Source organism: Phalacrocorax aristotelis, chromosome 6, assembly GCF_949628215.1.
Source record: "Phalacrocorax aristotelis chromosome 6, bGulAri2.1, whole genome shotgun sequence".
Lineage (NCBI taxonomy): Eukaryota > Metazoa > Chordata > Aves > Suliformes > Phalacrocoracidae > Phalacrocorax > Phalacrocorax aristotelis.
In genome coordinates, this window is record NC_134281.1 from 57,115,282 (window position 1) to 57,176,229 (window position 60,948).

At 41.1% G+C, this 60,948-nt stretch overlaps 1 long non-coding RNA gene across 1 annotated transcript; it reads left to right on the forward strand.

The window, feature by feature from the left end:
• Positions 1-44,572: 44,572 nt before the first annotated feature.
• On the forward strand, positions 44,573-52,937 carry LOC142059346 (uncharacterized). The gene is made up of 3 exons (XR_012661294.1): positions 44,573-45,562; positions 46,845-46,976; positions 49,863-52,937. It is a non-coding gene; the product is annotated as an uncharacterized LOC142059346 (long non-coding RNA).
• Positions 52,938-60,948: the final 8,011 nt, after the last annotated feature.

Genomic DNA, 60,948 nt, shown 5'->3' on the forward strand with positions numbered 1-60,948 from the left:
GTTTGTTGTCGTTATGGTGGACGCTGGAAATAATCTTAAAATGGAAACTATTGTAATCACAAGCCTTCAGTACAGAGACCTTGTTGTACTGGCCCATGCTGTCCATGCCTTAAGAAATCCATACTGTTCAGCTTAAAAAAAAAAAAAAAAAAAGGCAAAACCCAAAATATGAGAGCAAAGGAGTCCCAAAGAACATCATGTCTGGTACTTTCTGGTTTTGTTTTCCCTTTGGGCTGAGGTATTTAATTCAGTCTTTTACTTAGATTGCAAACTCAGCTGTACCGAGAATATACAACAGCCGTTTCTCCCTTTTTATTATTTGTCACTCTGATTTCTGCAATCATGTTCATCTTGTTGCTGACGGGATGACAACAGACTTAATAAACCCTCAAACACATGAAAAAGCTCATTTGAATAGGTATTATAATTCTATAATTTCACAGCTCTTTGCAGGGCATCACCGACCCCGGGGAAGAGATGTACGCAGAGGTAACGTTGACAGACTTTGGCCTGTTATTGGGAAATTCTTGGTGAGTAAATCTGTTGTTATGCTGGTAGGGCGAGGCCTTGAACACCTCTTCTTCTGAGGCAGCCTTTTCACTACTGAAGCAGATTAACAAAAGAGGCAGATGCCAGTGACAAAGTGCCAATATTTGTTAACAGATGTGATCCTTGTAATGTAGCATGTGTTCTTAATTTGGCACTGCTTGACACCAGGAGGATCTCTGTAAATAAGGTGTCATTAGCTGCACCCAATAGGCTTTCCTCCTAAACTGGTCTTTGGTTAGTATCCATACTCCGGTTGAAACTGGCATTCTACCTTGTGAATGGGCACTATGCCACTCTGACAGATGGGCATGACAGTAGCCCAGCCAGGGAAACACTGAACTCGTCCAAGCTGAGTATTAGGGGCCAAAGAGTCTATCCACAAATACAACATGGGCAGATTTGTCTTACTGTAATTGGTGAAGTGGATACGCTGTCACTGCCTGAGCTCCTGGATGGTTAAACTCTAACATTCTCAGACTTTGATTTGGTGACTTCCAGATTTTGGTTCTAGAATAATGAAGACTACTGCTTAAAAAACAAAACAAAACAAACAAACAAAGTAGTCTAGGAAAGAATTTGCTTTTTGAAAGAAGCTTCCATGTTTACTGAAGAAAATATCAAGTGAGCCAGTCATGTTTCTTGTTAAGTAGGTTGATGCCAGTCTTCTATTTATGTTGCCTTCCAATTAAGTATTTAGGTGAAAATGTTTCACACAGTATTTCCTTTCTCCAGTTTAAAAATTTAAAAATGTTGAATAGGATATTTTTCTGTCTCTGGAGCAAAAACGAGGTCTGTTGCATCAGTAAGAAGTCAACTGAGTTACTTGAGGAATTACTTGCTCTGATGTTTTTAAGGGAGAACATAGATGCTTAAGTAATGTATATTTAAATATTTAAAAATCTAAAAAGGTAGTTATAAGAATGTAGGGGGTTTCTCTGTAAAAACATACTATCACAATTGCTGCTCGTATAATTCCACTTAACCACTTACCTTTACTTGCAGATAAAATTGGTTTATTGTTTTAGTTAGGAAAAAATATTAACTTTGACTTAAAAGTGAGAAGAGTTCTGAAATATTTTTGCAGAAGCTTTAATGGTCTGTATTTAGTCAAAATTGTAGCAGGCGTGATTTGGACTTCGAATGTCTTTCTGCAGCGAATGGACTTTCTTGTGATATGTAGCAATGCATTATATGAAGAAATCTCATGTAAGTGAGCGAGAGAAGCCCCTGCTCTCCAACATCAGTGCACTTCTGGTATTTTTGTAGCGCTACAGTGTGTTCTTAGTGCAGTTTTGCAATATCTGCATATAAGCAGAGATTGATCAGTCAGATCTGTTTAAGTAAAAATGCTGAAAAATATCTCTACCTTGGTGGAAAACACAGCTGCTCGTGCTTCCCCTCCGAGAGGTGCAGCAGGAACACAGCAGTCAGTGAAGCCCCGGGTCTACCTTTGCTAGGTAGCAGAGGTTGTAAGGATGACACATATACAGGCTGCTTTTGTCACCCAGACTCTGCAGTATGGGCACGTTTTCCTACCACTGGAGAATTCATGAGCTTCTGTAGCCTTTGATACAGATGCATACGGTAACTTGTTGCCAATTTTGTGCAATTAGGGCATACAAAATGGTTTCCCTGTTAGGAATGTTGCATGTGCTACGACGCTAATTAGGGTTTTCTCTCCTTTACATGCATGCCTGTCTGCCATTAATATTAATGGCAGTTTTGCCCAAGCACAAGGGAAGACAAGACCCGTGTAACTGTGACTTAAACTTTAGTCTCGGAAATTCCCTGTGTAGTTGTTCTGGGAACCTGCTGGCTTGCAATTTACTAAACCTACCTGGTGAGAGTGGCAGTGTGTAGATGATACAGTTACCTTTTTAAGGGGGTATTTTTATTAACTCTCCTATGTTTGGTTTTTTTTTCCCCCTCTGGGTCTCTGTGGTTTGTCCCTGTGGTTACATTACAAGCTTTTCCAGCTATTAAAAAAAGCACATTTTATGCATATTTAATCAGGGTTTTTTTCCTATAATGAAGCTCCTATTATAAATAATAAAAAAAAACCTTCAGTGGCTTCAGTTGTTATACACTTAGTCCATATTCTTGCAAGGAGGTACATCATGCTACCTCCTAATAGATAAAATGAAAGAAAAGAATCTATTCATATTTTCAGAGGAGAGGTACAGGCTATGGTTTTAAAACTGCTGAAATTTTAGATGTAGTGCAGATTAAGGTGAAACCACTGCAGGCATGCGGTGCTCTGTGAAGGCACCCTAGCAAGCCTCCAAGTAATGAAAACGAAGGAGGTTGGCGAGCTTTGGGCCTTCAGCTCACTGCGAGGTGATTGCAGGGATGAGCGGAGTGAAGCAGCAAGGGAGAGGGTGATGCAAAGCCGTTCTTGGGAAGAGACGGCTTCTTCAGAAAAATGGGAAGGCACTTAGACAGTAGTCACTTCTGCTCAAAGGTCACTTGAAATGGTTATTAAGATGCTGATGAATAGGATAAGTGATGTAGGCTGGGACAAGATCAGTCTCTCTCTTAGCAAAGACCACCAACAAAGGCATGGCGTGTTTGTCAAGGGCAGCAGGTGAGGATGATTTGCAGCTTGTGCTTTCATCTCAATAAAAGAAGATTTTTTTTTTGAACAATTCATGCTGCTAGTTGCACATACATTCCAATAGCTAGAGCTGATTGTGCAGATTTACTTTTAGGTGTAGGCATGCTGAACTCTTTGCTTGAACTTAGCTTTGGGCATACTTGAGCAAACTTTTCAGTGCTCTAAATGGGTGAGGCTATGAGTGAATTATTCCAACCTCACAAGTCATTTTCCTGCACAGCTGATCTGGAAGAGCTAAGAGGAGAACAGCTGTATAAGCTAGAAAGCAGGGCTGAAATTAAATTAAAATCAGCTGGGCTGTGGTTGTCAATAGAAGACCAAAGACATGAGTGCCATCATATCTTTGCTCAGGGAAAAGAGTCTGTGCCTTTTATGCAACTCTATCTATGTGAATTATTTCCCTGACTGAGCAGATCATGGGCTGAAGTATCTAAAGGGGTACAGTTTTTAGTTTATATCAACAAAAACACTTCAAATTCTGAATAGTAAATCCCCCCAAATTTCTGGCGTAAAGAACGAGCACAACTGTGCCAGCAGCTGGCTCCACCTGGAAGACAAGAACTCTGCAACAAAATAACCGTAGAAATCATTGCCCTTGCTCCTCAGAGGAAAGGTTTAAAATTATTAACATCAAGAAATTCTCTGAAATTTATCAGTGCTTCATTAATTCTTGAGGCTGTGAAGGCTGAAAAAAGAAAGAACATCTGCATTAAATGAGAGTTTGTATAAATTACCCTCTAAAATGCACCTAAAAAAATGTAGTTGAAGGTGTAGATCCCAAGGCCAGTTTGCTTTCCTCTTAATTTCTCTTCAATTATCTTGTCTCAGACTTGTACAAAATTTAATTGGACCAGTAAATGTGTCTTATCAATATATTTGGGGGGTGGGTGGGTAACACCAAGAAGGAGGTGCGTGTGGGTACATATATACCTGAGAGAGACAGAGAAGAGTGTATGTGCTGTGGTACCCAACAAAGCAGAAGACAGGCTAGCGGTGGTGTCCCAGAGATGCCATCAGAAACGGGCACAGACGTGAGATTCTGAGGGAGGAGGTGTATAATGAGATGAAATGGCTTGAGCAGCTTCTCATCGCAAGTCTCATGACCGCAAGTCTCATGACCACAAGTCTTAACTGTGGAATGACATATTTTTGTTGCTTTGCTCGTCTAAACGAGGCATGGAAGTGAGGCAACTGCGGTCTTATACCTTTGGCACAAAGACTCTGGTCAACTTGTTTCCCAGTGTCAAAGAAGACATCAAAGCATTTACATTTGCTCATTTGCCCCAAATAAATGGTAGTTTTCAAATGTATATGAGCCTTTCCTACGGTGATGTTTCTCACAAAGCTCTTACCGAACTGTGTATCGTAACCTATGGCAGAGTGAAGTTTTACGAGATGACTGAAGCTGCAGGAAGGTTCTGTCTTGCCTCCGCCATCCCCAGGGAGAGCTTCACAAACAGAAGTCTGTTTCCTGACACCACAGGTAGCAGTGCCAAGAAGGCAGGATAGATCCTTGTCCTGTTCCAAGCAGTAGTGGAAGTTCTTTGTCTGCTTCAGGCATTGATTTGAGAAAATAACAGCTTGATTCTTCTTGCCTGTGCTCCTTGCATGTACACTGACATGAAGTGGGCTACAGAACTCTGAAAAGCTTTCTCCTCAGTTTTACTCTACTGACTTTAGGACGACTCAGGGCAGTACAGAACCAGGGACGCTGTGTGTCTTTCTTCAACAAAAGCTGGCCATTCTTAACTTCCTTCCCCCCGCCCCCCCCCACTACACTGATTGTGCCTACAGAGTTGATGCAGGGATGATGGCAGTGCAGCGGGTGGTTAGCACACCTAACAACTGCAATGAAGATGAGGTGCCACTGCCTTTCAGTGTGAATCGGAAAAGCCAACAGGGATCCTGGATTGCCCTTGGTTTGCTCGTTGAGTCTTGTGCTACAATTAAAGGGTGGGTTTTTTTCAGCTGGTGATAACGTTGGTCTTGTTAGCAAAAACCCTTCTAAAACAATTGCTCTTTCCAGGCAAGGAGCAGAGCAGTTAGCAGGAAGAGAAGACCCAGGGTTGGGGAAACAAGGAAGCAAGTCACTTAATCCTGGTGTAAGTTTCTGAACAAATGCTACGGAGAAGGTAAATTGAGCTCAACAAAACACTAGATTAAACTCATTAGTAATTAAAAACAACAACAACTTCAGTCTAAAGAAAAATGCTGGAGATCTGTAAAGCTTTGCCATTAAAATGTATAGACGCTGACCCTCTTTAAATTCATAGAGAATGCTCTTTACTTAGCTATAAAGGTTTAATGTAACTTAGCAGATCTGAGTTACTTCAGGAGAGCTTTAATGCTTGGCAGGTCTCTACATTTTATTTATGATATCAAAGCTGCAACTCAGATTTTTACTCAGTGGAAGACATAAAAGAGATTCAGAAGTCATCCAAATCATCTTGTAATTAATGTTACCATGCACGCCCAAGACATTAAAATGTTAACAGTGTTAGAATCGTGTGCTTTGGAATACAGAGTGAGGGCTTTATTAGAGAGAAATACACTGCAGATGTCATCCACCCTAATTGAGGACATTGGGTTGCCTGCTGCTTGTTCTTATCAGTGGTTCAGATTTTTTTTTTAATTTATTCATTTTCCTTACCGCTAGAATCTGCTCTCATTATTAGTCTATCTTGTCACTCATTTGCATTTCAAGTGCTGGGACTGTGGGGTACCAGCTAGCTGCCTTAGAAGAACACTTCAAGGGGTTACTCTATCAAATAGCAGCACAGTATCACAGCGAATTTGACATCTGGGTTATCGTATTCCCAGATGCTCCATGGTGTCATTAGCAGGATTAATCTTAGCTTTAATTTCATAATGATTCTTATTCTAATATATGTGAATGAACACAAAGTCTCTTGACTCATTATCACCAATTTACCCAAGATATGTAATCAGGCTCTTACATTCACCAACATTTATTTTTGCTAATACATCTAAAATTGTAGATTAAGCAAATACAGTTAGTTCCAGCTGAGTGAATGCCTAGTGAGGTAGCAATGTAGTATTTATGTTTTAATTAAAGCATATTAATGGTAGTGTCTTTTAAACACATACTGACCAAAATCTTTCTCCTGAAAACAATACATTTATCATTCAAGGGATATCAACTTGTAAATTTAATCACAGCACCTTTCTCTGACTATTTATTATTTGCGACCATTTAGAAATGACTCAAAATCTCATTTTAGAGTATAATTTTAACCTTTAAAGATCAGGGCAGAACACTTTATTCTTAAGAAAAATCCCTTGACTTCTCAAAGCAAACAGGATTTAATTTTTAAAGTTAAATTAAAAATTAAACCCAAATACATTTTCATACTGAAACTTGTGATTTTAATTCCTGTTCTAGGTTGAACTGTAATATAGAATGCAGTTTATTTTTACAGCAAAGCAGACACAAAAGACTCACCTTCACATCATACAGAGTTTCAAACTCTATTGCATTTTTAAATTGCAAGGAGAAAGCAAAATGTGAAATTCCTATGCACTTTTTTACAGTGTTGGACTAAGTTTTTCATTTACCAGCTGTTGTAGCACAGCAGTAAGTAGTGGTTCATTATTGATGGATAAAATGTTCAAACATTTAAAGAAATGAAAGTCAGCTTTGAATTTTTAATTAATTAATTAAAAGTACTGCAAATGCCAGCTTGTTAATTGCTTTGCACCTGCAAGCCAACACAGGTTTTATGCACTCTTTCTTTGAATATTAATTTTTTTTGCATGTCTTCATAATGCTTGGAAAGTCTCCCCTGCAAACATATTAGTAAAGAGTAAATATTGAATCTAAGACAAAACTCACGGCTTCATCTTTCACTGTACACAGAATAGGATTTAAAGGAGGATTTAGATTTCCAAGGCTTCTAATTAAGTAGTGATAATCAGGCTTTCTGCTGAGGGTCACTTCCTGGGAGTAATTTGAGTTATTAAAATGCATGTTTTTATTTGTTCTGCTTTGCGAGCTAAAACTGATCCCTTTTAATATAGCAGCAAATATGCAAATTGGTGTTTCATTATATTATGCAATTTATGGCAATCTTCTCTAATTTACTGAAAGGGCAAGAGCCTGACCTTGTCATTCAACTATTTTTTTTCCTGGTAAGCTAAACTAATTATGTGGATCTTTTTATGAAACTCTGAAAGCATGCAGCACGGTAAAAAATGTGACAAATTTACCTTGATTATTCATCAAGATGGCCTTCGATTTTGCTTGAATCCTCCTGCAGGGTGATGGATAATTTAAACTTACATATGAGAGCCAATTTGTTTCAAGGTTTGAAAATGGCTTCCTTTTTTTCACAGAAATCCTGGAAAGAGCATCTGAAATCATTGAAATAATAAATGTCAGGATTTGAGCTATGGACTAAAAAAAAGTTCATTAAAAATACTTGCATGATATATTATGAATTGATATCATGATTCTCCTTTGTGCTATCCTTCAGTACAACTTTTCAGCCAGGTTTTTATTAGTGATACCCGTGTTCTGCATTTTCACTTTTCTTTTAATAACTCTTCTTTTTAGATTTAACAAACTCGACATTCCTTAAGCTCCTTTTTGCCTCCTCCTCCAAGAAATGTAAAGGAAGATCTCCTCTGTCAAAGCTAGGAAAGCACAGCTTAGTCTTCAGAGACTCTCAGGGAGGTTCTACAATTCTTTTTCAGTAAATACACCTTCCTTGCCACCCTGCAGGCTGATCAGCCCTCCCAGTCCCCACAGTGTTCTTTTGGCTGTTTCTCCTGATCTGTAACAACCCAGAGTTGTGGGATTATTTCACTGTGTTTTATACTTTGGCTGATGAGACTGATTTGAGTGATGTGACTGGACCAGGAGGGATGTGGGAGCAACGTCGTAAACATTAAAATACTGAAAATATCTGCGTTGGAGCGGTCTTGAGAGAACAGCTGGTCAGTAACACTGAACTGAGGCAAGAATAGGGATACCTGGCTTGTTCGCAACAGGTGTTTATCCTATTTGATCTTAAGTCTTCAGTGAAGGAGATTTCATATCTCTAATGCACGCTTTTTATGCCCTAAAGTTAGCTGGACTTTTGTTCTTTTCTACATTGCAAATCTGGCTGATACCTTCCGTCAGATTCGGCAAAGACCAACTGGCAGACTTCCTTATGCTGGAAGTAAATACCTAGAGCACCGAAGTAGAAAGTTGATCTCCACCAGGGTTTAATCTGTGAAGTTGAACACAATTTCCCCTTGGCCATGATGACTACTATAACGTTGCAGTCATCGCTTCCACTAAGGTAACCTCTCCTGCTCATGTTTAAACACAACATGTATTTGTAGTGCAGATGAGTCCTTAATACTGTGTATCAGCTAGAAAACACAGGTAGGTTTGTTTGTTTGTGTTTCAAACACCGTGTTTGAACACTGATCTCTTGGCTACTGTAAGCTAAAGCAGCAATGTTCATTTCCATCAGTAGTTAAAGCTCCCTCTTTCTTTGTAGCAATGATCTAGCTTCTATAGGCAAAATGTTCTAGGTTATGCCGTGCAGTCTACGTGATGGTCAATGAAATTAGTCATCAGGTTAAAACCAGATCCATCCTTTACTTTTCAGACCGAGGAGCCTACTTTAATTATAGCTTTGGCTTCTCCAGGTCTAGTGAATTTAGGTCTCTCTCTATTTAAGATACATAGAAGATCTGGCATGTGCGTTCGCACTGGAGGGCAACACTCAAATTGTGACAGCATTTTTTTTTTCCAAGCAAACTTAAGCAATGGAGCAATGTTTTCATGGATTTCTCTGTCTTTTGGAAATGAGGATGAACAATTGGCATCTTCGAATGAGGTGGTGAATTTTGATGATGTCAAACCTGACTAGAGAGATGGAAATCCTTTATACTGAACAATAAATTAGTCTGTTAATGACTTAATTCCCAGGCACATAAAAGAGTCCTGCAAGGGTTGGCAGAGCAACCAAATAACTCCCAGGTTCAGGCTTTTTAGTACCATTATCTTATAATTGCTGATTGGCAGAGGGTTCTGCTCGCAGTTCCCAAGGGGGGTCAGCAGTATGTGTGTCTGAGTGGCGAGGATTCCTAGGCAGGGATTTATGCATTGGTTTTGATAGATAGAAAAAGGCAGTAAGAGTTTATTAGCAGAGTATCATTGTTGGGGGGGAGGAAGGGGGGCTGGAGTGTATGAATTCCCTTGCCGACGAATGAAAAGAATAAAACTGGAATAAGAGTGGCAATTCAGAGGCAATAATTTACTCTAGAAAGAAGGTGGAAATATTTGCTCACGTTTGGCAGGTTTCTCATTTTGCTCTTTTTTTGCTAGTGACTGTGTCAGGAGGAAGGTAAGTATCACTAACTAGAGGAGAAAATTAGCAGCGTATGTAAATGTTTCATTGTAATGTCCCTTCCTAAGTGAACCTCCATTTAATGTTTAAAGGGCTAAAAATGCTAAGTACACATCAATAAAACAACATAGTTTTAACTTCTAATTAAGTTTTAACTTTGAATACACACAGATGTCAAAGCCACTACTCTAATTAGCCTTTTTTCTTATTTAGCAATTGGCTAACTTATTTGTAATGAGTAATGAAGAGACTGAAAAAAATGCAACCTATTGCCAGTGCTAATCTTCTTGCTTGCCCCTCTCTTGTACTTTTTTAAAAAAATAATTTGTGTATTTATTTTAGTTTAATCTTGCTCCCCCAGTTCATTGGGACGCTCCTGGAGGTTACAGAGTATAATCCTTTGAATGTTCAGTACTCCCAGGCAGGCATGTTAAATCAGGTTAGTGCAGAACTTGTCTTGTCTCCTGCTCTGAGTAACCTGTTTAAGAAATTCAGGTTTATATTAAACTGAACTGTCTATTGCCAGGGGCTTCTATAATTGTGAAAACAGTCTGTTTCCCTGTTTGTGTTACTCTTTCTCCCCCTGAACTTATTTATTTTAATAATATTTTGGAAGCTACAAAAGTACTGGCAGAATTCATAGTAATATGTTGTTATTAAAAAAGACAGACCTTTAATTGCAGGCAGTTAACACAAAATCTGTTGGCAGTGTCTTGAACAGAATGATAGCATTTAATCATTTTTATCATTATAGTGATGTTGTTGGCAATGTTATTGCCAGGGAGTTGTCGTGTATTTTTTTAATGATAAATTCTTAATTTAACGGTTTATAACTTAACCGTAAAAATATGCTCCAGGCTGAAACATGACATGCAAATTCAGGATATGGAGCTGAATGTTGTTTCTAGTTTTAGGACAAGCAACCGATAAAACAAGTTCTATGTGAACATTTAATAGGTATGAACTGAACCTCCTGCCAAAAATGACCTTTTCTGCAGAGGATCTTTTTGTTATTTTTCTTGCTTATCAACCCTGCCCCAAAATGTACACTCCAGTACAAAGGGAAAAAAGCTTAACTTAATGTTAAACTTTGAGTGCTTTGCCCCTAAACCAGAGAGTTTTGGAACTGTGTGAAGAGAACTTGACAAAAGTTGAAGCGTGGGGGGTTGTTGCCAGGGAGACATCTTGTACTCTGAGCATTCCTTTGGAAATCAAGGATTCTCTGTAGTATTAAAAAAATTAGTGTAGACCCCTAAAAGGTGGAGCTATTTTACAGAACTGTTAGGGGAAAAAAAGAAAAGTGGTGAAACAGTATTTCTTGCCTATTAGTAGGCTCTCAGGAAAAATGAAAATCCCATGAATCCCATTAAGTCCATCAGACTGATCTGGTACAACAGAGGCAAGAAGTTGGACTTAGCAAGAAAACTCGTGACCTTGCGGCCAAGAGCCCCGTATTGATCTGAGACCCTGGCACCCTGATCTCACAGGGCAAAGTGGCTTCTTAGCGCAGTGACACACCTCTGTGTGGAGCCTTTTAACGCATCAGTCAGTAAGGACTAGAGAGTACTGCTGTACCTTCCAGCTAACTTTTGCTCTTCGTCAGTTAGCTTTGGTGAAAGCACTGTTATGTGCACACCACCAGAGGAGAATAACTGGTGTGTGCTGTGAGTGCCCGCTGTGTGGTCATGCAAGACAGAATGCCGTTTTTCCGTTTGATTTTGAGTTTTCTCCACCCGTGAGCCAGCAGACGGGAGGACAGAATCCGCTATCTGCGTGAGGTTAAAAGGTACAGGTGAAATGCAAAGAACCACTTCACTGGAAAGTTTGATGCATTGGAAACCAAACTGAAAGGATCTATGTGTTGCTGTGGGACAGTAGCATTGAGGAGGGTGGACTGACGTGGCTGCGGCTGGTTCCCTACCCGGCCGCAGAGGAGCCTCAGCTGTGTAAGGCCATGGGGCCAAGCGACACTATGCGCAGGGCCCACACGTCTGCCTCCTAGGAGCCTCCCTGGGAAATCAGTAGGTTTCAATGGGCGAAGTGATACTCGTCTTCCTGTGCAAGCTCTGGTCTGAATGTGAATGTGCACAGACACGCGGTGACAGTCGTGTCACATAATTGGAGCGTGGTGCTCCACCAGGCTGATCATGTTTCCCATGCTACTTCCTCTTCTCTTTGGTGGACAGGCATTTGGTCCATACCTAGGCTCTCTTGGCAGAGGAGTATTAGCTATGGTTGGTTATTAAAGTGAAAAAGTGTTTGCATGTTTTTTATCCTGTTTAAACTACTTTAATTTTTTAGCATGTATACCTTCGAGATTAAGTCATAGCCTTTCCTTGTTCCTAGGCGTACACGAGCTTGTGCAGTTCGTCCATCTTGCAACTGGCTAGTAAGAAGCGTACAGAAACACGCTAGAAACGGAGATGGAGAATTACAAGCAGCTGGCAAACACCATGCCGTACTATGAAATGTGGTGTTCTCTGTTTTTCCATCGTGCTGAAGAAGTTTGAGAAAGCTGAATGCTGTATAGTCACTGCTGTGCGTGCTTTAAACACAGGAATCCTGAAAGGGGAAACTACTAAACTACTCTGGAGTTGAGGCTTGTCATTCATGGAAGCATAGCAAGGTGGAAGTGATAAAGTTGAACTCTGTCAACCAGAAATGCTTCTTTTCCTTCCCTTGTTGGCACTTGCCACTGTGCTCTTTGTTACTGCCTGTAGGCTGTTGGCCCTCTGTGGCACGGACCGTCAGCTTCTGTGTATTTCATTAGTCCAGACTGGGCTATTGTGACACTTAGAAGAAGAACAACAATCAAGGGAAAAAAAAAGTATTTTTAAGGTCATGTGAACCACAGAGAGGCCTCAGATCCAGTTCTAAGATGATGGTCCTCAGTTGATAGAAATTGGTTGAATTCCATCCGTGGCATTAGCAGTGCTCGGTAGACTTCTCTGAGGTTCCACCAGTTAAGGCCTCAGATGTGTCTGTTCTTAGGAAATTGCTTTCACATTTGATCTAGCAGTATGTCCTGGCCTGGTACATACTTTGAGTTACTGCCGTAAAAAGAATTAAAAATACAGAACACAAACTTTGCTGCATGATGTTTGTATTCACAACTCTGGACTATTTTCTCACCAAGCAATGAGGACAAGAAGCTTGTTTTTCTGGGGGAGAAGAGAAAGAGAAATAATTGTTTGCTCATGCCCGCTGGACAAGCCAGTGCTCTGCTCCTCTGAACAGGCTCCATGCCGGCAGCCATCGCCCAGGGCCATGGGATTGCCCCATGGGAGAACGAGAACAACTTGCTGGGGGGCCATGCTGCCCTTCTGTCACCTGCAGAAGCGGCATCAAGAGCTGGTCTCACCCGCCGGGATCCCTGCTGCTCTGCAGGGTATCGCAGAAGGCTCATCAGCTGTGATTTCAGGCTGGATTTCTAGCTATGTGGATGTGCTGGCAACATGCAATAACAGCGTGGCCCTGCTCCTGCCTAGAATTTCCCAGGTACAATATGTTGCCAAGGCTTCTAGTAGGTGTGGAGCCTGCCGCATATGCTCTGCCCAGGTGCGGTGGACTAAATCCAGTCCTCTGGGGAAGTATTTAATCTGTATGCTCTTGAAACCCTGGACAACTTTATGAACTTCTTGAATTTCACTGGTGGAAAGCTTCTGGGTCAAAGACGACACCCTAAAGAAGCCCAGAGGTAGGAGTACTTTCATCCGATCCCTCCCAGAAATGGGCAGTCGGACAGACTTTCCCCTCTGTTCTGGAGCTGCTCCTCTTCTCTTTCCTCCTGGTGGCTTTCCCACCCCGTCTTTTGTCTAGGTTGGTAAATGCAGTAGAACGTATCATATTTCTCTGCTGAGCTGAATACTCTTTGTTAGTCCAGGGTCCAACGTCTTAATTCTTACTTTCCTGCTTTTATTTAGGAAATGAAAAAAGAGGTGGATGTCTGTTGTGAAGCGACAAAAGATTCAAGACACAAAGTACCTCAAATTTAAACACATTTGAGAGGACTTTAAAGAACAAAAGAGTAAAAAATCAAGCAGGAAATATGTAAGAAAGGACACATCCTAATCAAACTTAAGCTTCAAACTCTCTTATTTTTCCCACATTATACCTTGCTCTTTTTGGGGGTGGGGGGGAAAGGTTTATTACATCTAGCGTGCAGAGTGACAGTCCTGTAGCAAAGCGATTCAATGCTGGAGAGTTTGCAGGCAGAATTCAATAGCACAAAGGTTTTCAGACACTATTTTTCTTTCCTGTTTTTTTTTTTTTTCTACAGCAACGATTCCTAGCCATTCATCATAAAGCACTGAAAATCAAAGAGCAATATTCACGAGCCTCCTAGTACAGTATGTTAAACCCTGATAACTGTCAGGAAGAGGCTGTCTGAAAGGGAAGAGCCAGGTAGCAGCACAGAAAACAAAAAACATGTTGGGAGAAAAAGTACTGAAGAATAAAAGGAGAGAAAATGTGCTAAGCAAAGGGGGCCAAGCAGTACTCCTGCGTTATGTTTGTCATGCTGCCATTTTGTTAACAAGAGAGATGTATTACACCAGTGTAAAATGTTGCGAGTTCTGGAGTTCTGCCTGTTTTCGCAGAACCCTGGAGTGACCATGTATGCCAGTGGTAGATACTGTTCTTACAAATTGCTCTACTGGATCCAGAAATGTGTTAGTCTGATTTTATTCAACTAATGTTTTATGCGAACATCTTTCAGCCTAGGGCTTGCCTATGAACAGTTTGCTGTGAAGATTTGATATTCAAAATACGAACTGTTTTCAGTAGATGCATAGGAAGTTCAGAATTTGTCTCTGTTCTCTGTCTGGAATATTGTAAGTCTTGGCATCGGATTTTGAGACGTTTTCTCTTAGTTGTAAAATCAAAAGTCCCATTCAATGGATGTTCTGTTGTATTCTTTTAACGCTACCCTTTGATGTCATAGTACAGATCTAGAATATGTCTCAATAGTAAGCAGGAAGCATGTGAAGTTTCCCCCCACCCCCAATTTGAGTGAATATTCTTAAGTTGTCTTCTGCAGAATACTCCTGACTCCAGCCTTGGCACTGTTGAGGCTAGATGGCTGGTAGCACCTTAAAGAGAACAGGGCTTCCCCATAGACCTCCCAGAAGAGCACATCCCTGATGTGCTTGATGGACTCCCATGATGTCTCCATGTAGATGTAAGTCTTCCTATGCTTTTCCTTTTTTCTGTCCAATCCAGTCCGGTGCTATTTCCAGACATTTTCTCTATTTCAAGGGAATATTGTGAGCAAATAAAATGCTTGCATGCAAGAAAATCGGAGCTATCTTGACAAGAGCAAAATAAAAAATGACCATACCACAGTGCTTTGATAGCAGAGATTTCTGTGATAAATAAAAATTGAACCCATTGTTATAGATAATAAATTCTGCAGAGTTTTTTTTGGATGTCCTGTGGTCACCAAAAATGGAGAGCAATGAAATATTTGGTCTCTAGAAATGCTTTCAGCTTTATGCCTCTTTCTGTAGTTAAAAGTGCATTAGGATATCCTCAACATATCAGTATTAGTCATGGGATGATGAAGAGTTGTAGCCATTCCAGAAATCTTGCTTGCCCCTTCACAGATGATATTCAGAGAACTTGCAAGAATAAGGCATTTTTTATACCCTCTTGTCAGTCTAGATTCTTTCTACTCTCACAAAGTCTAAGAACGCTATTGCTTAGTGGGAATGTTTTTAATTGATGCCTGTTTTGATGCTTAGGTTCTCCCGTGTCTCTAGTCATTGCATGTGTCTGTGTCTAGCTAGTCAAGAGAACATATGAAAAGTTTCTTTCCAACCTAGTTTCATTTTATTTCTTAAACCAGCTAATAGGAATTATCCTCTGCTTTTCTGGGAGATAATATTGCTTTTAAAACAAGCTCATCATCCACTAATCCATTTTCAAACCCTGTTAGGCAACCTGGGTTAAGTAGAGTATAACAGAGTTATCCTGCTGGATTGATTGTGTAGAGTTAGATCTTTTACATGTGGGGAGCCCAAGACCCCAGGGTCTAATAATAATATTGCCTTCTCCATGAATAATTTATTGAATCTGTAAAGACCGTGTTCTATTACAAAATGTAGATTGGAGGGAGGAGGCTGTATTTTTTTTAAAAGGTTCTGCAAAACTTTCACAGCCCAACATGAAACATGACCGGGCAGACGTTGGGAATGAAACTTAGAAAGTTTATTTAAATCTGGAGTAAACTGGGATCAGCTTTTCCATGGTTATTGTTCTCCAGAAGCCTCATGGAATGATGGTTTATTCAGAAGCAACAATGTTCCTGTTCTTTTGCAAAGTTATCCAGTGCTCACTTAGATTTTGCTGGTACCGAGCCTGTATTTGAATCTCAGTTCTGGTTTGGTGTTGTATCTCATACTCAGACCTTGCCTAACCATTGTCCCCATGGCCTCCTGCAGATACAGTTACTTGTAATTATACGTGCCTATTGTAGCTCTTGAAGAATACCTAGTGTTCTTGTTTCTGAGTAAGAAAAATTCAGTTCAGGTAGGTACTGAAACACAGAATCACAGAAGGTAGGGGTTTGAAGGGCCCTCTGGAGATTGCCCCATCCCACCCCCTGCTTGAGCAGGCACCCCCAGAGCAGGGGCACAGGACCGCGTCCAGGCGGGGTGTGAATGTCTCCAGGGAAGGGACCCCACAGCCTCTCTGGGCAGCCTGTGCCCCTGCTCTGGCACCTGCACAGGGAAGGGGTTTTCCCTCATATTCAGGTGGAACTTCCCATGTTCCAACTTGTGCCCGTCGCCCCTTGGCCTGTCGTTGGGCACCACGGAAAAGAGCCTAGTCCCATCGTCCTGACACCCTCCCTTTAGATATTTATAGGTATTTATGAAATCCTACCTCAGTCTTCTCTTCTCCAGGCTAAACAAACCCAAGTCTCTCAGCCTTGAGAGACTTTCAACCACCTTTCAGGTGATTGAAAAACCATTCTGTAAATCTATGATGTTTTTCTATTGTGATAAGAAATAAACAGAGTAAACAAAACAGGACAAATGTTATGTATAAACACTGAAGGTTTGTATATCGCTCTAGTGTTCAGAAAGTCAATATATGCAAACCTCAAGCATGCCTCTCTGTTCTCCGAAGAAGCAAATGTTCTACTCTCAGTAATTCTGAGTGTTAACAGGATTGCAGTGCACAGTGATCAGGAAAAACAAGGGGCACAACTCATCTCAGAAGAGCTGAATTTTCTCAGCTCACACTAATAATCATGCAAGTAAGAATGAATGCTCATGTTTGTCATGCATTTCCTCTCTATCTAAACCAGGTGCAACTGGATGAATCAAAGAAAGAAAAGAACGTTTCAATTCCTGTATTCATAGTGTTTTAAACAATGCCGAAAATGTGTTGTTAGTCCTTATGCTGTTTTGCTTGTCTTTCCCTGTTTCTAGGGGGGTGAAGATTGTAAAATGAATACAAAGATCCTGTTCTTTGTCTCCTACCATACTCCCTGTCTGCAGCTTTTTCCTTCCCTCCAAGGCACCTCCAGTAGGTGTTCCTACAGCTCTTAATCCCACAGATTCATCCTCATAGCGTGAACAGCTGGATGGCAAATGCATTTTCGGATGTCCCAAAACCTTAAGAAATTAAAAGGAGGGAAGAAGCTATTATGTCAGATCAAGACCAGGGCCTCTTCCATGTCTCTTGTTAGTTTTTTCATCTCCAGTGAATTGGTTGCTCTGGAGTGGTGCGCTCTGCCACTTTCTCGCTGGGTCACTTGGCTTTATATAGTTAAATATGTATGAAAGCAGAAGCCTCAACTTTATTCTTGTGCTTCCCAAGCAACTTGGCAAGAGGGTATTCTTGGATGGCCTTTCTGTCTGGATTTATCCAGAAATTCCCTTGTTGCCTCTGATCCTGATTATTTCATTTCTGCAAGACCCCGCTGTGACCAGTATATAAGGTTTAAGCAGGTGCAGATGTGTTTTTCAGTGTCAGATACATGACCTCTTCAATTTCCTAACTCCTGGTGGTGTATCCTAACTATGTCACAAAGAAACATTCACTTACTTTAAATTTAGGTTTCCACTTCTGCTGTATGAATAAGAGAACTGCTTAGTCTGAATATGTGAAGAGAAACAAGGTTTGTTCCTCAAAAATGCTTTGCTTTATATCCCTTTCTGAAGTATCATCTGCAAATACTCTTGTAACAACATGAGCAGCATTAGTCAGTATATGAAACAGCTGTGCCTTTATCAGACAGAAATTGCAATGACTCCTGAAGAAAAAAAAAGAATTCCGAGATAACAGTAATCATATTCTCAAATCTCAACGTCTTTCTACTCCCTTAATGACAAATTTCCTTGTTTTAAGAACTTCTTTTAAAATTTAATTGCAGATTTTATACATCCTAGTGTGTGCAAGTATTCCATCTGTGAGTAATGTTACAGCCACTTTAGCTGTAGCTTACCTCCATTTACACTTAGTTTTCTGTCTTTCCCTGGTAGCGTTTCTTATTCGTCTTATTCCTTCTCATTTTTGTTCTCAGAAGACGCAAGTGGTTTTTACTTAGGCTTTGCAAGATTCATGAAATGATAAATACTCAGCGTTATTTCTAGGATTGTGTAGGTGAAAAAGTGCAGTTTGAGGTTCTGGGTTCTTTGCCTTTGAACAAGTGGAAGGATTATTATCTCCTTAATTCAATAGTAACTTAAAAGTATGTTCTTAAATTCCCAAACCAAGCAGATGAAGAAATTAAAATAATCATGCTTCAGCAAAGATGTAAAACCAGGGCACCTTTAATATGAATTGTTTTACAAACATAACAACGACTGAGATGTCCAGGAAACAAGTTTACTATAATTAAGTCAGGTACCCAGGAGATTCCTAGCACAGAATATCTTTGACTCAGTTAACTGGTAAATTGTTAGCATCAGCATTAAAAACCTGTACAGTGCAAATATTGGCATATTACAATGCTAGAATTAAAAGCTATTATAATTGTGACTAGGGCCAGAGAAGATACTTCATCCAGGGCAGGATGTCAAGAGGTGGCAGGAGCTGTCTCATGAATGCAGGATGTAGCTGAGGGTGATTCAAAGGAAGTTGAGCTCCTGTTGCAGGTGTAAGGTGCAGCTGATGAGCTGACTTTGTGTCTTGCTTCTGGAGAAGGGAGGTTGCTCCAGATCCGTCTACATTTGTCCTGCAGTGAAGATGTAGACGTTGAGTCCTAAGATCAGCAGGAGCTAGGAGCCTATCTCCCTCAATTATTTGACTTGACTTGGGGAAAAATTAATTTAATTTATTGCGAGTTAAAATAAATATTTAATTATTAACTTGGGTAGTGTGAAACAGAGAGGCAAACATTAAAACAACACCTTTCCCTCCCCCCTTTGTCAAGCTCAGCTTCACTCCAGGTTCTTTTACACGCACCCTGATCGGTGCAACAGGGATGGCAGTTGCAATCAGTCCAACACAGGTCTTCTCAGATTTTCCTTCTTCCTTGTGCCTTTCCTCTGCTCCGGCGTGGGCTCTGTAGGGGCTGCGGTCCTGTCGGGAGGACCTGCTCCGGCGTGGGCTCTGTAGGGGCTGCGGTCCTGTCGGGAGGACCTGCTCCGGCGTGGGCTCTGTAGGGGCTGCGGTCCTGTCGGGAGGACCTGCTCCGGCGTGGGCTCTGTAGGGGCTGCGGTCCTGTCGGGAGGACCTGCTCCGGCGTGGGCTCTGTAGGGGCTGCGGTCCTGTCGGGAGGACCTGCTCCGGCGTGGGCTCTGTAGGGGCTGCGGTCCTGTCAGGAGGACCTGCTCTGGTGTGGGCTCTGTAGGGGCTGCGGTCCTTTCATGAGCGTCCGTCTGTTCCACCATGGGCTGCAGTGTGGCTGTCTGCCCTGACATCAAGCACCACCTTCTCTGACCTTGGTGTTCCCTCTGTTATTTCTCTTTCCGTTCCCCCCTCTTCTCTCCACCTGGCATTTTCTGCCCTTTAAATACGTTTTCCCAGAGATGCCCCACGCGTGACTGTGGGGCTCAGCTGTGGTGGCAGTGGATCGGTTGGAGCTGGCCGGAACTGTCTGTGTCTGGCATGGGGCAGCCCCCACAGGGCCACCAATACGTAGGCCCAGGCCAGCAATAGGAGGTTTGATTTTTTGAGGGTGTTTTTTGGTTTGGGTTTTTTTTTCCCCCACAGTTCATTTGTGAATAGCGAGCTTCAGTTTCTTCGAAAGAGCCCCCAGCAAGCCAAATGTAAAGTCCTAATACCTTTTTATTTTCCAAAGAAGGACCGAATTTCCTGCTGTAAGAACTGTTTCAGCAGAGACAGGTAGCTCATGATAAATTTAACTGTAATCTGCTAAATATATGGTAATGCTTTACTTTCGATGTATGAGCATTCATGCCTCTTACCCATTGGTGCTAATTATCTAACATACATTACCATAAAGCTGGAATTGCGTGAGGTATGTTAGTGCTTCCTAAACTTTATTTCAGACAACTTTCCAGCTTATTCATCAGTAGGTAATTTTATAGCTCCCAGACATAGCTCTCGCAGAGTAACGTGGCTCCTTCAGTTTTCTCTGCAAAAACGACGAGATGCAGGCCGGCTGGTCCCCCACTGCTCGCTCTGGTGAAATGATATTCCCATCATATCTCCTGCTGTAATCACTTCTACTAATCTTACTTTCTCTCCTTCCCACGTAGATTCTCCAGATCATTACACAGGTTAGCTCTCCCCCGCCTGCCCAACAGTCACAGGATTCAAACAACAAGCCTCAAATTATGCTGAGAATAAATGGAGATAAACAGCAAACCCAAGGAGACAAATAAGACGAACACCTTGAAGAGGAACCAGTAAGTGAAATAGGATGTGACAGGCTCAGGAAGATGAGAGGGAATGATTTCCTGGAATGCAGCAGCAATTTCGTGCCAGCAGCGATGCGCCGGCTGTACTTGACCTTCAGTAACCTTTATCCCCATCTCCTCCTGCTGCTCCTACAGCTTCTCAGCCCAGTTCTCCTTCGTTGCTGCTCTTGCGGTTTCCCTGGTCAGATACCTTATCTAACTGGAACAGATGCTGTGTTTTCTGAAATCAGGCTCTTCCCACAAAAGCGCTGCAATCTGTGCATTTCCCCACGCCTTGCTGGAGTGGGATGCAGCCTGGGGGCTCTGTGGTGGCGAGTGGAGGGAAGTCCTCTGTGGGTCTTCTCAACAGCTTTGACCTGACATTGTCACACATGAAAATTAATGTCCAGCATTAACAGAACGATCCCGCAGGGGAAATCACTCAGAACTTTTTCTTGAGACCCTCTAGAGGAGTGCTGTTTGTTGGGTTCGGTTGTGAATTTTCTGGCAAAATGGATTTTTCCCTGGAAGGTGTCATTTCCTCAAAATGAAAGCAGTTAATAGGACTGAATAAATGCCAACAACTTCTTGGAAGCTGCTTCCTGGGGTTTAAGCCTTCTGATTTGGCAGGTCTGAAGTGAGACAGAAATCACTTGTCTAGTTTGAAATATCTGGTGAATAGAATTACAAAGAAATCCTTTAAAAACTGAAATAAAAATGAACTACTTTGAAATTATCAAAGTGGAAAGTTTCTACTGACATGATTTGTTTTGGTGTGAATGACTCTTATGCCCTTTTTTTTTTTTTTTTTTTTTTAAATTTGCTTCTTTATCTCAGTTTGGGGTGGGGGCGGATCTTGAAAATATTGACAGGACGTGGCTTTGGGCAACAACCCTCGCCCTGGTCTTGTTCTCCTTCATTTGAAGGAAAATAGTTAAAAGCAAAGGATTTGCCATGTTATATGAAGCGATTGTCAAACAAAACTTGTTAGCAGAGACGACCAGCAGCTTTGGAAGGAAGCGAGTATCCCCAGTCCAATGATGCTCAAAATATTTTAAGACAGAATGTTGCTTTTGTGTTTAAGCTGTGTATCAAGATACCGGTTCCTTTTGGCAACGTGTAGAGGCCAACGGCAATAACATCAAATGTCTGTGTGAGTACTTCATTGCATATTTGATTCAGCGTGGTACATCTCCTAATTCTGTTCCTGAAATATCACTGTAACTGTGTTGTTTGGTCTCAGGATGCTCTTGTGTACCCTTGTGCAGTGTAATATCAAAACGCTTTCTGTTACTAAGAGCAGAGTGTGTGTGTGAATGCATCTTTGTGTGTGAAGCACTCCCCTCTGTCTCTTCTCAGCCTGTTGGGAAAAGAGTTTGATTATTTTATAGAATTTTTGCTTTGTTTGAAGAAATTATTGAGGGATGTTCAGCTGGAAAATGAGGTTTGCGCTGAAGTTTGCAAGTGAGTTTATTTTTCTCTCCTCAGGGAAGAAGGTCCATAGTCCACATCCAGCTCCTCCAAAAGTTGTCTCCTCTTCTCAGGAGCGTCTTGCCTGTTTGCTGGCAGATTCAGTGTTTGGAGGAACGTGGCTGTCACGGGAGGTCATGGTCAGGGAAGGGGAAGAGGGTCTCATGGGTAGGTGGAGCCAGTCCTGCAGCACACTTCAAATTTCAGGGTAGCGACCTTGAACTTGTCTCTGCTCTGCGGGGATCCCACGCGGTAAGCCAGAGCGCTGGGGTGAAGTGTTTGCTGTGACCTGCCTTGCTGATCAGATGAACTGTTATGTACAGCAACACTCAGTATTTTTTTCAGGATACATAACTTCACTCCTAAATCTGAGCTGAAGTGACGTAAACGCTGCACGGTTCACAATTTCATCAGACCTGATCATTTGCTGAAGGTATTTTATGGCTTTTTTTCTCCCTAATTTCTTTTAGCTTCACTTAAGTACAAGAAACTTTTGTATGGCCTGTAATGGATGAATTTCTTACAGCTGGTGTAAAATAGCTCATTTATACAGGGTAAGTCCAAAATAGTCTTTTTTTTTTTTTTTAAATTGTCTTCAAGTAATATTGTCCAGTAAACCCATATGCTAGGGAAATGTAATCTTAGGAAAATACCAATGACTGTCTTCTTAAGATGAAACTATTTTCAAAATATGAATGGTGTGAGATTTTTTTCCTGGTTTTCTTGTGAAGCTCCAGTTTACACTCTCTATCCATAAAGTGTTCTTTAATGTTTTGAGCTCATTTGAGGCCGTGCTTCAGTGATACAGTTAGCTTCATGGCTCCTGCCAAAGGTCCCCGCAAACCTGCAGCCTCATGATGTAAAGTGCTGATCTAATACAAGCTCATTCTGATGGTTCCACTTTGTTCAAGCATCGATGTGTTAACTTTACATGGGCAATTTTTCGGCTAGAACAGACATAATCTTTTCTTACCCAGCTGATGTTTGCTCAAAAACATCTCACCAACTCTGTGTTGCAGGCTTTGGTGAGCTGCACAAAAGGCTATTTATCTGCCCTGGTCTGGCTTGAATTTTTTCTGCTGGGGGGTGTAGTAGAGCAATGATGTGACATGAATGACCACGGACAGAACCACAGCCTAGGTACTTGTAAGAGACTCACCAGTTGTGATTTTGTGGCTTGCCTTACAATATCGTCATTTTCCTTAAAGCTTCAGCTGCAGCATTCATAGGAGTATGTCCAAATTCAGCTCGTGCTTAAAAAATATAAAATGCTGTGTTTACCCCATGGAGCTATGGCCTTGGATTAAGAAGAAATATTCCTGATCCTCAGGAGGAGGATAAAAAGCCAAAGATCACTGGCATAGTATCTTGTGATATCTTAACTAACCACCTCCTGAATATTGGATGCCTAGCTTTTGATTTTTGAACTCCTGAGGTTAGAGGTAGTGGGATACACGGTGAACAGGAATCAACGCTAGCCTGCGAAATCCCACGAAAACCTACCAGAGTCACGCTTTCGCTGCTGCCAAACAAACTGTATAAAACGTTTTCATAGGGAGTCAGCAGCTAATTATTTTGCATTCATGTATGTTGCTGTAGAATACGAGACCTCAAGTTTTAAGATTAAATATTTAAAAAATAACTATTGCAGAGAGCTCATCAGCAGCAGAGAAGTTATTTGCAGTATTCTTTGCGTAGAATATATGTATATTATCTTCACCTACTGTGGCATATCTTCTGCCATGCTTGTTATGTGGCTCTAGACTCCCATTAACTGAATCCCTGGTGGAAAGCCGTTTCCCTACATTATATTGTAATGCTCTTGTTAATGATAAATTGATGAAGAGCTGCTTTTTTAGATTAGGTGAGTGGTCCTTTGATAATGGGGTTGGAATCAGGCCAGAGGTTTTATACTACTTTGCCTGGAGGGTGAGAACTAACTAAAATATTCCTTTCTTGTGTTCTGCTAGAAAATGAGACTGTCAAAGAATTTCAGCTTTTAATTTTAAGAGAGCAGTTCAACACTAGTTTACATGGTGGGTATTTTTAGACCTTGTCTTTATCTTGCCCCATATTTCTAATAAATTATTAAAGAAAGGTACTTCTCATGTAATTAGAGAGCCAAGCACCTTTTAAACAAGATCAACTTCTGTACGTTAGAATTGACTGGTTTCATTTTCTATGGCAAAAGATCATAAGGAAAATACTTTTGCATGTTTCAAAGTTAAGATCAATTGTTATCCTTTTCCAGTTTCAAATGCACTAGATTAGTACTTTTGCTGTAGCAGAAAACTGTTAGAATATTTATGGTTTTTATTTTTACATAAAACCAGACATTTCCTATTATTTCTTTCTTTGGACAAGGAACATGCAATTCATTCTTACATCCATGGATATTTTTTGCCATCGGCATTACTGTAATTGAAATTAAGTGAAAGTAAAATATATTTTTAAAGCGACACATGGTTTTAAAGTTTCCAGTCTTGGCTCCGATGGTCTTTCTCAGCTCTGTGCCTTGCCCTTTGGGAAACATCATGGAGTGTACATGCTCATCTCTTCTGATCATGATTTGACAAGGTCATGCCTTGGTAGGATTGGGCTGCCTATTATTATCTTGAAGTTGCTTTAAAATTTAGTGGTATATGGAAGAAAAGAGAGGGGACAGTGGAATTTTAATACACCCAATAGATGTAGGAATCTCTTTGCTTATGGCTGACTGGAGGTGACTCCGTGTTGCTTAATAAAGGACAATGTCTAATGGAGATACAGGACATTTAAGTGTGAACTTCATTAATGGAGAAAAGAATCTTAAAATGTAATTACAGTAAAGCAATTTTAGGTTAAGGTGACAAAACCTAGATTTTGAGTCTGTCACGGTCAAATTTAGATATTTGGTTTAGTCCTCTATGAAAAACAAAGACACAAACCAAAACAAAACAAAAGTGTAGCTTATTTTAGAATTTAGAGTTTGACACTTTTATTACCCAGAGTTTCAATCACAAGAAAACGAGAGTTCTTTCCTGTTGAAGAATTTCTTCAGCTTCTTAGATGAGAGCAGACCTAATCTCCTTGTAGGATAGCAGACTTCATCTCACCCTGGGAAAGACTCACAAACCCCTTATTTGCCCTCTGTTCTCCACCAAGCATTTATTGTCATCATCAGAAGGAAAATTCTGTTCTACATTAAAATTTCTGTCCCTCAGCTAGGTCTGTGTTCTGCCTTCAGTCCATACCCTTGCTAACTCATCGACATTTAGTGTCAAATCTTCTGTACAGACTTTCATTGCCAGATCAGAGGGAACTGCCTGGGATCCTAGCACCACCTGGTAAATCCCAGCACCACTTGGTGTACAGGAGTCATTTACTCAGGTGTCCTCATGCCAGCACAAAGAGTGTATTGGGCTCCAGCCCTAGTTGGGAGACAGTCAGTGACGATAGAATTATGTGATGGCAGTTCTGTGGAGGGTAGGAATAAAAGGTGAAGGTTTCGGGGCTGTTGTACTTTTCTTCCAAGGATTCAGAAAATTCTCTGTGGTCGCTAGTGTGGAAGGCTGCCTCTTGAGGCCATTGAGTCCCATGGCACGTAGGAGATGTGCTGGTAAAAGAGGGAGCTATGTGTTTTAGTTGTGCCACCTTTGGTTTTCCTCTTTTAGGCAGGCTTTGGGTACAGCTTTCACCAAATTGTTTTGTCAGGGACATGATCTCGGTGTTGCAACTGGGGAGGTAAAAGGCAAAAGATGTGTCTTCATTTAAAAAAAAAACCCCTATTTGGGATTCATGAGTGTGCAGTGTCTGAGTATATAAAGGCTGTCTTCACCTGAGAGTTTGCCTTATAGGACAAACGTTATCTCCAGTGCCCCCACCCCTGCAGGGGAAAGGGTGCAGAAATCTAAATATTATGTTTAAAATGATCCTGGTTGTAAAGAGCTAAAGCCAAAATACCTAAAAGACAGCTTTCGTAAGTTGATATTTGTTTCAACCTGTGAAAAGAACAGTGGCTGAGTGCTTGTTAAAGGTATATTTTCTTTTAAGTTATATGGAGAGAGATGTCAACTATTTACCATAAATATATTTATACATTTGAATATATAAATGATACTGTTACTTACCTTTAGTAGGTTTCCCACTGACAGGTATGCTCAGAAAACATCTTTCACTAAACCTGAAATGTTGATATAAATATCTGAAGAAAAATACTAATCACAGAATACATTGAACAGACTTACTGATCTTGTATACCTGGAAAAAGATTTTCAAACAGACTTTGTCAGCTCAGCCTTGGCATTCCTTGTCAAACAAAAGCATGCCTAAAGACACATTTCAAAAGCAGACAATGCAGCACTTGCTAACCTGCAGAAAATCGAAAAGGATCAGGGAGGCAGAGAACAAACAGAATAGGTAAGCAATAAGAAATGGAACACAGTTCTAAAGAGCAGTTTCAGAGAGCCAAATATGTTTAAAGAAGCCTACATCAATAATTAAACATCAGTAAGTAAAATTCCAGTATACTTTTTTTGCCAGTATTGTTTTAAGATTTGTAATATAGAAATGAAATTATTGATTCAGTATCAGTAAGAAAACATAACTAGTGTTAGGGGAGGAAGAAACGGGTGGGGGGAAGAGAATGAGACAGGAGTATTTTTAGCACAGAGATGCTAGTCTGGAATGTTAACTCTTCGTAATAGGAAGTCCACACTTCAGTATTCGTCCACTTCAGTCAGCTGAAAATTTGGGTCAGGCAGCTGTTATCTGAATTGACAGCAGCTATCTGATTAAAAGTAAAATGCTCTTCAAAAAGAAAAAAAAAGAGAGAGAAAGAGAGAGGAAAAAAGGCTGTGCTGTGTCACATTCACGCCACTCATGTTGCTTACGTTGTGTCACACTGTACAGTGATTTGATGCTACATAACACGACATGACATGAGTCACAGTTCACTGCTATCCACATTACACTCAGGTAGTTTGGCATAGCTCTAACTTTTGCTTTACTCTCATTTCCTATTCAGTGCACTCCACTTAGACTGGTTGGTTAATGCAGACAATTGCTAGACACTGAAAACCAGAGTTCCCTACCCAAATACATTTTTCATTCGATATTAAAGTGGAAACTTCAGTGGGTATCTTTTGCACATCCATATGCAGGTCCTTTGCTCAACATATGAAGGGCATTAATGGCAACTTACACCTGAAAGGGAGGAGTTAAGGGGAGTTTCCCATAGGAAATACAGCTGGTGTCTGTGGCAATGACTTTCTGAGTTGGAGAAATACTCTCTAAATGGAAAATAATTTGACTTTTTTCTGCCACCAGAGACGTTCCTAAACCAAAACCTCATATTAACCTCCCAGCCTTCCCTTCAATTTCAGTTTGAATTGAATACCCTCCTGTTTCAGAAGGATGTGAAATACAATTCCAGATCTGAATTTATAAGCAGGCTGAACCATAACTCCCCATCTCCGACTGCTTAGGACATGGGCAATTCAACATCTTTTCAGAGCTTTGCACTTTGGTTCTGGCTGTCTTAATTGGATATTCCCCCAAAATAAAAGCCTATTTTCATCGTGGTCACCCACCTCGGACAACAAGCATCAGCCCTGGATTGCACTATTGCTTCCTGTAACAAACTCTTGACTGCCTGTCATAGCATCTCATACCTCTTACCTTTGTTCTAAACAGAAGTAGAGAGGAGCGCAAATTAATAGGCAGCTTTGATGAGTTTCTTTCACTTTTATTGACAGCATCCTGAAGTTCTAGATCCACTTAGCACCTCCGAAGAAGCGATAAGTGATTTAGCTTTTTGGGGACAAATTGGCTCTATTAACTCTGAGTGCCAAATTTACCAAAAATAACTCATTAGCTGTGCATTATGTTTCACTAGGGTGCTCTGCTCTTGGCTAGATCCCAAAAACCACATTTGTGTACAAATGTTCCTATTATGGGGTGTGAGACTTATTAATGGTATACCATATGCACCAGTGCATTTTTCTCTTTCTAACAAAGCAGTTTTCCTACCACGGATGAGAATTGACCAGATTTTGAAGGGTTAAACCTATTCTAATGTGATAAAACCTGAGAGACCACAGCAATCAAGCTATCATTCAGTCTTAGCCACTCGCTTTCCCCTTTCCTGCGGCTACTACTTGAACCTAATATTCCATCCCCTACATTTAAGAAGCAAACAAGGGAGCCAGCAGAAAAATGTAGTTATGGACTTGGTTTCTGCTGTTAAGCTTAAGTTTGCTGGAGAACAGAAGTGCTCACTCCCTCTGTTCCCTTTTGAAAAAGCTGTAATTCACAAACTGCCCTTGCCCCACAACTTGCTTCTCACACTTTAATGGGTTGGATTCTTCACGACTGGCAAAAAGTGATGTCTCATACTGTGATAAATATGATTTATTTTGCTGTGTATTTAAGAGGTTTTTGTGTAGTTACACACAGATCCAAAAGAAAAGCAACGGGTGATGTGAAAAAGGCTGGAGGTTTTTTCTGTCTTCTCATCTCTTGGTGGTAGAGGCACTGCTGTTCTGAATGCTCTTGGTACCTTCTGCCTAGAGAGCAGAGGCAGAGCAACCCCGAAGAAGCACACCCAGTCACGAAGGGTCCTCGTGCTAATGGCACTGAGCAACCTGAAAAGTGTGTCTGCAAGCCAAAATAAAACATCCTTAATCCAAGCAGCAAGCAGGCAATCCCTCTTTCTGATCTATCTAGGGAGGCAGTGAGGGTGATGACTGTGCCAGCGGGGCAGCCGAGGCACTGGCAGTCTTGTCCCTGCTCCACTACAGGCTTCCCGTGTGGCCTTCGGCTGGTCTTTTGGGGCCCACCTGCAATGGCACGGTGTGGTACAAGTCATGCCCGAGGCCTGCACTTGGCTTTATTATCCCTTGTCGTTCATCACCCACCCCGTGCAAGCGTTCTTCCCGCTGTGGACTGGGGCCAGCTCTTCCCGTTCCCTTTCGATATTTCTAATGCTTTGTGTCAAAAGGCTTTTACTTCTGCTTCTTAACTCGGTAACTGGAGTTTTACCTCCATGCTTCCCCTTCCCTGTTCTCTAAGCACTTTGGCTATTAATTGAGTTTTCTAGTGTAGTAAGCTGAAGTTTTTCACCACATAAATGATTCATCCAAATAAAGTGAAGTTATTGAGCAAAAGTTAAATTGGGCTTTAATTTGCCTCAGGTCTCTTTTGAGCCATCTCCTTGGTTGCTCCTTACTGTGGAAATGTTTCCCTCTTTGAACGTGGTTTTCTTTAAAACGCTATTTGCAAGAAAATGAAGGAGAACAAATTTTGGTTTTGGGGCGCCCTGACAGCTGGTGCCAGGTCCAGGAGATGTCTGTCTTCTCAGGAAGTTAGTTGTTCCATGAACATCCCTTCTATCTTTATTCAAGTCTGATGACTGAAGGGTAAACGTGGGAAGAATCTTTGTGAACAGCTCTGGTGAAATCCTGGTTCTTTCATTCTCTCCAGTACCCCTGCTTCAGTCCTGTGGCCAAAGCGATGGACAGCGTCTCTTCCATTTTGCAGATAATTGTGCTTTTAGTGCTTTTGTCACTGGCCTTCCAAAAGGGCGGATGTCCTTTAGCCTGTCCTCTAAGTCCCAGCTAAACCTGCAAGTGAGGACCCTCTAGGTGCAAGTATGCAATGTGCTGCGAAATGAGATGCAGAATTGAGAGGAAAATAGTTACAGGTACAGGGATCAGTCACATCCTAATTTTGACAGGCTTGTGTGAGCAAAGGCTGTTTCGATATCGTGAGGCAGCTGCTTCTCATGGTGTGGCGTGTCATTACAGAGATTTCCACACAGACTGATGCTTCAATGCCCTGTCACCTTTGCTTGAAAAATAAGGTCATATTATATGCAAGATAATACTGTATTCATCACTTAATATTTTATACAACTAAAATATTTAGCTAAGTAACCGTGTGTTGGGGTGGGTGTATTTGTGTACATGTGGGTATAAATAAGTATAAATAAACAAGTATTAGTGGTGCAATAGCACTGAATAATTTATACAGATCAAATGAATTATTTTCAACCTCTTAGTCTTGAAAATTTCAAACTGAATTCCTCAAGTTCATTTACAATGTCCTTTTTTAATAGGCATATTGCCGTAATAGTAGCTGTGGTGTCTCAGGGTATCATAACTAGCTTAAGGATACGATGGCTGGAGAGCTTGCCCATTTTCCCCACTTAGATCAGCTAGTCTAATGAAAGACCTTACTTCTGTCTGCAAAACGTGCTTCTTTTCCAATCAATCAATTTAGTTTATATAGGTCCTAATTTCTGATGAAAACGGTACAAATGTTTAAGAGCAAATTAATACAGAGCCCGGAGGATCAGTGAATACTAATGAACCCCCCAAGCCTCAAAGTGAGACCAAGTGGAAAAGGGAGGATGGACTCATCAGAGACAAACTGACATGAGTAGAAATAACAGTAGCAATATAAAATGACTTTGAATGTCACGCACAGCACGATTTGCCCAAGACACTGCAGTAGCACCACCGCACAGATAAGAGCTTGCAGTATATGTAGTTTGCCTATGTAGTGTCACTATAATCAGAGGTTCTCATCAGGGTATAGTAACCCTTTGATTTTGATTCACCCCTTAGCTTCAGTGCTTGCCTTGGGCCGCACCAGATCCATCTGGCTACCTGTCTTGCTTTTGCCACCCCTGTCATAAGGACTCCTGCCAACTGCTTGTCTCTCAACATGCTGTGTTTACTACCCCTGAAAGCAGTGCCTTCTGCTAGTCGGGGAAGGAGAGCACTGAGGAGCAGTGAACTGGCAGATTGACAAATAAGCTGAGACTGACCCAGGGCTGGCACCCTCCAGAACTCGCTTATATTTTTGTGTTGGGCATGATCATCTCTAAGTGTGGCCCTGATTCCAGCTGTCATTTTAGGTCAGATGCATAATATCAGTTTACAGAACAAGTGTAGTTAAAGGACCCTCATCTATCATAGCCAGGTGGGGGGGAAAAACTACAAAAAAACAAACAAACAATGTAGGTATTCGCAGTGCTTGGTACATACTATGACTCTCAGGCGCTCCTTCGGCACGGGGAAGCTGGGCATTGGCACTAATTAAGATGGTAACCCACACTACAACAGTCATCTGTGCAACCACTGTGTGCTGGAAGAATTAATCTGAATACCCTGTCAGCCAAAGGTAGAGAAATTATCTTCACTGGTACACCCTGTGATATATTTGCAAGGTAAATAATAGAACCCAAGGTAACTGTACCAGAAGGCAAAATATCAAACTGAGCAAACCTTCTGTACAGGCTGTTCGAGAGCCTTCACTTTATCAGGAATTAGCACTGATCTTTTAAACAAGATGTCCTTTCTGTGAGGAGACTGATGCTAGACAAGGCAAGAACTAAATAATTTATTCCTTGTTGGCATCACCTTAAAATAGGCTGAAATTACTCTCTTTACAAAGGAAGCAGAAATTCTTCTTTTTTTTTCCTCCATGTCTCTTTCATCCAGTTTTTGCTTCTGTAAAACTTCCCCAGAGCGGCAGACTCATGCTGGACAGGTCTGTGTTTCCCTGGCAAGAGGAAATGGATGTTACAGCTTCTCTGCTTGGACCAGTCCCTCTTTTCCCCAGCTTTCCTGATTGTTGTTGGCCACATACTACTGGAGCACTCTTCAAATGCACCCTGCCCCACTCACGTGGCAAACGCTGCGCTTCCACTCTGAGATACCCCGAGATAGCTTCTGCTGGGTCTTTTGTGAATGAGGGGGCACAGGGAGGTAAGATAACGCACTTTACCTCTCCAGCGCAATGTGGGTTCTCATCAGGAAACTGGGTGGAAGCTTTGGTCTGTGGCTGCAGAATCCCTTTGTGTCTTCTGCGGTCAGCGGTGTGTCTGGGCCTCTCCGGCTCGAACTGGGTGGTGGTTACTTATCTCACTCCTTACGACTGTACTTCTTGTCGTATTTTGTCAATAGCAAATAGTTAAATCCTGAGAAAAAGGAGACAATTTTGAAAGACAGTAATTACATATTTGTTCTAAGGCTCATAAGGATTGGTTCCTGCCCTTGGGTTTTGCATGAGAGGTTTTAGACCATTCTCCAGCTGTCTTTTCTCTTTTCCCCAGAAAGCTATTTCAATGCCTGCAGCTCTGCTACAGTCAGGTAGTGATTAGAATATATTGTCAAATCTTTTACTTTTTTTTTATTATTGTTGTGTCACACAGCTCACCTGCCAACTTGTTTCTTGTTAATTCAACTCTTCTCATCTGCTTCTGTTTCTACACTTACTTGTGGGGAGATGAGGTGACTGGGATTGAATAGGAGATAGCAGCGGTAGTTGAAGCAAGATGAAAATGAATGATATTTTCAAATCCTAAGCAAGGCTGCAGAGGGTAATAATTACATTAAAAAGGCCCTCTGCAGGTAGGTGCAAATAGGCTAGTCTAAACAAGTGCCACTATTTTAATGCGGGCTGTTCAAGACGATGCCATTACCTGACTAGACTGCCACCTTTCACCTCCAGCCATTGTGCTCCGTTAGATCTCACTAACAGGGAGAGTGAGGAACTTGTTTGCAGGGGATTTGTTGTCTCACGCTCAGAGGCAGCTGAGAGACTTGCCAAATGACAGGAAGACGCTTACATTCACAAGGTGTGATTGCCTAAGTGTTTGACTGTGTCTAATTAGTTTGCCTTTGCTGGTTGGTAGCTCCACAGTCAGAAGCAGATTGACTCTGCAGGCTTTAAGCAAAGAGGTCTGATTGGTGTTATTATCATTTGTTTATTTAACCCTCCCACTAGCCAGGAAATATTCCCTACAGTATGGCCTTTCCTCTGTCTTTAAAAAAGGCATTTTTATGGCACATATTATGATGAATAGTATTTTCTCCCATCATCTCTCCACAACTTCTAGTTATATTGTAATTAGATTTCTTTTAAACATCTCCAGAACAGGCATTAGTATTAACTTTTTGAGCTTTGAAATATGAGCAATATCTGATTACCTTCAGAAGCAGGTGATGTTAGCTTAGTTTTATCGTAAATAACAGATATTCTGTCTGCCTCTGTGTGTGAGTACCTGTTTGGCCAACCTTCTCCGAGGATAAAGAATCAAAATGCTAATCTTTTTCCTTAGCAAATGATTCCCGTAATAAGAAAAGTTGGAAAAAAATTTTTGAAAAGGCCTTGAAAGTCCTTATAAAATGATAGGTAGCCCACATTTAAAATCAACGAAGGCTTCTCTGAGTATGAGTGAATACAATAGCACCTTCTTTTCTCAATGCTATTCTGCTTTGGTGGACCTCAGGGGTGCAATTCTTCGGTGCAGATTCTAGGGAATTCCCCATCCTACAATTTGTAGATTTATGGGACATGAAACCCAATTCTCAAGGGAAAAAAAAAGTTCTAAAAGTGATTTTAGGAGGAGGTATGAGTTTTCTCTATAGGGGAATTACTTTGCCTTCTTACTGGAGCATTCTTAGTGGCAACTTTTTAACTGTGCCCAAGAAGTCTGTGGGTGTGGAAGGGTTTGGTGTTCTCTTGTCAGATGTTCCTCCCAAAGATACCACATCCGTATCTGAAAAGGAAAGAAAACATCAATATCCAGAGTCTCTGGGGTTGCCTTCGTTGACTTTGGCTAACGTCTGTCCTGTTTCGGTGCTTTGGATATCACCTCTTTGAGATGTGCAAAACTCAAAGATACCAATGTGTGCATCCTTGTTTGAAGGGCAGCTTATTCTGCTTGTTCCTTTCCGAATTCTGTTCAGGCTCCATAGTGAGGATTTCCACACTGCCTAGGAACTTGCTTTGGCTTTGAGTACCATTTTTTTCCTCTTAACTGTTGAATAGACTGGCTCCTTCAGCATTTCCTAAAGACAACTTAAATTATCCTCAGGACTGTGTCAAATTATAGAAGCAACCCGAAGTATATAACCAGAAGAATAGGTCGTTATCCTATCAGTGAATGGATAATCAGATTAAATATGCCTATCTAGATACGCCTTTCTCTACTCCATTATTCTTAAAAGTTCCAAGTAATGAACCCCATCTTAGGATCTCATTACATGATGCAAATTTTATAAACAACTGACATTATTATATCTGCAGACATTATTCTGAATCAGTTAAAGCACAGAGAGGCATAGAACATGAATTCTCTCAGACCTGTAGACTGCATTTCAGGGTCTTTGGCTTAGGCAGCCTTTTTCCCTTGGGGAGCGTGAGATGCAAAAGGAAGCTGCGTCTCTGGGGGATGGTGTGTGGGTTTGTGATTCAGCTGAGAGATGTGTCGTCGCTTCTCTAGCCAGATGCTCTCAACTGGCTGATGATCTCAGCAGGTCAAAACAAACAGTGTGTTGCATCAAAGGTCAGGTAACTTATTTACTTTAATGTCAGGAATAAATAATTTAGGAAAACTAAGAACAGGCTTAAATTTTCTTTTTAATCAGGAAGTTAAAAATTATTTCCCTGTAAGCTGGACAAATCCTCTTTCTTAACTAGGCCTTCCCTCAGACCTTTGCCAGACTTCTGAGTGCTCCAGCCATCCTTAAAGTCTTCTGAGTTTCAGGACTGCTTTGCAGCAATGGGGACTAGTTTTCCTTTCTGGTTCAGGACCCCTCCTGAGCTTGCGTGATCTGGGGCAGAAGGGTGCAGGCAAGAAGCCAACCACTGTCCTCAGTTTTGTTCTCACCATGGAATGGGTTTCAGCTCGTTCTGTGAAACAAATCATGAAGTTGCCCCTTGAATTCCCATGTGATAACACAGCATGTTGCTGTGCACCACCGGGCCAGACCTGACTAAACTTGTATAATTGTAGCACCATGTATCTTATCTTAAGTCATGAAAGATTTCTCAACAGTGGAGAGGCTGAGATCTCTAAACCACTTTTATAAGATAGCAGCAGAAGAGAATATAACCTATCAAGTGATCAGATTAAAAATAAACCAAACTGATATTTTGTAGAGCTTTTACTAATTGTCACTTCTCTGCCACGTTACACAACTCCCACGTGTGAATGGACTTAGCGGCAAGTTTCTGTGTACGTACCAGCGCCCTGGCTCTACTAAACCCCCTTATCTTAGCTTCACTAATTTGCCATGTCAAATTAGTGTGATGAAACAAATTCTAATTACACTGAAAGATCACTTAGAGCATTAGCACTGCTGCTGTGGTCTGTTCATGTGCCGTCTTATTTGCATACTAATCCAATGTGCCTAGGTAGATGACAAAATGAAATGTCTTCTAACATGTTTATGAGTTATTCCTGGGAAGGTGCTGACTCAGCCTTGACAGATGCTCCCATAGGCAGAAAGTGGGAAGGAGGAAATATGAATCACATTGCTGTACCTAAGGGAGGATGTTATTTTTCTCCTTTGACTTCCCAGCTTGTTTGTTAGATCCATTGGGAAAATAGAAATAATTTTTTTTTCATTTTTAAAGGCAAGCCAAATAATGACATCAAGATTCAAAAAATATAATCATGACCCCTCTTCGGTATTTAACTTTATAGCATCAGAACACCAGATACATAGAAAGAAAGTACAATTTAAAAGGTAGAATTAAAAAAAAATCTTTAAATATGTCCTGCAAAAGACCAGCTGAGCAGAATTCCCAATGGTAGGCGTTATGGAATAAGAGCATGGGTTAATGTATTTGTAATTTCTTCCTTCTGTTGGTATGTTTGATGAGTTTATGCTTATAAATTAATTAGTCATTGTTTATTTCCTTCCTGAACAGAAATACTGATCTGTAAGTATGGCTGGCTGCAGAATTAATCTGCACCTGGCTGCTCTAAATGTGTACCTACTCACTGAGGAGGAAAAACTATTGCAAAATTTAGGCTCAGAATATGGAACAACCCAAAAACATGACTCTCAGAACTTGATTTCCTGCTGACATTACAATGGCTTCTCTTCCATTGGAAACACAAAGCCCACATTAATCGGTTTTGCTTCACGTTTTAAAGCCATGTGATTGAGATACAGAATCCTGAAAAGAAGGGAAAGGCAATGTCTTACCATTTGTGGGTGGGCCTGCTAAAATCATTCCCACTCATCTTCACATGCGAATGATTTCTTGCCCTTTTTTATCACACCACCATGTACCGGCCTGGTCTGGAGATTTTCATGGGAGTTAGCAAAGCTATTCCTTGCTTTGTTCCTCATTGTAATGGGCAAATTCATAGAGAAGTCTTGGCTTAGGTGAGATCCTCAGCACCTTGTTACAAAAGAAACAAGCTGCGGTCCTTGTTCCACCAAGGCTCGCGGCAGAACTCTGGATGATTCAGATGCAGCCAGGTTTAGTGTGGAGTACAGCTGAAATTGGTGGAGATCGCTGCATATCTTGGTCACCCTGGAATGCATTGGGAATGAAACGAGCTGACTAGGAGGTAAAAATGTTTGATGTAATGCATGGGTGTATATTTATGTAGTGTACTGTACACAGTCTGCCGTGGGCATGCTGAATAACCTAGGCTTATAGCTTTTTCCAGATGAATGTTTATTGGAATAGAACAGGCAAGACTTGCTTATATTTGTATCTGCAGAGAAACCATCATTTATTTGTGTGTAAGCGTGTCACACAACATAGACAGAAGAAGAAACACTTTGCAGTAGAAAAGTCATGGCATATATTACAATTCAATAAAAAATATCACAGAAATTTTCATACACCAGAAAATTAACCCGGTGCCACAGTGTTCTGCTAGAAGGAGGGCACTTTTACTATCACAGTGCCACAGAGGTCATAGGTGAGCAGTTGAGTCTGCGGATAACCGAGAGAATTTTTGATGTGATTATGTAGTAGGTGTACAGGAGATGACCTGTGCCTTGGATCACACGATGCACTGGCAAAGTGGGACACATAAAATAGAAATTGTATTATATTTTCACTCTAGTTTTTCAAATTTTTCATGAAATGCTAATTTTGCTACAGATCCATTATTTATGAAACTGAAAGGCTTTTTTTCCCCCCTCAAAGCCGGCGGGATTTTACATGTGTAAGCCCCATTTAGTGTTAATGGCAGATACCGGTATACAAGTCCCATTCACTGGGAGGAAGATAGTCTAATGCACCTCATTAACTAATACTGAATCACTTGCATAGATAATGTTTTCTGTATACACTGGGCTTTAGATTCTGGTTAAAAGCACAGTCCAGCAAACACTCCAGGATTGCATATCTAGCTGAACCATTCCATAGGACAACTGACTTTATTGTTTAAAAGTAGATTGTTCATTTCTATTCTCCAAGAACAGCATAGCTTGTATGGTTCAATAGCTTAGACCTATTTGGCTGTTACATTTTCACAGCAAAGCAGAAGCTCAGATATGTTAACCTATTGCTCTACAGGCAACGTCCAGGGTCCATACCTGGGCTTTCAGTAAGTTGGAAGGAGCAGCCCCTCAGCGGACCAGTGTCAGAATCTCTCCATTACCCTCACTGAGCATTGGAAATGGCTTTAAGTCCTAATTGCTACTCTGCAGACCATAAAAATCTACCTGTTTTCATGAAAAGTATGGTTTTTATTGCCATCAGCTTCCAAATCAGCGATATATCTTGCTACTAAAGACTAGTTAGATACCTACAGCAATGTTGTACTTTTATATTAAATCCTGTAAGATTTTCTCTCAGGGATTAAGGCACAGCTTTGCTTTCTTTTCTTTAAAGCAGCTTCCCTGATACCATCATATCTATTTTTCCCATTTTCTGAGGGCTAGATACTCTCCTAGTCAAAAGCGGGCTAGCTGAAGAGCCGGCACTGTAGCTACAGCACTATAGGTCAGCCGGAGGAAGAGCTGGCTTCAAACACAGCGACAGAAGATAGTTTAGTTGTGGAACCAGGACAACATTCAACGTCCCTTTGCCCAGACTGTGCTCTTTGCAGAGCACTGTAACAGGGGAGGCAGGCTTCCCTTATTAGGGGTAAAGAAAATTATGCAATAGCTTCTAAGGTGTGAAAGTGGGTAGATGAGGATCTCATTTGCACCCATGAAGTGGATGAGGAAGAAAAAAAGTAGTGCAGGTTGTTTAGGTTTGTTGCGTTAAAACCATAATGTGCTTATTTCCAAGGCACCAATGTCCCAGGATACTAAATATGGGCTTTTAGAAGAAGAGAAAATGGAAATCTTTTCGAACTTTACTTGAAGTTTGGGCCGAAACTTCTTGGCTCAGTCCTCTCTCTCAACAGATTTACAATATCAGAGTTATGCTGTAATTGGTACCACACTGACACATAATGTAAAGTGTTACCTACATTTAAAACTTGAAAATAGTATTTGAATTCCATATTCACAGGTAATAAGAGTTCATCTTCATGGTGGGGAAAATGAGTTTCAGAATGACAGCTCCTAACCTGGATTTTTTTTTTTTCTTTCCAGTTCAGTTCATATGGTTTTTTCAGTGTGGGCATTATCCTGCAGTCCTTACTCAGGCAAAATCCTCCCTGAATTCGTGAATATCAACACAGTGATAGCCATTGAGAAAAGCTTAGCATTATAAATATATGTTTGTCTTTTAGTCTCCACGTTTCTGGTGCAAGCTTTATCAAAAATGCCACAACAGCCCACGCTAATACCAGCAGAGTTATGATATGTCCGTAGTTCCACATAAAACATTTGGTTTAAAGATAACAATAGTTGCCATTTCAACCTTCTCCTTCCCAAGGATTTCGGAGCACTTCCCAAAAGTTTATTAATTCTCACAATAGCAAATATCTGTCCGGGCAAGTGTATCTGGACGAGATCCAAAGCCCCTTTGGAGAACTGTCTGTCATAGTACCACTGTGCTTTTGCCTGAGAAAAAAACTTACACATTCCAGTTTATTTGGTGAATTTACCACAAAAAGTTCCACAACCTCCTGAAAACCAGACTTCTTTTTCAGACAGCCCTTCTCTTTACCCTTAGGTCATGTTGTCTCTGAGCAACGTGGTAAATCACAGGAATTTGCTTTTGCAGTGTCTCAATTTGACATTTAAATTATTCTCCTGATTCAGATCTTCTGACAATCTGGCAATAAGGTTGACAGTTGAGTCCAAATTTGCTTATTCTGTGGCATTTGTGACAATCCCTGCGTGAGTTCTGCTCTTTTAAAAACCAGATTTCGTCATGATCCTAGCCTGGCAGTCTGTATGGTGGGGATCTGTTTAAAGCTAGAGAAAGCTCCCAGCAGAGGAGTGGGCGATCTTTCCGCAGTGCCTGCACTGAAGCTTGGAAAGATAACCACATGTATTCCCTTGTGCTTTATTCTTTCCTTAGAAACAGATATTTAAAGATGATGGACCACAGTCTGATGTCTGTGGCCAGAGAAGGAAGGGGAAGACGTAGCTCAGCTCATCCTTGTGCTAGAGAGGTGGGAAAGCATCAGCTTAGCCTGCATCTTCACAGATTACATGGAAGATATGAAAAGGCCACTGCTGGGGGAGAGCAGAGATGAGAACTTTTCTTCCCTTCCTTCCCCTTGAGAGTTACCCTTCTGGGCAGCTGGCAAGCAGCTGAGCTGTGTCCCTTCACAATTAGTCCATCAGGCGTGGTAAGTATCTGACAATCACACCTTCTTCTTCATTGCATGAGTGAGTGATTAATGAATGAATGGGTTTTGCAGAGTAATTCGAAGCTGCAGTATAACCACTTTGATAACTTAAGATCCTGTTTGACATTTTAATAAGAATAAAACAAGCATTTGCTTGCTAGGACATGAGCAGGAAATACTGTGGTTGCAGATAAATCAATACATTATATAAGTTGCTCTTTAGAAATTTTAGAAAATGTTACTTGTACTTGAAATACCACATACTTTACATCTGTGATCTGTCTTTGGCTGTTATATTGCAAGGTTTTCTGTTTCCATGGGTTGAAGAAAGACAAGAGAAGGTAAAAATGCATGCACAGAGGTAAGATTCACAGAAAACTCCTCAGAAGAGCCCCACTAAAGCCACTGGCTGCATATGTTATTGCTGTGTGGCAGCGCTGTGTCTTTCATGTGTTAAGCACCAAATGAAACTCTCCAGCTAACCTGGAGAAGGTGTACTGTTCCTTTTGAGTGATGCAGTTTAGAATACTGCCATATAGCAAATGATTACATATTTTTCACAGACTGTATTGGTGACAAAAATGAGTTAGATGCAGCTGGGAAAGAATGCTTTAATTGATTTCACATTAACTAAAACTTCAGCATTTGGCATAAAAAACAGCATTTAAAAAAATTGCATAGTGTTGTTTTTGTGACTGTTCAACTTTGGTCATTCTCGGATTCAGCGCTTACCTCTCTCCTACCAGTGAACCCTGGCTGATGACAAGGAAGGGTCTGGGCTGGCTGCAAATTCATAAACAGTGCGGCTTAGAAATGCTTCAATTAAAAAAAATATTACATATATGAGGATGAGGAGGTTGTGGACATGCCGTCACAGGTTTGCTGCTTGTTCTTATGGGCATAGTATTTTCTAAGAGTACTAATAATGTGAGCCTTTTGGACTTCCCTTACTAATTGTGGGTGGGAAAGTAACTTGATGGCTGCCAAAAAGCACTGAAAGGCCTGTGTCCACTATCAAGCCAGGCAATTTCATCAATCTAAATGCCTGAACTTTTACAGAAAATAAGACCTCCCTGTCTTGAGATAATTTTTAAAGCTGGAAGGACCTAGGTATACTGCAATGAGTGATTTTTTTTTAAACTAGATCCTCCATTTGTCCATCCATGAATGTCCAGGGCAATTGGTTTCAAAGCACTGCGCACGTTTATTAATGTTAAATCAAACATTATTTACAAATGCAATGGGGAAAGTATTTGCATAGACTGTCCCAGCACCCCAAATAACACCTGTGTCTGTGGGAACAGAAGTGAGAGTAAAGATGAGTAATCACTTGATCTAAATAGGGACTCAGCTGTATTTCTAATGGGATTCAGGCTTTCGAATGGTCAACTTCTTTCAGTCTGCCTTAGAGGAGCTGTGAACTTGTCATTCCGGCATGTGCACATAAATACAGCAGCTGCCATTGCTGAATGGCTTTGAAGCATTTTGCAGTCAACTGCCGGAGCTGGTGGCTCCGTGCCAAATCATGATGTGATTCTCATCCTGAGAGATTTTCATGCAGGACTGGGGACAGAGGTCATGGATCAAATGTAATGGACTGACGTGTATTAAGAAAGATTAATGAGTCTGGGCACAAATTAATTGTGTTCTTATCAGATAATCAGCAGGTCTCCCTAACACCTTCAATGTTGTAAAAGAGTGTGTGCTGGGGTCTCCCTTGGTCAGCTATAAGGAAACAGAGTTTTAATTGTTATTTAAATGGGACAAAATATCAGTTTTGTCTGGTATAAAATCTTATCAAGGAGTTATTCTGGCTCAGGTCAAAGCAGTTTTTCCAAATTCCACATTAACAGGAAAGGAACTAAAACAACTGTCTAGATTTATGGTGGTGTCAGGATACAGCAGAAATTGGCCAAAGGTGGTTGTTTGCAACTGTGACCTGAGAAAAGTGAAGCAGCATAAGGGTAGTGGCGGGGTACCAAAGATGCTGCCAAGAAAATCATGTTATGACCCACTAACTGGAGAAGAATTTATATTTTCATTCAGGTGAATGCTATTAAAATGTGGGATTCTGCTCTGCGGGATAGTTTCCTTTGAACAATCAGAACTTCCTGGATGCTCGCTTCTTCCCCAAAGGCCAAGAGTTGGGAGTCCAAAGGCAGCACAGGGGTGAGGTTGCAGGGTAAGTCACAGGGCAGCTTCCCTAGAACTTTCTGCATTGTGGAGGGAGGTGGTTCCCTTCAGTGAGTGCCCATTGTGAGTGGCACTGGTGAAAAATTCACCTCTGACTGTTTCTTGCAGATGTTTTCACTGGCCTGAGGAATCTGAATTTGTGGAGGGACTCCGGAAATCATAGAATCGTTAAGGTTGGAAAAGACCCTTAAGATCATTGAGTCCAACTGCCAACCTATCACTGCCAAGTCTACCACTAAACCATATCCCCAAGCACCACATCTACCCTTCTTTTAAATACCTCCAGGTGTTTAAATGTATGTGCATTTGTCATACCTGTTTCTCCATTGCTTTTTGTCTCGTCTGGGGTTTTTGGTTTTATTTTGAATGAGTTATATACTAGAGCATTCAGGTTGCTGACAAGCAGTTACAGGTCAAGAGATACTAGAAGCAGCAGGTTATTGTGTTTAAAATTTGTATCAAAGAGCCTGCAAGTAGGCAATTGATGTGTGGAATTTGAATTAGAGCATTTTCTCCTTTTTCAATGCTTTTTGTATGGAAACAGTCCATAGCCTGGGATGAGTGGGCTCAAATTCTTGTGTCAGATTACATAAATCTGGGAGAATTTCAGTATGGTCCATGAGGTTACTTTGAGTTTACTGAATCAGATTGGAACATCTGGGCAGTAGCTGGTATTTTTTTTTTTCAGATTTTTATGCAGCCATTTGTGGAAGTGTTTCATCAAATATTCCAAATTCAAGCTGTTTACAAACCAAAGCTCTCACAAACCAAAGCTGGATGTTATAAAAATATTAATGATGGTGGCAACAAGCAAAGACATATGAAGATAGATATGCATAATAGCAAACTTTCCAGTCACCTCAGCTACTAATATAAATGAGTTAAAATACAGGCCTCAACAGAGCCCCTGGGGGCACCTGCTCACCACAGGTTCCAGGATAATTCAGTGAGAAAAGAACCAGGGCAGTCCCCAATCCTTGCTGTGCAAATGCTTCCAGGAGTGGCAAGACCACCTCCAAAAGAAGAATATGAACAGTGTTGACAATAAAACTTGGGAAGACAGTGGACATAGTTGTCTTTATTTTGCACCTGAGTTTAAATCACTCATCATGGAAAAAGCTGTTTTTCTCTCTCCATTAGGGTTCTCGGGGAATGCTTTACATGTAGAGAAAAGGAGGCAATCTGTCCTTGCTGAAAGAAATCCCATATATTTGAGCTTGGGCATCACCACTTGGCTGAAGTGAAAGAATGTGTATCTCTTTACCTGACAGAGCAATGACATTAGGATACTCAGTGTTCAGTGCCAGTAATGGTTTGGTGCCTCTGTATTTAAAAAAAAAAAAAAAAAAAAAAAGGGAAGCTGGAATTGTGAAATTTTTAAAGTACCATTTAACTAAGTTTTCCCTAAGTGATACAGGGCTTCCCTTTCTGCTTCTTCTCTAAACCTGAGAAGTAAATGATACCTCCTCAGTTTCTTCACCCAGTGAGCGGGGTTTGAAGGGATCAGTCCTATGTCTGGGTGTTATTGTTTAGCACCATTGGTCTGGAGTCTTAGCTAAAAGGTGTGATAAAATGGCAAGTCTTAGAATCATATAGCATCTGGCAGATACAAATTTGTGGAGGAACATAGGAAACTGCAGACAAATGAGTGACTAAAGCAGCAACAGAGTAAATGAAGTATTACTTGACCAGTGAAACATCTGTGACATGGAGTCTGATTTCTGTTTTTCTCAATTATTCTCATTGCTGTTTTCTACCTGAAAAAAAATTCACTAACTAGAATGAGAGCACAAAGCCTGTACGGAGAATATAAATTGACACGGTGCCAGCGAGGCCAATAGCGCCTGGCTGCTTTACACTGGCTGAGGACCTGGCTCATGTTGCTTCAGTTCTCATTGTACACAGAAGTGAACTATGATTTAAATACAAAGGGAATTTCTTCATTTGTAATGAGCCCTTGTTTTTATAGTACATGTAGTACGGTGCATGGAAGTATTTTACCAGCCTATCTTCTCTTCAAGAGAATTATACTATATGGGTTTGATACACTCAACAAGTTTGGTTTTTTTATTTCGTAACATTGCCCACTTCAGGGTTTCATCACATTCACAGTGATGTTTTGAATTTTTATTCATAACCATGCGTAAGACCTTAGCTTTTCACTGCTGCTTGTTAGTGTACATTTTGGACAATGTTAACATCATCTCAGATATTCAGGACAAGTGAGGAACTTGGTTTAAGTCCTTAGGAGAAGCTAAAAAGACTATTAACAAGCCGAGTCCATAAAAAACATCTGTTCCAGTCATGCTGCTGATTTTTTATTAGTCCTTCAAATCCATAGCAAAGATCTCCAGAGCAAGAAAAATGCTCTAGTGTGGAGTGCAATTTCCAATTTCTTAGCTAACCTGATTTTGTTGATTCATACATATGCATGATTCAGTGCTCTTCCTGAATACAAACAAAAAAAAACAACCCTTTTGGGTTGTACTTTATTTATTTTCCTTGAAATGCCCTTGAAATTTCATTTGCTCAGTGAAACCAAACAAATAATTGCATACTAAAAGGAAAATGAGGAGTAGCAAGCTAAATAATTTGTAACATCAAATATTCCTCTGCTGTGGTTAACATTCTCAGTGAGGGGGAAACAGTCAGCAATAAACAGCCCAATGTATCTTAAATGTAATAACTAATATCAATGTCAAATGCGTGAAATGAAAATACCTTAGGATATGCTTTCACAGTTCTGCTATATCGCTGCTAAATGGAATACGCTATATAACTGTAATAGCAGTCATACTTGTCATATTTCTCCTGATCTCTAAGGAAAAATACCCATGTAGCCATTATGCAGCTTACATCTTTTTCTAGTCAAAGTTGTATTTTTATGGGGGTCTTTATGGTGGTTTTTAAAAGTTTACACTCTGAAAGCAAACTTGTCACAATTTGTATATCATGTAGACTACTCCAAGTCACATTCCTGATAATTAGGGACGCGCCACTACTCTGTTGTGCACATCACTGCTCGCCAGCCGCGTAGTAAATAACAAAAGATTGCTTCCGATTTGGGCTGTGTCATGCTCATCTGTATGAAAAAAGGCAAATAAGCAAGTTCTTTTAGGCAGAATTTTTAACAGTGACCCCATTAACCTCACTGGACAGAATTTATCGCTGATGTAACTCAAACAATACCAGTGGAGTGACAGCAAGGATGAATTTGACCCATTTTAGCTACAATTGCACTCATTTCCCTCAACACCCCAGGCAGAGACTTCATATGGTGATGAGCACTTTTCACCATGTTCCAAGTGTGAAATGTTGCTGAACGTAAAGTTTATAAATTAAAATCGGCACTTTTGAGTCTGTAGTTGTCAGAGAACATCCTGCTGAGAAAACGGTATCATTTGTGATTCCAGCACTTGTTTGGCAATCCCCTGCCAAAGGAGACCATAAGTCCGATCCTTTTCTGCTTGAAATGTCTTCTTTTGGGAGGAGAAGACCGAGTCTTCAGGCGCTGTCGCTACAGGCTCTGCAGTGCCATATTCTGGTCCCGAGGAACATCCCTAGCAGAAGACAGGGTGCCAATTTCATCTCAGCTTGTCCTTGTCTTGGCTTCTGTTTTGGTCTCAGTGCTAAAATAGTAGCTCCTGCTATTTTCTTTACCCGTTCGTATACTGTGGTGGTGATATCTGCTCTGTTAGAAGGGGAAGAATTGCCTTGGTGGACAATGTGTTTTAATGGAGTTCTGCAACGGGGGGGGGGGGTCCTGATAGGTAGCAAACACCTTGGCTTTATCATTTTCCTTCCACCTTTCAAAAAAGCTGTAGCAGACGCGGGTCAGAATTTGACTCCCACATATTCGGTGATGTAAATTGTTCTCCATATGCTCACTACGCTTATTTCTAACTTTTTTTTTTTTTCCTTACAGGAAGCCTCCTCTAACACTCTTGAAAGGCTGTTTCTGTGCAGAGAAGTGGAAGCAAACACTTGTAAATTATTTTCTGTGACGGATACAGGCGAAGGACAAGAAGTTGTAGAGTAGCTGTACACACAGGTGCAGGTAGCGTGCTTGGTTTTTTGCCCCATAAGTATGTTTAAAATTTCTAGTCCATTAATTTGTGCTGTATGACTCAGCTAATGAGAATAATGAGAAGAACTGTATTTAGAAATGCCTCCTAAACAGCCCAAGCAAGTTAAGAACAGAAGCAGATGTGGGAAAGACAAAAAAACATGATGACCTGTAGATATAGAAGCCTGTAAAACATAGGGGATTGACTCAATTAGTGGGATATTCAAAATAATGGTGGAGGATAAACCGACATTTCTGTGTCACTAGGCATGAAGGTCAGTGAAATATACTTCCAGAAAAAAACGCTTCATGTTCTGTCCTGCTGGAACTCACTAAAGGATGCTCAGATGACCATTTCTATTGGCTGCTTCTGTTGTGGGGATGGTTTGGAAGGTAGCTGGGAAAGGAGGTCACCAAGAACTAAGTCAGAAGTTATTGAGGACAATAAAATGTTTGAGAGATAACTAAGACCTTTGGATAGCTTTCTTTGTCTTGCTGGAAAGGTACGGTTGGGACATGACAAACCATTCTAGTCAGCTTTGTAATTCAGTGTTACTATGACTTCTTTTTTCTTTTTTGCCCCAACCCTCCAGTCCATGTAAGCCCCCTGCGCACCATGACTGTATAGAAGGATGTATGAAGAGGACCCTGTCGAACAACATAATAATATACCTGTAACTTCATGTTTTCAGCTAAGGCTACCTATCTGTGCCTCTCGGAGGAGTATGCTCTATTTGCTGCCCAGGACTATTGTTCTTGTGAGCCTGCTTGATGTTGTTCAATATAACGTTTGTTACATCTGGCAAAAATGTACCCAGTAGACCCAGCTGTTTCTCCTGCTTCCTGGCAGTGGTGTCAGCCTATGGAGTCCTTATACAGAGCGTGGAAGCATCTGGAGAAATCACATTTTCATAACGTAGCAGCAATAAGTCATCGTTTGTTCCACTTATATCAGACCCACTCTGCAAATCTGATAGCAAGATTTCTCCCTAGGGGTCTCATCTTGCTTCCTTTACTTGTTCACTGAAGACCATGAGAACCACACAAGTGGGGTGAGCAGTGTTTGACCCTTGGTAATTAAGATCACTTACCTTAATATGTTTGCTAGTTTGAACAGAAGAACCAAGCACGATGACTTAGGACGTTTACAGGGTTGGTTTACTTCATGCATGAAATATTGGAAGACACTATGAAACAACCCTTTAACGATGATTCTCCTCTTGAGCCCGTCCCATTTCTGTATTAACAAATGATTGTTTTTCTTTTCTCTAAGGTGCTCTTTGGGAAGCAGATACGGCAGGCAGGGAGAGATGAACTGCTAAACCAATACCAGCTTTGGAAAACTTCTGTAAAGAGACCATGATGCACCGCCAGCATCATTACGCTTGGATCCTACCTAAATGAGGTAAGTTGTATCCAAAACAGTAACCAATCTTTAGTTCCTAAAAAGAAATACAAAGTTCAGGAAAAGCTAATATATACGTCAATCTGAACTTTAGATTCTTGTGGAAAAAAAAAAAACTTGGCCTCAGAGCTTCGGAAAATAAATATTTTTGCCACGTGGCAATGGTTGTGAAGAAAATATGTCCCGCTGCTCTGATCTTACATCCTGTCACATTAATGTTTCAGAGCACTCAATATAAATATTAAAACTAATAGCTTCGCTCTTCAGCTATTACTCCATCATTCCCTGAAATCATCATAAAACATTCAAAGCCTTTTAGAACATTTACACACTTGAATCTGATGGTGGGGAAAGGAGACTAACAGAGCACAGCTCGCAAGCTTAAATAACAGTGGAAAGCTGTTTATGGAGTATGCTTTATTTATTCATCATTTCAAGTAAAGTTTCGGTTTTGATGGAGAGGAAAAAAAATCAAAGTATAGCTGTCAAGGGAGAAGGCTGAAGTATTGCTTTTCTATACTGTGGACTTGTGTAAAAAAAAAAAGGGGAAAAAAAAGTTAAAAAAAAAAATAGCGGAGTCCATGAGAATCTCAGTCCAAGGTCAATCAATCTTAGGACTGTGGGTACGTAAACAGCTAATGGATTGTAAAGACACATACCAGCGTTATGAATTTTTAACGAGCAACTCTTCAGCACAGACCCCTATAAATCAATGATGACTTATTGGCTGGATCAATTATGCAAACTTTAAAACATTTAATGACAGGTAATGAACAAGTCTCTGGAGTCCACCAGTCAACAGTGTTTTGCAGTTGTAGTTACAACTGCTTAAGTGAAAAGTCTGCAGGAAACCTTTCCTCAGAAATGATTTAAAGCTCAACTTTAAGGTTGTGGTAAAGTGAAAGAGCGTGGTTGCATTTCTCTTCATACATAACCTTAAACAGGTTGGCAAGTGGGCACAGTTGTTAATGTACTCATAGGCATATATTTATTTTTTTTTAACCTATGGTATGTTGTGACCTTGGGAAACCTACTTTCCCAAACTTTATGTTTCAGGTTTCCTGCAAGGTACTGTAGGTATAAATGGTACAGTTTTCAAGGGAAAAACGGTTGTGCTTGTGTTAGTAGCCTAAATAGTTATTTCTTATAATGCTTTATTTTGGAAGTTAAGACAGACGTCAAAAAAAAAACCCAAAAACATTAAAGATTAAATGAGGGGAATAATAAACTGTGTTACAGTTAACCAGCACAAAAGGACTGAAAGGTGAATGTAGGCTGAATAATACAAGAGAAGTCTTATGGAATAACTGGTGTGGCGTTATGGTGGTTTAATTGCTTATTAAAATTATTATCCAATGAAAGATGAAGGACTTTTTGTGGATTTTTGAATTCAATAGTTATTTTAAATTTTAGACATTAACCTTTCTAATGGGCAATTTCAGGTAATTCTGCAGATTATGGGGAAGTGGTAAATTAAACATGCTATTCAAGAACAGGTGTATAAGCCCCTGATCCAAATGCCACTTAGTTAAGGCTTTACTCAGATTGACTGAGGCCTCCTGGCTGAGTCAGTGAATTGAGTAAGCGCTCTTTATTGCCGTTTGCTTTGCTTTCCTAAAGACAACAAATATAAATGAAAGCTTGGAAAAGAGTTTAATCTTTGGTCTGAAGAATCAGAGTTTAAGTGTTTCATAATAGTGGTAGAATTATTTTATATGAAAAAAAAAAATTGTGTTATCCTCTGCTGTATTCTTTACAAGGAAACTGCGGTCAGAGAATTTCCCAGTATCCTGTGACAATATATCTGAATCCTACTGGTTTAAACTCACCAGTAAGGTCCTGCCTTGTTCATGCTTGCTGCCAGCAGCAATTCATGAGAGCTCCTGTGCTACCACAAGTCCAGTACCCCCCACTTGGGCTGAATAGCACCTTGCTCTGAAGGTTGCTGTGGCAATTGCAACTGAGGATTGATGTGGATGGATGGATGGATGGATGGATACTAGACCCAGCAAGGAGAGCACGTTTGGGGTTTTTTTATGTCATGCTCAAAGTTTGGGATGTGAGACATGGAAGAAAGGGGAGTCACGAGAGATTGTAAATAAACTGAAGAGCCGTCCGGGGATTTGTAGTAGTTAAAAACAACTGCTATTTTTTATTTCTTGATCTGAACACGAATGAGCATTCTTTGCTCATTATTTATTACAGTTTCACTTGTGCTGGTAGATGAAATACAGATGTGCCACTGCAAGAATTGAAAAGTTGTCTCATTTCACCAAGTTCCCCGAGTGCCTCTATATTCTCATATGAAAATATTTTTTGGAAAAGTAAGATCAGCACACAATGACAAATAAAGTCTCCTCCTTTCTCCAACCCAAGAGAAAAACGCATAACAACAAAGCTTTGCTAAAATGTTCTTTCGGTACTGATATGGATGAGACTAGCTTTTTAAGCACAGGATCTAATTAGGTGGTGGCAGGAAATATTAATAAAACTCTGGAGACTTCTGCTGAAATGAGACCAAATGTTGGTTACCGCTTCCTTTTTCAAGTGGGAAATGGAGAGATTGCTGCTGGTGGTTAAGGAGCTCAGTAGAACTACTTGGAAATATGTTTGCTATGGGCAACCTTTTATTCTGTCATCTGACATGCTGGCAAAACAGAGCATTTAAACAACAGCAGGATGTCTTGAAATTCCTGCTCTAATTTCTTTAGACTTTTCAGCTTCTTATTGAGACTGACAATACACTGCTGTCGTTATTCTAAGTGTCACAAGTCATATCAATATCTCCAGCAGCTTCAACATCTCCTGTGTGGAAGTTCTCCATTTTTCTCTGTCAAAACTAGCAGATTTCTCCATTCTCCACTATTCTTCATTTTCTATATTTAGGGTCTCTCACTGGCGGTGAACATCATTTGTGCCTACACTGCAAGTATGATGCCGGCCGACACTAGGAGGAAAAGGTTTAAATGTTACTACCAATGAAACCGATGAATGTAGATATCTTGGCTGTGTGGATTTTTAGGAGCATGCTCCATGGAGAGAAGTAGGAGTTATGTTGGTGAGGTGCTTCCTGCTGAAAGGAGTAAATACCCATCCCTACTGCCTTCCTGCTGTGTCCAGGAGAAGGAAGTTACCTTTCTGATGCTATTTTACTTAATTGGTTTCTGCATGTGAAGAAGCAGTGGACACAGCTGGGCTGTCTGCAAATGAGCAAAGAGTCAACAGTTTGGGTTTTTTAAAATTTTTTTTTCACTTGTCAAATCACAGCCACCAGTTTAGAGGAAGAGCTGCAGCAGGTGATGTAAGAAGAAAAAAAAAGCTAACTTGATGTGTTGATCCTTCTGGTTGCTTTCATTTGACTTTGCCTGATACAACTTCTGAGTTTTTATCAGGTCTTTTTATATTGTTTTCTTCCTGATTGACACTCCCAGGTTATTCTAAAACCTTGGATCAAGTAAGGTAGCTAAGATGTAGTGAGCGGATTCTTTCATGTTGGAAATTCATTGTCAGATTTGCTACATAAAACATCCCCTCATTTCACAGAAGAAATAACACCATCTCTTTCAACATCTTGTTTTAGGCTTCTCAGTGTATTTCCTAAAAGACTGATGGACAAGATAATTTGACTGACACGAACCCAGTTTCTCCTGACAACCCACGCACAAGCAAAATCTGACAGCTGCCTTCCAAACATCTCTGTGCCTCTGAAGTTCCAGTAAATGCTTCTTCTGGGCCCCTCTCTCCTGTGTGTTGCGCCAATGGTGGCCAAAATCCACAGAGCAGGCGTGCCCTGTCTGAAAGTGTTTCATCTTGCGTAATATAGCGATGACTGAGTTATTGCAAGTGAGGTGCACAGAAAAGTCTGTGGGTGACACATCTGTAAGTGTCGTATGCTGGTAATCGCAGAGATGTTTTCCCTCGGACTGTGTGGTAAAATAACCAGAATGCCTTAATTTTATGCTTCTGTAGCACTTTTGAGATTCTCTGTCTCCACTATGGGCTAGTAAGCCAAATACTGATGATGTGGGACAAGTGAATCCACAGAATTCAGTACCATTATGAGGAAAAAACTAGTTCCCATGACAAAACAGCAAGTGACAGCTACCTGTTGGCTGCTTAGGCAGTACCAAGCTTGTGTGTCTGTATTTCCGTTATTTACTCTTTTTTTTTGGTCTTGCCAAAGTAGCCAAAGTCATGGGAAGTTTTCTAGAACTTAGGGTAAATAGGGACAGATAAAGTTGCATAACATTGGGTTCATGGTCAAAACATAAACCAAATTTCCAGCCCAATTGCTGGTTGGAAAAACTGAAGTTTAGTTTTAAGTTAAAAAATATTAATGATTTTTTACTTGTATTTTTTATTATATCTGCACCTTGTTCCCATTTCAGCTGAGATGAGGAAGAGAAAGTAGTTTAAAAAAAACACAAACCAAACCAAACATGTGGGGGAGCCCTCTCTGGCAATTTTTTTTGCCCAGCTTAATCAAATAATTGGAAGTCTTATGAAAGAAAGATGGAAAGCACATGTTCTTGAGTGATTTGCAGTTTGATTTTCAAAACAGCAAGCTATGGATAAGTCTATTTTGCTTGCAGTCAGTTGTTTATCTGAACTGAAGTGGAATGCTATGCCAATATAAAGATATTTATTTGCATATGCTTTTTTTTTTTTTAAAGTTTTCTCTGGGAGTTCATTTTTGAAGTTATTGACTTCCTAGCAAATCACGTTCTTTTGTTGCACTAAGCTACGAAACAATCAAGTCTCCAGTGCTGAATTTGGCTATGTGTTTATTTTGCCTTTTTGAAAGCACATTTTTGTACATTTTTATCTACTTCAAAAGTAGGTACATTAAAGAAAGGGTCAGGAGATGATGACTGTAGTTCACAAAAGAAACAGTCATGTGGAGTTGCAAGAATTTATTGAGGTCAATGCTGACAAGAAACTGATAGACTAAGCTGAACAGTCTACTGATCTTCAGTGTATTTTTTCCAGTGCTCTAATGAAATTACTGTCACCATTTTCTGAATGTTATATGTGCTGTCTATCTTTCTGTGTGTGCTCTCTATCATTATTTTCATCAGAACACCGTTAATATTACTTCTTCCCTAATCTGGCAGGTTTCACATGTACCTAACTAGGCAATTCATCAGGTTTCTTTGCCTTTGACACAACCTTTTGCTGATGGACACGTATCTCCTGATCACACTGTATATTGCCAAAGTAAAAAATGATGAAACCGAGCTGAAAGAGGATGAAACCGCAGTAACAGAAGTTCGTTTCCCTAACTTTTCCCCTAAGACTGCATATTTTTTTGGGTGGAGGTTATAATTAAATGACTTTAACATAGAAAGTTCCTAGTACACAAGGCTTGCATTAGAAAACTCAGGTGTTTTGGTATCACCTTGCTAAGAGGTGCACCTCAGTTCATTTGCAGCAGCCTTAGCTTTGTAGACAACTTCTCTCCCACTCCCTCCACAGTGCTGACAGCTGCAAGTCTCATTTTTGGATATTATGAAGTTTCTGCACTTCTTCTCCAGCCCATATCAGTCTTTCTCTCATTTCTTCTCTGTGTTGGAATCGGCTTTGGTGTGTCTGTGAGCTAACTACTTGCATGCAGGCTTACATTGCTTTTCTCTCAACTAACCCAGTGCAGCTTTACCACTTGGGGGAACTGATGCTTCAGAACTAGCAGTTTTTTAGCCAGCTCAGGGACATGTATTGAAGAAAAGCTTGTCTGTGAACTCCCTAGAGCATTACAAGGGTTCATAGGCTTTCAGTCCTATAGTCAGGCAGTGATCTGCAATGTTGCTTTGCCATTAGCTGCATGTGCACAGATGTGTTGGCCGTCGCAAGAGATGACCCTCACTTTCAACACCTACTTCCTAAACACTATCAATCATTAAAAGACTACATGTCTCCTTGATTTTAGTAATGGGCAAAGCACATTACTAGGATTTCACCATCTCATTCGGTTGGGACTGGGCTTGCTCATTGTTGCCGTGCTGGGTTTCAGGCCTAGCGTGTTCCTGGATGTCTGCGTACAAAATCCTGCAGTTCTGAACCTGAGTTTGGGAGTTCAGTGGCACTGGTGAGGTTCCATTGTAGGGGCGGTCCTGGAGCACAAGGTGTTTATGATCCTAGTGCTGTTCTTGTTCTCCTTCAAGCCACCACCATTTTAGCCAATATAAATCTTTGGGAGTTTGGCCTTGTGCACCTGGGTAGACCACCCGTGGTATCCCCATTCCCCAGCATGCCATGTTCATCACTGCATCCCATCTACAGCCCTTTGGGAGGTGACTATGTGGTATAAGGTATATGAGATGAAAAATGTGTTAAGCTTACTGTCACTCAGAGTGGTGGTGCTATAACTGTTAGCTCTTCTGATGTGGAGCAGGGTAAATATCAAAATCACCCAGCACTAGCAGCCATGTATTTAAATTAATGGTGCTCCTGTGTTTTGGCTGGAATTTTATAGTTGCATAAATGTGAGTGTACTGCATGGCTCTTGACTCACATAAGGACAGCCTAGTCCAAGCTTGGGAGAGGATTAAAAGGGAAGAATAATGTTATTGAAAAGGCAGGGCTGGAAAAAGAATGTGTAAAAACACATTTGTTGTAAGGTCAAATGTAATCTGGAGATGAAACTTGGGTCCTTTTATTACTCAAGGTGGGATTTTGGCTGTCCTTCTTGGATTGTGCAATTTATTGTGTCTCATTAAACAACTTAAATCAGGAAAACTAATCCTTGAATAACTGAAGCGTCTGAGTAATTGCAAACACTGGCTTATTTTCAAACACCTCTGTGAGGTGAATAGATTCGTGATGAAGGTGTAACCTTCATCTCGTTCTCTAGTGCTGAGACTTTATGGTCAAAACTGGCTACAAATTTTTTTTGGTGCCCAGCAGTGCCTTCACCCACTGTACCTGAGAGACTGTCTGATCTTGAGACAGAGCTGTAATGACCAACTGGTCTAGTCACAAAGGGTGACAACGTAGTCTGGCCCTTTTCCAGAAAATAACTATTACAGTCAATCTGTGCAAAGATCAGTCTGACTGCACAGTGGACACAGAGTTTCTCAGAAGGCATGGTTTATCTGTCCATAGCACAAGTGCATAAATAAGTCCATCCCTGGAGAAAGAAGGCCACCAAAAATGAGCTGTGGGTTGGATGCATTGTTCTAATTTTCAAGAAGTCATGGAGAACAGGGGATGTCCCAGAGGACTGGAGGAAGGCAAATGTTACCCCTATCTACAAGAAGGGCTCGAGGGAGGATCCGGGTAACTATAGGCCCATCAGCCTCACTTCAATCCCTGGGAAAGTTATGGAACGAATCCTCCTGGGGGCCATCACAAGTCAAATGAAGCACCTGGTTGGGAAAAGCCAACATGGCTTCACTAAAGGCAGATCGTGCTTGACAAACCTGGTGGCCTTCTATGACACAGCGACTTGCCGGGTTGACATGGGGTGAGCAGTGGACATTGTCTACCTGGACTTCTCCAAGGCCTTTGATACGGTCCCACACAGACGACTCCTGGAGAAATTAATGCGTTATGGCCCAGACAAGTGGTCTGTGCAGCGGGTGGGGAACTGGCTGACAGGCCGCACCCGAAGGGTGGTGATCAATAGCTCCTTTTCCAAGTGGGGACCTGTCACAAGAGGGGTCCCCCAGGGATCGATATTGGGCCCAATGTTATTCAACATCTTTATAAGTGATCTGGATAACGGCATCAAGCGTAGCCTGATGAAGTTTGCATATGACACCAAATTGAGTGGGGAAGTAGACGCTCCAGAAGGCATAGCTGCTCTGCAGGAAGATCTGGGTAGGCTGGAAGAGTGAGCCAGCAAGAACCTTATGAAGTTCAACAAGGAAAAGTGTAAGGTCTTGCACCTGGGAAAACATAATCTGGGAGCGCAGCACAGACTGGGATCCACCTGGCTGGAGAGCAGCTCTGTGGAAAGGGACCTGGGGGTCCTGGTGGACACGAAGCTCAACGTGAGTGAACAGTGTGCTGCTGTGGCCAAGGCGGCCAACAGGATGGCTGGGTTGCATCAAAAAGGGCATCACCAGCAGAGACAAAGAAGTCATCATCCCACTCTACTCAGCACTTGTCAGGCCACACCTGGAGTGCTGTGTACAGTTCTGGTCCCCGCTATACAAAAAGGATGTGGACAGGCTGGAAGGGGTCCAGAGAAGGGCCACCAAGATGATCAAAGGACTGGGAAGCTGCCATATGAGGATAGGCTGGGAGAGCTGGGTTTGTTCAGCCTTGAGAAAAGGAGGCTCAGAGGGGAGCTCATCACCGTGTACCAGTACTTAAGGGGCAGCTACAAAGAAGATGGAGACTCCCTTTTTACAAGGAGTCCCATGGAGAGGACAAGGGGGAACGGACACAAATTGCTCTTGGGGAGATTCTGATTGGACACCAGAGGAAAATTTTTCACGTTGAGGACAGTCACCATTGGAATAATCTCCCCCCAGGGAAGTGGTTGACTCGGCCACGTTGGATACCTTTAAGAGTCGTCTGGACAGGGTGCTGGGCCGTCTTGTCTAGACTGTGCTCTTCCTAGAAAGGTTGTTCTGGATGATCCCTGAGGTCCCTTCCAACCTGCGATTCTGCGAGTCTAATGAAATATCTTGCTGAACAAGATTAACACAGATTTTTTAAAAAACCCAACCCTGTTATGACAAAAAATGGCTCTAGTGACAAAGTCATCTCGCGTAACACACCATGGTAAAATAATGTCCTTCACTGTTTAAAATATGCATCTCCTTTCAAACCAGAATTCACCTAGCTTTTTCTGGAACTGGATTTTGTTATACCTTCCTCCATCAGAGCTGTATTTCAAACTTTTTTTTTCTAGATCATTTTTTTCTAGATCATTACTAGCGCCTGATGCTTTTTTAATAACTGTGCATAAACACAGTATGATCCAAAAGTGTGTCAGTGTCCTTTAAGGAAGGAGGAAAATGTCCAGCTTTTTTATATCCTTCTTGAAAAGTAGTCACCAGAACTAGGCAGTGTGTATGACCAGCGACTTCTTCAAAGCCTTAGCCACTTTTGAGCATAATGAAATAATTCCTTATCCTTTAAGACTTTTACAATCAGAGTAACTGTAACAGAAACACACCTCTGAAACATGGTGGGGAAATGAACCTCACAGAGAAATGGGCTGGAGTATTTTAGCAACCTGTGCTCCCATCAGGCTCTTCTAGACACAGTACCTACAGAGCCTGGAGTCCTCCCCATGCGGGTGACTAGGTAAGCATGCCTTTTCAGAAGATGGCTCCAGGAGGGAGTAAAAGTGGTGTTCGCTTCTTGTATAGCAGTCAAGGGAGATGGCAGGGGCCATCCCCTTGAAGGTGAGTCTGCTGGGTTGTAAGAACAGAAAAGACATGGATTCAGAAGGAAAGCAAGCAAAGGCGTGTGACTACCTCGGAAGTTAGGCTACTTAATGGGAGGGGGAAGAAAACAGGGTGGGCTTTTATATCCAATAACTTATCAGTAAAAAGATTCCACAGTAAAACTGTGGATTAAGTTTTGCTGTTTTGAAAATGAGCCTGAAGTAGCAATTGAAATTTCCCATCTTGTAACCAAGGATGCAATAGTTTCACTGGAACAGGTCATATGCTGGAGTTATGCAGTCTTCGCATTGCAAGGTGGTGTTATTGCTGCCATTCCTGCAAGGCAGGAGTGAGAAAAACATTGTTCATTTAGCTTTTTGGGCTGTGGATTCTAGTTCCAAAGCATTGAATCAGAAGGATGCTTGTTAATGAAGAAATGTTGATAGATATGTTGTTAACAACCTGGTAAGACAAAGCATGAGACCTTTCTTCTTGTTTATTCTTAGCACATAAAACCATCAGGATGCAACGTGCCTGAGGAAGAAGGCAGAGTCTGCTCTGAGGGGCTTGTGGTGCTGAGACCTGTTCCTGCAATAGTCCATGTTTATTCATCAAAAGGGGAAACAGCCCCTGTGTCAGAGGTATCATCTGCACTAGTCATCAGTACATGCAGCGTTTGCACAGTCAGGCCATCAGTAGAGGTTCTCAACGGGAGATTTGGGGAAGAGCTACTCTCTTTACATTGTCTCTGTGCGATAAGCGTTAATTTCCTCTGAATTCAAATATAACATTAATGATAATCTGATTTCTAGTAACATGTTGACCTCAGTCTCGTTTATATTTTTTATTTTTCACTTCTGTACATCAGCTCAGTGATGACAATACAGCTTTATTTCTGTTCTGTTGACTCGCTGACTTGTTCCTACCACAATATCAGTTTCCAGGGGTGTTTCTTTAGTATCTGAGGTCAGGCAGGTTTGGGTACTTTCAGACAAGCATGGATGAAGATTTTGAAAGGAATTAGTTTAGGAAAAAAGGCAGACTAGAGGAAAATGCAGATTTGAGATATGCTAAGTATGCAATGTTCTTTCACAGGACTTGGAAATTGTAGTACAGAACATAAAGGATTACTGGTAATTCTGCAGGAAGGATCTGCACAGCAGAATGTCCTTCTGCGCAGAGAGCCACCAGCTAGCTCTGAATGACTCTTGCTGCAGGTCCAGTGTCTCTGGATGGCCGTTGCTGTGCCTGGCCTAATAAGGCTGCGCCCTCATCAGCCGAGAGACTTACCCGGCACCAACGCAGACCCGGGTCAGTGCTCTTTCAGTATCTCTGTACAGCCTGTACTGTGCTGTGTAGCCATACTCCTGGTGATCCAGCTGTCAGTGCTGATGCTGATTTAGGGACAAGGGATCAACTCTTGCATATTAAGCCCAGAGGCTCACTTCTACCTTTGTGGCTATGACTGACTTGCATGAACCTGAGTTACACATGCTCTGCCTGGAGAAACCGGTCTGATCCTAACTAGGTTAAAATCTCCTTTCTTCTTTTTAAATTGATATTGGTTGCAGTATTTCCAGGTTTGCGCACTCTTGCAGCAGGTAATTTATGCAGTTCAGAGCAATTTATTTTTTGTCTGTGGTGAATCCAAATTTTCTGAAAAATCCTTCACTTGACGTTGAATAAAAAATTCTGTCTGACTTAAACCAAGATATTTTTCCTTTGTTTTTATAGGGTTTGAAACATTTTTCCTTTTTAAGATAGTTGAATTACATCCTGTAAGAGTATGATTCATTTTTAGGAGTGGTTCTTTTTGTAGGATTTTTCCCCCAGTAAAAACAATTCACTGAAATAGGATTGTTTGTCTGCGTCGCTATAATTTTGTAATACTACAGGCAAGTCACTTTCATCACTTAGTTCCTCCTTATGCCAAACAAGGGTAACATTCCACAGCCGAAGATGATGATGAGCCTTAATTCATTGATAGCTGTAGCATGTTTCAGAAATGTGTCGTATTCCCAGGAATATTCTCGACTGCATAGATCTGCAGGGGAAGATTCAGAGTAAACACTAAAGGACACTAAAGAAGAGCATAATTTTGCGTTGACAGTAAAGGCTATGTGCGCAGCATTCTCTGCCGATGCTTTAATTTCACAAATCCTTGTCTGGAGACCTTTCTAGTTCTAAATTTCTGAAGGATGACTAGGATTTTAGCTGACTGACTTCTATTTGACTTTAATGGGAGATCTGCATTTTAAAACACCATGCAATATTTTGAAAAGTTCCTCGTAATGTCCAGACCAGCATTATTTCAAATCTGTCCTTGGCAATGGCAAATGGTGTTATTAATATTCAGTTGTTGCAAGATGGATTCAAACAAGGGGGGGTGGTGGGGATGTTCTTTGGCATGGTTCTTGGTTGTTAGGAAACTAATAAACCTTCCTTGTCTCTGATTTTATAACGGACAATAACCATTAACTGATCAACAGAAGAAATGTCAGGTGTGGAATCAATGCTGATAGAAAAATATTTCATCTGTTTACATTTACGAAGGATCACTGATAAAACCTTTGATCCCATTAAGGATATAAACTCTTCACATATAGTCGATGACAAGTCTGATGAGCTAGCTGAGCTCCACCAGCCTCGCCGTGCTTAGTGAATGTTCAGCTAAAAAGGGATCAAATTGACTCACGAATTTCAAGATTCCTAGGAAATTACCATTGTGAGGTGACCCAGTTTTTTGATTAGTGTCATGAAAAGACAGGTCTCACTGAGAAGTAAACGTAATAATGTCAACCATGTGCTTAAGTTCTTCTCTCCATTATACACATTCGCTTTCAAATTGTTTTGTCATTTTAGCATAAACTGTATCACTTGCTTTCATCTGAGAAACACAAGCTTAGCATAGTTCTGTGCAGAAATCAAAGATGAGCATGGAAAAAAGGCCCCTCTTTGCCTATTGAATCATTGATCAGACAAGCACAGCAGATATTTGCATGGATCCTTAGTAGTCAGGTCTCTGTAGCTGCCTTAGATAATTGTTGGAAGGGAAAGAAGAAAAGAGCAGCAATCTTAGATATTTCATCCATCTGTTTTTCCCCCAGTAATTGCAGACCTTCTTACAGGTTGCCCTCTCACATCTGTCCTTCTTCAAGCATGGGGGAGTCACCAATCGATATTATTACTGATACTGTTATCCCTTTGGAACCACCTATTTTAAACCGGAGCAAAGAATCATGAGATGAACTGCCTTCCCTAGTTAACAAATGAGCGTGCTGAGGGGGAATTGGCTGGCTGGGCCAGGAGAGGTTGCAAAAGAGGGGGAGAAGCAAAGCAAAAGTTCAGAAGTGCCATCAAATCTGAATTGCAGTGGGACTGATTTCATACCATATTATTCTCTCCTCAGAAAGCCATTTGACTGAGTTGGAAGATACACATGCAAATACTACAAACTCTGAAAGATTTAGGAAGTCTTCACAGTGACCAGGCTATGGTCAGTCACTGGCTGTTCACTGGAACCATAGTGTTCCCACCTTCCTCTGTCACTGAGGGCTATCAGCCCCATTTGATTGTTGGGATGCAACCATCCCTACCTCCATTTCTTACCCCATGTCTGTGAATTTTTTTTATCACCTCTTCCAGTGTTTTCAGCTCTTCTAGCCTCTTTTCTCTGTTCCTGTTTCCCCGTGCAGGTGCAGAGAACTTTCTGTGCTGCAAAGAGGCCTGCAGCACAAGCAAAGGATGTGAGGAAAACTGTCTCTACAAGGAGAACATAAGTTCTTTTCCTTCCCCAAAGAACATCCTGTGAGCTCCCTCAGGACTCGTGACAGCTCAGTGGAGAAGAGCCAGTGAGTATGGCCAGATAAAGCAAAGGAGGCTTGCCTTCGTAAGAGCTGAGTGGGAAAGTCATCCTTGGCTCATGGGCTACGATCTTCACAAATAGCTTTGCTGCAGAAACAGAAGTAACACATTTTTATGTTTTTCTGTTAAGAAGACTTAAAAGTCATCTGACTTGAAAAAAGGGGAAGAAAAATCTGTCTAGGTTCAGTAAGTGAAAACAAAAGGAGTGGATATAAAAATGTACAGTCACAGCTCTTCCTCAGTGTGGCAGCAGCATCTGTTAAAAAATGCAGGACACTTAAAACTGACAAGGAATTCTGAAACCCTGGTTGAGCTGCGAAACTGGCCTGTATCAGAGAGGTGATGGCTTCAGCCTGTTGGGATAAAGTTACCCATTTAGTGCTGAAGTACCAGTGCCTGTGGACTCTGCTTTCTTCCCCTTCTCCCTTTCCTCTGCTTTTTCTCCAGTGATTGCCAGTTATGTTAAAAACTAATGCTCAGTCCTCTGAGGTGCCCGTTGACCTTGACCAGTGTTTTAAGCCACCTGTTGATGGGCTGTAGTAGAAAAAGCAGTTGCCACTGGAGGTGAACACAAGGTGAGATAAAAACTGAACAAAAATATGGCATTGTTCTTTTTAAACTGAAAATTCAAGTCCAAGGTGTGAACAGCACAACCTTCAAATAATAATTGTGCAGACAAATCTTTCAGATGCACTGAGAGAGCTATTTTGGAAGACACAACTGCAAGCCACGTGAGTTAGTGTAGTGATTGCACAGATGTAGGCTGT